General features: G+C 40.6%; 2 protein-coding genes across 3 annotated transcripts in view; one reads left to right on the top strand and one right to left on the bottom strand.

Annotated features, from left to right (window-relative positions):
* Positions 1–18,457: 18,457 nt before the first annotated feature.
* BEND4 (BEN domain containing 4) lies at positions 18,458–52,603 on the top strand. Its single transcript, XM_053458409.1, has 5 exons — positions 18,458–18,950; positions 27,325–27,891; positions 31,092–31,183; positions 42,887–43,127; positions 51,542–52,603. The coding sequence occupies exons 1-5, from the start codon at positions 18,560–18,562 to the stop codon at positions 51,757–51,759; spliced, it is 1,509 nt and encodes a 502-aa protein (XP_053314384.1). The 5' UTR covers positions 18,458–18,559; the 3' UTR covers positions 51,760–52,603.
* Positions 52,604–66,434: 13,831 nt separating this feature from the next.
* SLC30A9 (solute carrier family 30 member 9) overlaps positions 66,435–72,089 on the bottom strand; it is a 27,470-nt gene continuing 21,815 nt past the window's right edge. For both annotated transcript variants that reach the window (XM_053458407.1, XM_053458408.1), the window contains exons 15-18: positions 71,782–71,947; positions 70,884–71,013; positions 68,218–68,331; positions 66,435–66,761 (exon numbers count right to left, since the gene is read on the bottom strand). In XM_053458407.1, the coding sequence (XP_053314382.1) occupies positions 66,717–66,761; positions 68,218–68,331; positions 70,884–71,013; positions 71,782–71,947 (455 nt within the window). In that variant the 3' untranslated portion in view covers positions 66,435–66,716. The remainder of the gene's footprint in view (positions 66,762–68,217; positions 68,332–70,883; positions 71,014–71,781; positions 71,948–72,089) is intronic.

Here is a 72,089-nt window from a genome sequence, read left to right as displayed (position 1 = left end):
CACAACTGCCCCCATAACCTTCTTCTTTAAATGTGGGTCTGAATATTTTAGTGTATGCCTGAGTATGCAAGTGTGTGGGTATGCAGGACCTCAGCACGGTAAGTGATGGGGAGAAAGGAGGGAGATATATAGTGAGAAAGGAGAGAGAAAGTGAGAAAGTGGAAAGATATAGGGGAGAGATAATGAGGCGAAAGATAATGAGAAAGAAGAGAGACGGGACGAAAGAGAGATTAAGAATGGGGAAAAGTTATAAAGAAAGAGGAGAGATAAAGAGAAGGAGGAGGGATGGGGAAAAGTGGAGAGAAAAAGAGATAATGTGAAGGGATCAAAGAGAAGGGGGAGAAATAAAAAGAAAGAGTAAGAGGGAGAAAAAGAATCGATAAAGAGAGATGTGAGGAGATCTGGGTGCTAAGGTCGTTCCTATGCCTGCAATGTGGGTGCTGGGCCAATCTTATGAGTTCTGGGCAGTTCTGTGGATACAATCTCGTGCTGGGGCAAGTCCTACAGGGCAGACACTATTTTCTTCTCTGCCTCCAGCTGGTACAGCAGCCTACCTGGCTACCGAAGGATCGAAGTGGACTTCATTACACCCTACCTTTTGGTGGACTTTATACAAACGCCTGCATATGCACTTTTGTGCATGAACTAAATTGTGAGTGCATTTCTACCGGCAAACTTGTATTTCACCTGAAGTTATTGCACCATTTTAGTTTGTTTTTTAGACTTTTTACGAAGAATATTAAAGAACTTATCATACTCCATGCTGATGGGTCAGAATCACCTTTTTTACTTGTGAGTGCAACACATCACCTTTCATTAATATTGAACATACAATCTACACTATATTGTATTATTTTTTCCCTCCATATGTACCTGCGCCCCATACTTTTTTGGTTCGTTCACACGCCGAGTGCAAAGTTTTAAAAGATCCACTCCCAATTTTGGAGTCTGGAGCTCTATTTAAACAGCTGACATCTGAGCTAAGTCTGTCTGCTCTCACAGTGCCGTTTTCTGTCCAGCTGTGTGTCCTGCTGTATACTGCTGCCCACCTGAAGTGTTTCCGGGATGCTGCCATGTTACCAGTTGTGTTCCTCCATTTCTGCTGTGAATTCGCCAAGTCTGGTGTCCTCACCTTTACTAGGCCTAAGTGGGCAAGAACATGGCCAAGAACGCCGAGGGATGCTTGACATAACTCATCCTTGCAGCAAGTAGATCCTTCCCTTCTAACTAGGCCTCAGCTAACATTACACAGAATTCTATTTACCTGTCATGTGATTAAATGACCTATTGAGAGAGGTTATATGTGGCAGAAAGTTAGGTTTAATATTAAAGTATTGTTAAGGTTGTTGTTAAGATATACAATCCTTTCAATGATGATGCAGACCATTAAAAGAAAACAACCAGGTTTCTATTCCATTAACCGAGTATTCATGTTAATTATCTTGACAAACAATGACTTATCTGTTAAGGTGGCTCCAGAATGTGTTTCTGGATTGAAGGCATTACATCTCACTAATGCATTATGAACAGTATGCCAGAATTACCCTAAATGATATAGATATTAAAGTAAAGCATATGTTCATAATTGTTTTTGATTAGTATGACAGGGATTGAGTTGCAAATTATTAGTTTAATTCGAGGAACATTGGGTTCCTCACTAGAACATCTTAATAAGAAGAATAGATGTAAATACATTATGGAAGAACAATAAGGGTTATTTTTGGTTTTATTTTTGATACAGATTAATACACTATCTGATCAGTAAGTGGAAATGTATGGTGGAAGCAATTCTGGTTGCTGCTAAATCGCTGCCAGTAACTGAGATTGCTGCTAGCAACAATTTGGTCTTTGAGAAGTTTAGGTTTTCTAAGTCCGTGTTTAGGTAAATGAAATCTAGACTTCATCCACTTATCTCTTTGAGCAACAAGAACAAAATATTTAAACATATGCAAGCATCGGAACATTTTCCAGCTCTATCATTATTATAGCCCACGTCTCATTATGAAGTGAACTCAACTATGTTTGGCAGACAGTTCCAGTATGTCGGTTGTACCATCGTATTTGATGTATACTGTGTTGTATTTTTCCTTTCCACTGGGTGCTATGTAGGGAACAACCACATGGGATGGTTTATATGTATATATGTAACAAGATGGGTGAGTAGGCCTTTTTTTTTTTTAATTCTAGACATCTCATAAGCACAAAGTCTATTGACACACGCCCAGGTCTTGTGTCAGTAATCTGCCTTCTGGAGGGTAGGTGGGTTTGTCAGCTTTCTTTTCAGGGTATACGCATTTTGGTGTACATTTATTCTAAAGATCTAAATTATGAAGCCAACTTATTATCCTTGACCAACAGCAACAGAACAACAACAGGTAGCGCCAGGTATTGGTAACTAAATTGTTGTTACTCTTGTAGTGAAGAGTAAATGTAACAAGTGAATCATAAAAAAGATGAGCAGCTTGAGCTGCAATGGACGTCTAAAATAAAGAAATCTTAAGGAGGACAAAAGTTATAAAAATAAGAACATCTCCACTTACCTACATAGAAAACTGCGTGAGTGGTGAACTGAACATTTGCTTGATGTATGATGTTACTACGACTATTTATACTGTAAATATATATTTTTTTGCTGTTAGTGCTTACACCAGTGAATTATGTTGGACTTTTCTTTTTGAGTGTTTGAAAGTTGGAAGCTGCTGTTTATAAAGAAAATATTTTTGATATCATGTGAGATTTGCAAATCTACGTGAGAGAACATTTGGTTCTTATGATTTATTTTATGAGATTTATACACAGACTTGTTTATTATCAGTGCTATGCATGATTTACACATTTCACATGATACATGTGGATTCATTTTTAATTCAGATGCTTTGTGAATTTAGTAAAATTCCCTCAAATAAAAAGGTGAGACATCCACACCATGAGAAAACATTCTATCAAACACGAAAACATGGTTTTGGGTTTTGTATTCAAGGGAGGGAGGGCAAGAGGATCACCCCAACTTTTTTAATTTGAAGATTTTGGACCACTTGCAATTCCAGATATAGCCACTAGGGTAACAAGAACAATTTACACGATGACTAGATCCTTTCTTTTCCCTTCTGTGCTGTTTAATGGAGGTTTTATGTGATCACTTTCTGTAAATGTGTTTTTTGGTAGGGCAGGATAGTTCACAAAAATGTTTCTGCATTCCAGTTCAAAGAAATGATGAGCAAAATAAACGATTTGCTCACATATCCATTATTTTCAACTAAAAATAGATGTTTTAATCATGCTTTTTACCATTATTCTACCATATTCAATATTGCAATTATTCGCTGCCGGGACATTATGTCATTTTACACTTGTATTAAAAAAGAAGCATCCCAATGTTGATTAATTATTAATGTAGTGTAGTGAATAAACATCCACAAAGGGAGCTTCTGCATTCTTAACACAAATGTAAATCTGATATACATAATACAAAACATGCTATGGGGCATCAGTGCATCTATAAATCGTATAGTTATGAATTATATCAACGGTGCTAAGGCAATTTTAAGCATTTTGGTGCATCTCACGTTTAAACGCGTTTAGAAGTACATTTCTTGGGAATAAACTATACAAACCATTTTTTTCCAGCACACCCAGCAGATTCCAAATATACCATTTTTATATGTGTATGTCTCATTAGGTTTGCAAAAAAAAGCCAAAACTTGGGAAAAAAGTGTATTTTTCCACTTCCAACTCAATAAAAACTAGTTTGTAATTTTATTTTTCTAAACTCTTTTGTAGTAGGTAACCGGTCTAAAATAAACAGAAATTGAGAACAGTAGACTGTTTTTCTAATATTTTATTGCTAAAAGTTCAATTTACTAGACTATCACAAAAGACATCTTTAAATTTAATGCATGGCTGCTGTCAATTAAACAGCTCTAGCTGCCTGGGATGCTAAAATATGCCAACAAAACTATATATTTTTAGAAACTACACCCCCAGCTGCAGCAAATGAGGTCTTAGTTGTATTTGTATCACAAATCTGACGTGCACAACAAATAAGTGAATATCACACTTATAATAAAAAAAAAAGAAAAGCGACAAGTTCATTTATGTCTTGCACACTCCAGTCTTGTGCTGCGAATACATGCAGCCCCTCATTTGATGCGCCAAGGGGTGTAGTTTATGAAAATGTATACTTTTTGTACCATAATTTAACTTCCCAGCTGTCTAGAGCTGTCTAAATGCAGCCATCACCCCTAAATGTTTTAAGACAATTCTGTTTAACAAGATTTTCAAATCTGCCATATCTGAAGTTAAAGTGGTCTAGACATCTTGGAAGTTAAATTAGGGTACATAAAGTACACATTTCAAGAAACTACACCCCTTGAGGGGCTACATGTACTTGTAGGACAAAAGTTGAGTGCACAAATAATGATGGAATATGTCGCTTTGGCTAGAAAATATGTTTTTTCTAACCATAGCGACATGTTCATTTGTGTTTTGCGCACTCCAGGTTTGAACTAGAAACACATACAGCCCCTCATTTGATGCGCCAAGGGGTGTAGTTTTTGCAAATGTGTACTTTTTGTGCCATAATTTAACTTCCTACGTGAGCAGTAATGCCACGTCAAGGCTTCAACCCTAATTACTGAGCATTCACACGCCTTTCATATCTCCATTCACTCGCAGAAGCACACACCATACTTTAAATACATTCACTCACAGAAGCACACAATATTCTTTCCCCTTACAATCCCAAAGAAATTATGGTAAGGGGAGAAAAAAAATCACTTTTACAGCAAAAATAAGTTTTGCAGTAAAAATGCAAGGCGCTGCAGGGATGAGATGGTTACTCACGTACCGCACAGGCTAAATGGCTGATTTTAATAATATTTGATCAAAGGGATCATGGGATTAAAATTTAGTATCAGCCATTTTTAGAAAGTGAATGTGACTTTTCATATCTATATGATCACTGTGGTAACATTGGCTACCACAGTGATCATTTAGCTAGAATACTTAAACTAGTTTATGTTTAGATAATTTAATTTGGAGGTCTCTAGGCAATTTTGATCTTTATGTATCTGCCTTTAGAGACCCCCAAATCATTTTTTTACGTTTTTACTTTTTTAACTTAATATTTTTAATTCCCAGAGAGATAGACAGCAACAACTGCTTCTCTAAGACCATTGCTGATGCATTTCCTCCTTGGTATTACGTTAACTATATATCTGAGTGCTTCAGATCAGCAAACTTCTAAAACTTCAGCTTTTATAGAGCTGGACACACTTGCTGATGATCAATTGATTAAGGGCATTTAATTAGCCTTAATTCTTATGGAAGCACTAAGGATGTACTTAGTTTTTCACATATGACTTCTCCATTTAGGTTTTTTTTCTGTTGAATAAATCGTGACACTGTGTAATGTCATGTGTTGTTGTTCATCTGAGGTTTCCTTCATTTTTAGACCTGATAAGGAACACGTGATTGTTATTAAGTCCTGATATGTAAAACCATAGAATTCAGAGGATGTACTTTTTTTACACAACTGTATGTGCCTGCTTCTCAGTGCTGTTGACATTGTAAATTTGTTTCTGACTTGATGCATGCGCTAGAAGAACTTGTATCTGGAGAACTCTTTTTAAATAAGCATGCCTCTCAAAAGGGTTGTATTTTGGAAATACATATTTTTTTTGATGTTAACTATATATCTTTTCACACGATCTATTTCCATGATGATACACATAGCAGGTTCTAGAGTTTTCTAATTTTGCTGATGTGGAGATGTTAAAATAGATAAAAGGAATGAAACGTTTCCAGATTATTTTTGTCAGTTTTCTAACATTGCAATTGTTGCTTTATTCTTGAAACAGTTCATTGAATGTGCTAAAACACTGTACGGGTTTATGAATTAATAATATATGTTTATATTTTCACTCCTTCGCATTGTTCTTGAATAAAGCGATGAAATATGAACATAATCAGAAAGCATTATATCTGCAGCCAGTTTGCTACATGGTTCTGCAGATCCAATTTGTTAATATACACTTAAAATATCTTGCTCCTGCAAATAGTATACTTTAGACTGCACAGCACGACAAGAAGCCAGGCAGACACGATTCTCTCAGGCTATTTATCATTGTGACTCTTAACATTCAGAGCGTCTCTGATTACTTATTCTTATTCAAATATAATAAACTTGTTAATCATTTTTCTTGTATTTGACAAAAACATTATTCACTAGAGAGCTTTTCCATTATTCGAAACCTGGTAATTTTAGTTTTTGCTAAATACAAGGAAAAATGATGACTTGAAACACAGAAATATATATAAGCGTCCTCGTGTAATTTACTATTGATGTAAACGAAATTACACAGTGGAGTTGGTGGAAACTGATTACTTTGATGGTGAAAGATTAAATGTTAGAGCAGTGTGCCAGTTTATCCTCACTATAATAAAATATAATAATCCACAAACGGAGGGAACTCCTTGGGACAGACCGATGGTTCAGTCCCTGCATAGGACTTATACTCAGAGCCGGCCTTAAGTGTTCTGGCGCCCTGTGCGGACTACTCCTCTGGCGCCCCCTTCTCACTACCCCCCCTCTGCCCCTCCTCACTATCCCCCCCTCTGCCCCTTCTTACTATCCCCCCACTCTGCCCCGTCTCACTATCCCCCCACTCTGCCCCTTCTCACTTACCCCCCCTGCCCCTTCTCACTTATCCCCCCCTCTGCCCCTTCTCACTTATCCCCCCCCTCTGCCCCTTCTCACTCCCCCCCCTCTGCCCCTTCTCACCTATCCCCCCCTCGGCCCCTTCTCACTTATCCCCCCCTCTGCCCCTTCTAACTATCTACTCCCTCTCCCTACTTCTGATTATCCTCACTTACCTTGTTGCCGGAGTCCTGCGGTGGGAGCGGGAGGCACCCTTCTTCTCGCTCTGCCGCGGTGCTGGCATTTCATGTTGAGCGCCGGAATATGATGTCATATCCCGGCGCTCAACATGAAATGCTGGCACCGCAACGGAGTCACGGTTGCTGAAAACTTCAAGAGCAACCGCTCGGCGCCCCTGCCCGGGACTTAAATTAAAGCATCATTCTTTTTAACTTTACTTAACATGAAGGATGTTAAATATAGTTTAAAAAAAACCCTGACGTTTTAATTTAAGTCCCGGGGCAGGCGCCCCTGCTGCCATGGCGCCCTGTTCGGCCACACAGGTCGCACACCCCTAAGGCCGGCCCTGCTTATACTGTTATGTGTGCGTGCAAAAAATAAAGCCCTGACACTTTATGCTGTATGAAACGGAGTCTGTCGTTTACTCCTAACTGTGCCTCTAAAATGTTCACAAAGCTCTTTTTCTAGGTTCCCAGTTGGTCCCCATAGCTGCTTTTAGGGAAAATTCGGCAACTATTGCAATTGAAGCACATCACTGTCTTTCCCTACAAACCAGCTGAGATTCTCGTATGCTTCGGCATGCGTAACGCTTTACTGCACATGGGACATCTACGAGCAAGCTGAGAAATCCAAGACTACGCAACGCTGATGGCTAAAAAAACAAGTAACCTGGGTATCTTTTCTTTTGTATTGTTTTCATGAGAGTGATGAATCAATGAGTGTCACTGGAGGCAGACTTCCCTCTGTCTCTAACACATGCTCACCCTTTATGTTACAATCCAAGCGATGCAGTAAAGACACATACTAGTCTCTAGAGTGGTCATCTAGACTCTCCACTAGTTTCACACCATGAAAAACCAAATAGAAGACCAAAATAGGTCCATAACCTTGAGGGTCTACTTCCTCACTCGGAAGTCTATACAGACTGGAAAAACATGGCTAAATGGTTGTAAATCTGCCATCAAGTTTAATGTTTCTGTGTTAATCAATTCTTTTATACCCACCCTATTAATCAGTCAGTTTAGCTGTCCTTTTTTTAAGCTTCTTCAAAACAAATTGTCACTATATGGTGCCATGTGAATTTACTTTGTATCTGATAGTAATGTTGGTGCAAAGATTAAAACTGGTCTTATCCTCATATAAAGCTATGGAATGCCCCAATCAGCAGGAACATTCCATTGGTTACTATAGTGATAAGACCACCATGAAATTTTGCATCAGACGTGTACTAAATAGATACCATGTGTTCGCCACAGTTTAGACACATCAAGCGATAACATGTCAGCATTACCCAGCAGGGCCCGATTAGGGCATACATGGGAACTTCTGGGCTCCGGCTACCCGAGACTTCCCTTGCGGAACGCGGCCAGGACAGTGGGAGGAGTTCCTGCCGACGACAGCGGGAAACACCCTCATTTAAAGGGAAAATGGGCGGGGAGCAGGGCGTGTCAAGACCCCACTCCCGTGACCCGGAGAACCGGTGCTTCACCCAACAATCTCCAGGCAAACCCGCAGAGTTCCCAGGTATGGATTAGGGGTTTTTCTGCTCACACAGGGTGCGGCCGGCGGCCCATTCGGCACTTGCCTCGTTTACCAGATGACCAGTCCGAGCCTGTTGTTGATCAATCATCTATAATATTGCTGCGATAGGTAGATATTGAAATAACAGTTCATTACTATATAAAAAAAAGTGGAGAAAAAATTTAACAGCATTTCATGAATATTTAGTTTGTGCAACTTAGATTTTATTAATAAATTAATTGGTTAAATCATGACTTTTTCCAGTAATAGAAAGTGCACATTATGTTACTTACACCACCACCTTTAAAAGGCAAATGTGAAATAAAATAGTAGCATAGCTTAGTAGAGTAGGCTCTATTTTAACCGACAGGACGGACATGCTGTCCTGTCACTAAATATTACTCACCTTGTCAGATAACTTAGTTTGGCCAGGGATAGATACGGCTCTGGATGACGCTGCTATCACACAAAGTCTGTATTACATGGCATTAAATGACAATAGGCTCCTGTACATCTATTACCGAAGGAAATACGTGACCTCCCCACCACCAATTTCTACCTACTAGCTGCCTGTTTAGCTGAGGTCTGTCTCGTAGACAATACCAGAGAGCGTGACTGCACTGTCACATTTACATTGTTCTCCTTTGGGGGGAAAACCCACATAATGTAGTTGTCAATAAACACTTTTGCTGGGGAGATAACAAAATATACTAATAATGAAAATGTGCATCACCTGGGAGTAAACTGGATTCTGTTTCGATGAACATGATTATGATGTAATGATTATACATACAAATAAATAAAAAATCAAAAGGGAAAATATCAATTGACATAAACTTTTCTTTTAATGCTAATGAATATTACAAGAAAAGGGACATCTGTTTTATCTGTTCATGACGGATTCAAGATGTGAAAACATGACAGACCGGGTGAAAATTTGAAAACATGGCCATATTCCCAATGGTAGTTCCAAGGCCTTAGAAATCTAGATAGTGGGGTTTAGCAGTGACCATAGGCAACAATCCATTTTTTGCATGATGTTGATGTTGTCCTGTTGTAAAACAGCTATCCACAAAGGTGAACATTCTCTTTAGGAATCACACGGTTGATTGTATATTTACCATTGTTGGAAAGGACATGGCAAGAACCAAAAGCCACTGTCCCAAGGTAAAGAGTTAAAAAAATGGGCAACAAGGATTGTCGAGCATTTTATGGTGAAGAAAGCAAACTCATTTAGTCAGAAGTTACATCCAGTGAAATTGAGAGAAAGAGAGTCCATTACATGTAAATCACTGAAATAATTCTTTCAAAAACTCAAAAAGTAGAAAGTGGTAAAGACCTAAAGGAAATGACATGTCACACCTCACACTTTTCAACGAAACGGAAAATACATTGCAATACTGCATTGTGCAATCTGACTAATTATAGTAAACAAGGATATGAGAGCTGAAATACATAGTATGGAGTTATTCCTTTACTCTGTAGTTATATCACATCATGATCATTCAATAACATCCTTGGGGCACCATTTGGTTACGACTGGATCTCCTATAGACCGGTTATCAACAGACATAATCTGGCCCCAATTGTTTCATTATTATTTATGGGTAATTGTGACGGAAGCCTCCATCACTGGCGCCACTGGAGAAGCCTGACTGCCAGCCTCCTCCCTATTGACTATGGGCCCTGGGTTTGTAGAGACTTCTGTGGCTACCCCCAGCGGTATCATCTCATCACTGGTTGAGGGGATTATCTCCAGCAGACAGCCAGGATCTGCCACCAGGGAGTGGCCACCATTCTTTCACTTTAATGTTGTATAAATCAGTCTCTCCCACCTATTGTATTGTTAATCCCGTTACTGCCCCTGTTGTCTCTGGGAGGCAGATTAAAGGGGCGGTTTGTGTCCCAATATCTTGTTTGATGTTAATGTGTGGTTTGCTGGATATATCCAGTCCTGTGTGTCCAAAATAAATTAGTCTTCGTTTGGTTTTACCCTACACTGAGTCTCGGCGAGTGACTGGGGAACCGGGGAAAGTGTGGTGTCCCAGGCTAAGGGAGCACAAGACAGCGGAGGCAGTCGGTCGGACTAGCCAGCTCCGTGACATTGGTGGCAGCGGTGGGATTTCTTCTTAGCCTGAGGGACACTTACTTTCTACCGGGATTGACCGACAGGACGGCAGACTTCGGTCGCCTTGACGAGGACATGGATGTGGTTTCAGAATTCCAGGGGCTACTGCGGGTCATCCTCTCCTGCTACACCACTACTCTGCCTACAGAACAATACCAGAACCTGAGGCAAGTGGTTCGACGTCACTATGGCAGAGGGCTGTTATATGCCGGGGTCAGTGTCTTCCAAGCTCCGAACAAAAGATTAGAGACCAGCGGGAACTACGGATGTCATTCCTGGGACAGCAACCCCAGGAGCAATGGGTATCCGAATTGGACAAGCTGGTCCAACAGGAGGTAGAGCTGGAAGATCACTATAGGGCTCTGCAGTGGTATACAGAACAAGCATATTGGGGAACTGCGAAAGAATGTTCTCCAGAGGGCTATGACTTTGGTGGCCTGGGATTATTATGGGATAGTCTTCAGGAGGATCCGGACTTTGGCAGCACAGCGGAGTGGCGGATTGAGGACATCCGGGATTTCAGGGAGTGGGACCTCCCAGATGCACTAGGACTTAAAGGTGATTTAGACTTTTTAATTACACAGGAGTGGGAACTGTAGAAGGCATATAAAAAACTGTTCGAACGCGTTCAACAGAATGCCCCAGTGTCCAGGGATTGTGTGGATTTTGTGGATGTGATTGAGTGGTCAGCTGAGGATGTTGACCCAGGCGGGGTGGATGGGACTGCGGTCTCCACCCCTGAGTCACAGGGATACTGGGCAGCTAATCCAGATCCAATACTGGAGCTGTGCGACTTTACACCACAACCAGATCCAGAGATTGGGGATTTATTTGATTTATTGTCTGAGGATGTTAACCCAAGAGGGGTGGATAACACTGCGGTCTCCACACCTGGGTCCTCAGAATGCTGGGCAGTCTGCCCAGATCTCTTAGTCCCAGCTGAAGAGCTGGCAACAGGGCAGAGCACTGCTGGCTTCTGCCCCACACCTGCAATGACTACAGGGATCCAGGGAGATGCGGCAGCCGGCCCTTCTCCCCAGCGGCAGCTCACATGTCCGGAAGCGGAGGAAGCGGCCCTCCCTCCCCAGCGGCAGGCCGACCCAGAAGATGCCCTAACCCCAGCTGAAGTGCTGGCAACCGGGCAGAGCATTGCTGGCCTCTGCCCAGCACCTACCAAAGCTGCAGGAGATACAGTAGCCGACCGGCCTCCCCAGCAGCAGAACCTAATTCCGGGACCGGATCAACCTGAACTCCCTCCTCAACGGCAGCAGGAGCACCAGGGAGGGGATGCAGGAGGCATCCCTCCCCAGCGGTACCCGGGAGATGGCGCATCCGGCCCATCTCCCCAGCACCAGCAGGAGCACCAATTTTGGGAGGGCATTAATGGTACAAATAAACTGACTGACGTTTGCGGTCTCATCCTATGTCAGTCCAATTCGGAGGGGGGAGAATTGTGACGGAAGCCTCCATCACTGGTGCCACTGGAGAAGCCTGACTGCCAGCCTCCTCCCTATTGACTATGGGTTTGTAGAGACTTTTGTGGCTACCCCCAGCAGTATCATCTCGTCACTGGTTGAGGGGATTATCTCCAGCAGACAGCCAGGATCTGCCACCAGGGAGTGGCCACCATTCTTTCACTTTAATGTTGTATAAATCAGTCTTCCCTCCACCTATTGTATTGTTAATCCCGTTACTGCCCCTGTTGTCTCTGGGAGGCAGATTAAAGTGGCGGTTTGTGTCCCAATATCTTGTTTGATGTTATTGTGTGGTTTGCTGGATATATCCAGTCCTGTGTGTCCAAAATAAATTAGTCTTCGTTTGGTTTTACCCTACACTGAGTCTCGGCGAGTGACTGGGGAACCGGGGAAAGTGTGGTGTCCCAGGCTAAGGGAGCACAAGACAGCGGAGGCAGTCGGTCGGACTAGCCAGCTCCGTGACAGTAATATAAAGCCTTTCATGATAAACACATCCGTCTCTGGGCTCCAAACTGTATTTAACAGAATTTCTTTTTAGAAAACTGGACTTATATGTCAAAAAGAAGACATGAAGCAGGCCTGGCTTAGGGCGAAGATTTGGAAGAGGCAAAGAGCCGATACATGGGCTTATTTGTGTATACATGGGCTACTTATGACCACAGAGCTGGATTTTTTACAAACACATTATATACAAACTCAGTATTTCAGTACATTTCTCCTATAGGAGTGATCAAAGGCTCGGGGGGCTCTGCTTCGCTGTTGCTGGACTGCTCAGACTATCGGGCAGACATCAGCAGAAATGGCCCCACTATCGCCACAATTGTCCTATGAGGACACTTTGGTGTGACATACCTGATCATTTCTGAACCTTAAAGGTCAAAAAGGTGATTCAATGACCTAAATACATGTTTTTAGTCATAGAATATAGAAAAAAAGCCATGCTCATACTGATAAAATTAATAATAAATACAAAAGAATAACTGACAGTAGGAATGAGGCTAGAAGAGGAGGCAGAGGTAGGTGAGAGGAGTACAGTCAACCTATAAATTGATATGCTTCCCCGAACAAGTCGGCCTGAAGAGATAATTTTGAAGATATGCAAATATGGGGAGAGTTAAGTAAGTCTATTTTAAAGGATGGGGCAACGCTAAAGATGTCTTGTATATGAGCATGGAATCAAAGCAGAGACCATATGAAGATCATCAGATGAGCGGAGGGACAGGGTAGGTGTGTGTGTTTGGAGGTAACTGAGGAGATGTAAGTAGGGGATCTGCCATGAGCTTTATATGTGAGAATCAGGGAGGGTGAAGTGGGGGAAATTGGAGGAAGAGGTGATAGCAGAGAAATGGGAACGAAAGCACAGCCTGGCAGCAGCAGCCACGATGGATCCTATATGAGGGGACGATAGGAATGAAGGAACTAAGACAGAGATGTAGTAGACAAGATGGGGGATAAGGAGTGCATTTACAAAAGCCTCAGTTGCATCTTGTGTTAGAAAGAGGTGAATGTGGATAATGTTTTTAATATGTAGGTGGCAGATTTAAAATGAGGGGTCAATGAGTTCCTGGAAAGGAAGACACTGAAAGTGCGACCAGAGAGGTAGGATGTGAACCAGGGTTTTCACTGATTGTACATTCAAATGATATAATCAAATAACAGATCTAATGGGTTTAACATACTTGCCTAAGTGGAACAGCACCTTTACATGTTATGTAGTTTTTAAACTATTGCTTTTACTTTTGTCCATTGCAACTATTAGTACTTGCTTGTAAATGTAATTAATTTCAGTAAGTCATGGCAGAATGCTTCAGGGGCAATAGGAATTTTATAATCTGGAATCACAGTAACTGCAATTATTATAATGTATCACCAAGCACTAATAGATAAGGTATACAGAAAAAGCCGGGGGGGGGGGAGAATAGATTATAACGAACTGCATGCCTAAAGCACATGAAATCTGGTTTAACCCGGGGAGAGCCAGGAGGGTTCTATTACATTTTGCAAACCTCAACATATTGATAGTAAAGGGGTTAAATTGTGAGCTAAATAAGGTTGTTTTTTTACAACAAAAAAATTGTAATGCATATTGGAGAAGATTTTGCATGGACTCCAATGGATGCATATCAGTACATGCATTCTCCAAGTACTCAGTTCCACTTTCCTCCTCCCCTTGGCTGCATCTACTGGAACCAGGAAGTGTAAGCAGGAAACATACCTAAGTACACTTCCTGCACACGCTCTGCAGAAATCCTGTGAAAGTCACTGAAAGCTCAGCTCCTGTTGGAATTAATAGAAACAGCAGCAGCCAATAAAACATAGCACTTAGCAGAAAAACAATATAATTGCATTTTGGCAATTTTTCCTTTTCAGACGTAGATGAGAGACTGACAATCATTGTTTATGAAAAGAATGCAAATTATTATACACTCCACAGATGCTATTTTAGGCAGGTATCTTGAACAGATTTCAAGATTTAATATAGTAATATAACCGCAAAAAAATACTTAGTTTTATATGTAAGTCATTAATATGGCAGAAATTCTCCTGTTTCAACTATGAAAAAATAGAGCAATACCTGTAATGTTTCTGTACAGAGATGTTTCTAATTAGAACGTAGACGTCTATTTTCTACACTGTACTAATACAACATGTGTATAGAATTTCTTAGCTTAGTGAAAGAAAACAGTTAACAATCATAACATTTATGCAGATTTGCATTCCATGTAATATATAAATATATTACGCCAACTTATATCGGAATACTAATAGCTATGACAACATAATGTCCGTTTCCTGGGATACAATTACATAATGTAAGGCCAGGACTAGTATAAATAAACATATTTTGTGTGCCAGATACAGTCAAGGCTGTGATTATTGGTTAAAACCTCACTATGTTACAAAGTTAAATTTATGCGAGGAAAGCATTAATAAATACAGGCTTTCATTTAACTTAAGAGGTCCCACTATGTGCAGATTTCTGGCATGTTAAGCTGTACTCTTTAAAATCACAGCCTGGAAATTGAGAAATCACAGCAGTAATGGTTTTGAACGCAAATAAACCACACAGAAATGAAAACATTCTGTAGCTCACAGTGAAGAGTCACATCAGAATATCATCACTCAATGGTATAAGCTTAGGGTTGCCACTTCTCCAGGTGTCACCTGGACATCCCTGGAATAAAGATGTAAGCTCTGGGTCCTGAATTCATCACTTTACATCCTGGGAAATATTTGTAGACTGTGAATATGACCCTCAATACTGTCACTGCTCTTTTGCTCGTATCTCCTTTCCTTTTGTTCTTCCCTCATTTGTCTCATCTTTGCTTTCTGTCTTTTCCATCTTCCAAGGGAGGTCTATGGGGCAAGGGGGCAAGTATAGCACAGACTCCTACCCTTCTCACAACTAATACAAAAGCTAAATGACATTCTAACAAACCCTGGAACTTTTCCTTGTTTACAGTCATTGGCTTTGGGGGTTGCTGGACTCTATGCTTCCCTATGGATTTGAGATCCTTCCCTGATTCTCACACTCCTGTGGCTTATCAGGTAATCAAAGGCATTTACAAAAATGGGTTTTCCCAGCCTCCTTTGCTATAGCATTATTTTCTGTCCATGACTGGTCCTGTGTTTGTTGGCTTTGTGGTGATGTTGGTTTTTGACCCCTGGCCCTGGACTCTGGTTACCTTCTGATTGGGCACCTCACTTGGATCGCTTAGCATTTCTGCACTGTACCTAGTTTTTGCTTCTGTCTCATCCCCCTGTATTGCCTTTAATTCTGATTGTGTATGGACTCGGCTAGCCCAACCTTATTTAATTCTGCTGGTTCTCCAGTCTGCTGCCATCTGCCAGTTCCCCAGTCCTCTGCTCCTCCCTGTCTCATGCCAAGTTCTGAGCATGAACCTGACCCCGCACAGACTCCTACTTGAACCAGTGCCACCAGTCACACAGCTATATGACTGTGCTACCACCCCGGGATCACGTAACATTGTGTTGTGTTACTCCACTAAGCACCTCAACTCCATTGGTCCGTCAGCCCAGTACAAGCTAACCCTCAAATAGGGCCTAGGCAAACCTGCTCTCTATCATTTTGCCCTCATCTCCTAGCTCTATCATTCTCTCTTTCCCTTATCTTTTCTTTCCTCTTTTTTGCTCTTCGCTCTTATTTTACCTCCTTCTTGTATGTTTCTACTTTCTCTCTATTCTTTCTTTTTCTCATTTCCCTCCTCTCACTCTATTGTTCAGGAAACAACTTTGCAAAAAGTGGCAACCTTAAATTAACTCCACTCTTGTCAGCTGTATAAAATGCACTGTGGCGGCATAACACAAAATGCTGAGCCACCTCTGTGCTGAGTTGAGGGGACTCATCTCCAGGTATGTACCTAGGTTCAGCTAGCTCATAGTTAATTAGCAATTTAGGTTGAATAAGTCCGCAACATTGAACCCCACCAGAAGAAGGCAAAACCCTAAAATTGAAGCAATTCTTAATTAAGCCTCAAAAGACGGGAAATATTCCTTCCTGACTTCCAAATCTGATTTCTCACAGGATCAACAAGCCTGGAGGTGCTGCTCCATCAGCCGACTCACCCACCTCAAGAAAACATTAGTAGTTTCGGAAAATATAGACTACACCAAATGAATACTTCACATGCCAGATACTGCCAAGCATGTTATTATCAAGTGACTTAAAATAAACACAGTTTTAGCTTACACTTCAGTTAATGTCTTGCAAATCAAGTTCTCATTCTACACATCCATCCAGGCAATCAAATAACATTTGCATGAAAATATTAGTTCATTACCTTCTGACAAGGTTGTCATTATTCCAAATATATCTGACATTAAAATGCATTATTTTATTACCAGATCCTTTCACATTAAATCAATACGTTTGCAGCCATGTTAACATTTTGGGGGTCTTAGGATATCGAGAAATTTGAATTCAGGCAGTTATACAAATAGTTTGACCAACTTCTAGGGAGATAATAAATCCATTATGTATTTACCATACTATAATATTAATTACGAGTCTAAGTACACGTCATAGGGGCCTACAAATAGTTTATTCGTCCAGATTGGTTGATTAATATGTTTTTCTATAATTTGCCATTTGGGTTCACAAAGTAAATAGCTCAATTACACGTGAATTATCACATCTTCAAAAGAATCTTTAGCTTGTTTGTGGTGCTATAGGAAGAGGGTACCCATGATGTACAATCTGTTGCTGTAGACTTGTAATATGTAAGTGGCTGGGATACTGTAATTGTCTCACTCACACTTAGTTCTACATCATAGCTCACTGGTCCCCCACTCTCTTTCTTCCTTTTCTTCACCACTTTTTTCTTTCCTGTAAGTATGAAATAAAACGTACATGTTTTGCAACGTGCCTTCAAGTTATACATTGGATTTAAAAGCTTTGACGTAAAGACATCTGTGCCTTAACCAGCTCTGCCATCAGACTTTCCTTAGGCCATGAACATATATCCTGACCATCCTGAAAGATGAGAGACTATGCAGTTGTATGTAGTATTTGGCATGTAGTCACACCTGATATTATACCTAAGATTTTACGGTCACTCGGTTTTGAAATTCACCCCCTGGTACCTGATCTCCAACGTCTTTTTCTTTAACCGTATCGCCCTATTATAAATGCTTGAAGCCCAGTTGCATTCACTTCTCAGATATTGTGTCTTCTCCTCAGTACTCATCTGGGTACCCGTGCCATAGGTGGAGAAACACAGATGTATCCGACTCCCCGCCGTTACCATTTCCATGGTGTAACGTTATAAGATAACGGCTACGCTACTTCGGATCTACATAGAGAATTGTTTTACACAGAAGGGTTAATGTCATCAGCAGGAGTCAGCACATTGTATAGGTTTACAGATGTGGATATAGCCAGCGACATTTGGAGCCATCTGCCGGCTGAGGTTTGTGATGCCACATTTGCCACCTAAGCCTCGCTGTTGTGCACAGCACAGAGGTGCTAGTCAAAGAGGGTCTGTGGCTACCCTTGTTCTTCACAAACACACAGCAAGCAAAACTTTTTTCTCTACCACTATCCTTACTGGAGACCCCCCCCTCCCCAATTAATAAATGCAATGGTTTTCTGAGTTACTGGCTCGATGTAGTTTTCGATTCATATAAAAGTTTCACAGAGGTGGGCAGTGTGGGGCCAGACTCAGCTTCCCTACTTATGGAAGCTCCTCACTCTTGGCTACAGTCCTTTCCTTCTAAGCCCCAAGTAATGCCAGCTGTGGGTCGTGCAGCGCTTGGGCCAGGTTAAGGTTCTGTCCCAGACATGTCACTCCACACCGGGGGCACCTGGCTCTGAACACCCAGCAGAGCACAGCCAGCTCCAGAGCAGCAGCAGCTGCAAGGCCCGCCCCTTCCCCCTATCATCATTAGCAAATATTACCCTAAACACTTGCTCTTTACCTCCCTTCTCCCTCCAGGCATTGGAGAGGCCGGCTGTCAATCAGGCGGCACCCCAGCACGGCTCAGCAGCAGAGCAACAGCGACAAGAAGACGAGCCGAGGGAAGGGAGAGCGCCGAGAGATGGAGGAGGAGATGCACACGGCAGAGGAGGGGCCCTGCATCCCAAAAATCTACAAGCAGAGGAGCCCCTACAGCGTCCTCAAAACCTTCCCCAACAAGCGCTCTATGGGGCGGAGGTACGAGAGACCCACCATGGTGGAGATCCCACATCTGGGGGCACCTGCAGGGCAGCAGCAGCACACTCACTTTCAGCAGCATCCAGCCTCCATCAGCGAGCAGCAGCAGTACCAGCAGGCGCACAGCTCCTACCAAAAGGGGCCCATCATCAGAGCGGCCACTGCCACCTCCACCCAGTGCCAGCAGAGGGGAGGTGCCCCGGCCGGGCATCTGGGCTCCTCCAACAGGTTCTGCCAGCAGCCTGCCAGCGAGGGCACCATTGAACTGAGTGCAGGTAGGTACCTCCCACCCCTCCTCACTCATCATCCTCCTTTGTTAGTAGGAGTCGGGGCCACTCCTGCTGTGGGATGCAGCAGAGTCCCTTTAACTCTCGGACAGTCATTCGGGACCCGCGCAGGTGAAGTGCGGCTGCCGGTTTCACGGACTGAAGTTACCGAGGACCCGGTTCAGTTTAATTCGCAAATGTTAGAGTCAGTGCTGTCACTTCCATGTTCTATCGGGATTCCCACTCACTGAGTATGAGCGCTTCATCCTTCACTCTCACTCAGTGCTGATTGCTCGTTATTTTACGCCCGGTCCTCATTTACTTTCGTTTTCACTCTAAATCTCGGCGTTAAGAAGTTCTTTCACACTTTCTGTGGCGCATAAAATCCTATAGATCTATAGTCCTGCGTACCTATAGAACCCTAAATCCATACGAGCCAATCGCAACTGTGACCACAGAACGTGTTACTAGTGAGTCGCATGCAGTGTTCTTAACCCTTTGACTACCTGAAGCATGTACAGTGTAATTTTTTTCATAAAAAGGCTCAGTGTGCAAAGGTCCAAACTTCTTCTTTTTTATAGCATTTCAGCTCTGTGAATACATTTTAATGTCTGAAAGATCAACCCCTAATAATACAAACGCGTCAGATCCCCAAAGAGAAAAGTAAATGTCCAGGTGATGAATTCTGAATGTACAGAAATCAGCCAGACATCAGGTTACCTCTCATAACCCAGACTGCTGCTTCCCGGATAACTCGGTATCCATCATATGTGAAAGTAATGTGTTTCCAATTACATATAAAACTATATATATAAAATATATATATGTGTACCATATACATATGTAGTTTAATATACTGTATATAGGTAGGTTGCAGTAAACTCTCGCTATTCAAACTTTACCCCAGCTCTCTCTTGGTACCCATAGGACAGCCAGAATAAAAGTGTCACTTTTATTATATTTTCATGTCTTAAGAAGCCATATACCGGTATATATGGTTTTAGGTGATTAACCTCTTGTGATCAGAAGGCCTTACAGAATTTGTAAAACTTCTTACCCAATATTGTTGTCCTAATCATCATGATGAGCTTCCAGGTGGCCAGCTCTGACAGATGTGTGACGTTCCTGGTTTCACTTGCTATTTTACTAGCCTAAGTATCATAAATCGAAGTAAGATTGATAGCAGGTCATGGTATTACGCCTGAACGCACAGCCATTGTAAAAGTTTGCAGAGCAATTTGTTGCTAAATTATCGTTTGCTGTAAGTAAATGGATCAAAGGGGTTCACCTTCCTACAGGACCAGGGTGTCTGATGTCTCGACTCCGGTGCTTTATCTTCTTTTGAAGTTAAGGATATTCCTGGAGTGCAAAACCAGCCTCCACTAAAAACTGGAAGCCTTTCTTTTACTGAAGGTCTTTTTAGTATAGTATACTTCTTTATATAATGTGTATATATAATAAACAATATTATTTATTTATGGAGGCCCGTCTGATGAAGAATGCTATGATGTTTCATGGTGTGAAAATGGAGTTTCATGGAGTAGGTGCCATTAATTCTGATACAATAAATAAATGAATTTAGCATTACATGTGTTCATGTTTTGATAACCTTATATTTAATGTAATCTTGTTTAAGAAATACACCAACGGCACATACAGTATCAGACTAAGGTGCAAATATATTAAAAGCTGCTATTCTGCTATTAATCCCAACTATCTTAGATTCTTGTATTATTACGTACTGCTCTGGTATAGAATCTTAAATAAACATATTCCTTATTTAAAAAAAACATACATATCACACGAAACACTTCACTCTCTGACTCTCTCACCTATCATACATTACTCCCCTCACACAAAATACTCCTATCCACTGGCATAACTGGAAACCAAAGGGCCACTGGTACAAATATAGCCCAGGGGCTGCCCTGTTTCATCAATCAACATGTCCCACCATGCCACATTTGCCCCCAAATAGCTTGTGAGTGCCACCTTTGCCTGCAAGCAGCTTTTCAGTGCCATCCTAAACCCCAAACAATTCAACCTGTACCATCTTCACCCCCAAACAGCTTATATTTGCATGATTACCCCAAACAGCAAATCTGTGCTTTCATTACCCCCAAACAACTTCTCTGTAGCTTCTTTGCCGCTTGCAATTTACACTCTGGCACACATATGTAAACACACTTACACATGCTTACACATAGAGTTAATCAGACTCACTTACACACGTACACACTCATTCTAACATACACACTCCCTCTCACACCACCTATATGTACACATTCATGCTCACACACAAACATAAAACATACACATCCCTGCAAACCCATTTACACACTCATGTTAACATAGACCCTATCTCACACCACTTACACATACATCCACTTACACATTCATGTACATAAAAACGCTTCCACATACAGATTCATGTAGACACACACTTATACATAGACATTCATGTATTCACTCCCATCATACCTATCACACAAAACACTTATCACACATAACTTACTCACACCTATTACACAACACACCTGATTCTCTCACACCTATCACACATCACTTATTTCACACAAAACACCTCAATCACACCTATTACACATCACTCACTTCCCATCACTGTGTATTAGGGTGTGTAGGTCATGAAATGGCAGGTGGGAGTGGCTGTGCGCATTCAGACTGCTGTGATGTAATACACAGAGGAGAGCTTTGGAGAAATGACATAACTTTCTTAAACTTCACTCTACATAATGTAGCATTTATTTGGGGATATTTTAAGAGGACCCTGAAGGTGGAACAGTATCTTTAACTACATGTATTTTCTTAGACCGTGGGTGGGTGTTGAGGCCAAAGAGGGAGCCAAAGAGTCAGTGTCTTCATGATATCAAGTAATGCTGCAGTTATTTGACCCAGTGGGCCATAAATGGAGATATGGATGGAAAACATCTACCGTATTTGCTTGAATATAAGACAAGGTTTTTTTTTCAGAGCAAATGCTATGAAAAATACACCCCATTTTATATTTGAAGTCGTTTTATAATCCGACCTCCACTGCTGCCCGGAGCTTCTATGATGGAGCGCTGGCGTGATATGACCTTCCAGAGCTCCGTCATAGAAGCCCCGGGCAGCAGCAGAGGTTGTCTATGCGCATCTCACAGACGTCCACCAGATGCCCCCACTAGACACCAGGACGTCTGAAGCATGGGGGTAAGTCTGGGGGGCAGAGTGGCATATCAGGGGGTATGAGGCATATCTGGGGGGCAGAGTGGCATATCTGTGGGCTGAATGGCAAGCTTGGGGTAGATGTGCATAACTGGGGTCAGATGTGCGTCTGAGCGGCATTTTGGCTACCCTTGTTGGCTTAGAAGAAGGGTTTCCTGGTGGGAGCAAATGCTAGTTACCCGATAGGAAAAATGATATGACCACTGTAGTAGTAGCTACAGACCATCATGAACCTGTGCAACATGAGAACTTTAGTTTTCAATAGCGGAGGTGGTAAAGATTAGCCAGTACCAGCAGTCCATAATGATATAAAAACTAACCTTAACATGTGGGAGCTGACGTATTAACGAACCCCAGCTGCGATACATGTTTGAAATAAAACTACCTTGTGTCTGCTGCATGCAAACTGTGTCTCTGCCCAGGCGGGGACTCTGTGTCTATGAAGAAGCTGCTACCAGAGTGATGGGCAGGAGACCAGCTAGAGAGAGAGAGAGAGAAGAAGAGAGCAGACCAAACCACTCTTGACAGCGGAGGGGTGAACAGAACTAAATAAAAAAAGTTATTTGTTGCCTATATATCTAGTTAACCTACTCTAAACAGCCTACTGTTTCTCTCCCTCTGCTGCTGCTGTTGTTCTCCTTGAATTTCTGGGGGGAGGGATTGCCCCCCCTCCGGACACCCATGTTCCCTTGCCAATGTGCCTATATACTATGATGATCCAATGTAGCTTGTACAAATAAAAAGTAAACCCCAAAATAGTATTTGAAATCAAACTAATGTATCCACATAAATAATATGACAGATCTCTCAAGCAAGTCTTTTCAGCGCACGGTATGTGAATGTCGAGGAGTATATCTTCTCTGGCCAGGGTGTAATTCATTTCCTACTAGGAACCAGTAAGGATGTAAATAAAGGATTTTCTACTTTGCTGAGAAGGTAGTACATAAGTGGAACAGCATCCCAAAAGAAAGTGGTAGAGCATACTACAATGAGTGAATTGTAAAATGCATGGGCTAGGCATTAAACTATCCAGAATATAAAGTGAGAAAGTGAGACCAAGAACCGATTAAGTCTTTACATGGGCAGACTGGATGGGTCGGGTGATTCTTATCTGCCGTCACATTTTATGTTTCCTTAATGAAAAAAAATATATTTTCTTCGCTTAGAAGATGTGAGTGCTGCCTCACTGAAGCGGTGAAGGGTTGGCGAGAAAGTAAAGGTTTCTGATCACAGAGCCATTACTGCCCTTTAACTTCCAAATGAATGGCATGTTGGCAGAGCGCCCCCTAGGGCAGGACCCTCTCCTCCAGTATGTCGTAATGTGCGTTAATGTTACTATTCATTTGAATTTTCTTCTTTGTAATATTATTGTCCATCTTCTCTCTCTCTCTAGTGTAACATCGCTACAGAATCTGCCGGTGCTTTATAAAATGTAACATATCCAAAAAATTTGATTAGAGGCATCTGAAAAAAGTGTTGATAGTTGGGGGGCTTCCTTGAGAAACATCTGTTTCATGTCGAAAAGAGACTGTGAGCCACTGCACTAGAGAACGCTTTCTGTTATTACATCCCGCGTGTCTGCCCTATGACCTCAGCATGACATCAGCAGATGATTTATTAAACTCTGATTATTTTGGGGCAGTGGGGGGTTGTTTGGAAGCACAGAGATTGTGTTGAATTGCCAGAATCACGAAGCATCTTCATAAACTACATTATGTTTGTTTCCGTATTCACATTCTCCTGTCTTCCTTCGGTCTGTGAAGTTGAAACGTGCGATATTTTAAATGCATGGCCCTTTTTTTTTTTAATGGATCGGAGTTAACAGCGGGAGGATTTTTTGATATGCAACCTAAATGTGGCATCAGGAAATAGGAAACTGCATCTTTAAGCAGCACACAATCAAAAATGAATTACAATAAATCCTATATAATTGCATAGGTCATTCTCTTTAATGAGATTTTATTAACCTGACTGTCAAGCTTTTGAGTCAGGCAGATATTTTATCTTCTTCAACTGATAAAAGTGTCAGCCATAAACCACCATATAAATATTCATAAATCTACACATCTGTGGCAGCCTATCGCCTTCATTCTCTTGGACATTAAAAGCATTCTAATTACTTTCTGTCTAGCAGAGCTGGGATCGTGCTCGCTATGGTATGTGCTTGGCAGGAATGATTGCTTTTGTTTGCCATCACAAATAGCAACAACCTATTTCTTACGCGGATAAAAAAAAAAATATATTCAGGGTTTGACTGATCGAGATGATGTTGGAAAGCATTTCTCAGCCTCCGAGAGCATCGGAATAATTAGTGCATCTGTTAATATATTGTTAGTTTTAGGGCAATTTGTGTCTTTTTTTTTTCTTCGTCGTCGTTTTTGTTCAAGGAATCACAAAGGATTGTTAACAAAAAACTAAAAGGAGGGGGTAAGGGTGGTATTACTCTTAATTCTTATTCAGATGACACAAAGCAGGGTTATAATCCATGGACTGTATTTTCTAACATGCTTCCAGTGAAGGGTTAATAATTGCACATGTGGATGGACAGACATTGAACAGATTTCGATCGTTTTTAAAGATCATGGTTAAAAAAAACAACGCAATACTGCGGATACAAGGTGCCAATTCCATAATCTGATTTTCTCATACAAAGGATGGGGTAGATAAACGGTATCTATATTTCCCAGAAACTCATTTTCAGTCTCATCACAGAACACCAAAACTGACATGTAACTAATCATATCTATGGTAATGCTCTTTCAAAATAGAATTTTCTTGATTTTTTCCCCTTCGCATTGATTTGTGAATACTCCTTAATTCCCGATTGATTTTCTTGAGTGACATGCAAATTGAACAGGGGAGAAATCTTTTTTTTTTTTTTTAATCCATATCCGTATAAATAAAATATAAATCAGGATAATACATGATGGCGCAGCAAATGAGCATTCATACGCTCTCCATATGAAGTATTCTGATGATCTTTGAGTATAAATGAGATTTATCAAGTAGATCTGCTCACAGTTCAGTAACTTGAGGCCGGTTCTAGCAAGCCTTTTGTTCCCAACTACTTCAATGGTGGATTGGCCCATTACATAGCAGTGTGACGCACGCCGGCTCTTAAATCCGTGTACTCTCCTAAAATAAAATAACGTTTTGGCTCAAATAATCATTAAGTGTGTCTTTTGAACTCAGAAAATTGCAGTTGACCCAGTTTGTGTTCATGGCATCGGAACACTTTGTGAAGGACTTTTGATTAAGTGCTCCGTATGCACCCGAGGCTTGAAGAAGCTTTGTCACCTGGCCCCAGACAAGGTATAGACAAAACCCAGGAGCCACATTAAAAAATTTAAATGCCGCAAATTTTTATCCAGCTCAGGCAAGTTTTTGTTTTTTTTCACATGTTCTTACGTTCCTCTGAGATATGTAGGATGTAGCATGACCCAACTACTTCGGTCACGCGCATGTCCACTCATCGGTTGTACCTGTCAAAATATGCTTGTTTTTCTTAAGACTGTAAGCATCCAGATTGCTGTACATGTTATGTGTTATTCTAGCTGAATATATTAAAATAGAGGCTGTTATTGATTTATAGACACGTTCAGTAGGCAATGTAAAATGTGTTCAATAACCTCTTTGCTGTCAGGTTGGAGACATTAACGTTGCAGTCCATCTTCTCTTCCCATTTCTAATCTCTTCAGTGTTGATCATTCCAAATACCTTACGGTTAAACAATTTTAACTAGAAAAACAGACTTTTCTGTTTATACATATTGTATTCTACCATTCACACATGACCTGTAACTGCTAATAGAAATAATGCAGGTCCCTGTTTACAAGAGCTTACGCTCTATAATAGTTAACGCCATATCATTTTGGACGTGAAATGAGTGGTTTTGTGTATTCCTTAAAACATTTGCTTCCCTGCCACAGAAAACAAATGTTTAATTTCAGATTCATTACATATATATTACGTTTGGCATGATGGTGTCATAAAATGCACGAGTGATTACAACTCTTTGCAGGTCTAATAAAACTTCACGAGTAATTTCACTATTTGCAGTAAACAATTAATTGGACCTCTGAGCTTTTTGTAGTGATTTCAGATCTGCAGGTTTTGGGATGTCTCCTGGAATGGCGTTAATACAATATGAAAAAAAAACATTTACTCTTTAAGTTGGTTATTTAAAAATAATGGGTACCGTTATTTCCGGTACGTGCGGATTGGCTTTACAAGTTGCTTGTGGTTGCATCTTTATAAGATCTAAGAACTTGGAGTTAGTTCGTATCCAGTAAGAGGGGCTCTAAGTATTTACGGACCCTACGATACATTATAATAATATTAATAACAATAATAATAATAATAAACGTAAGTAATCCTTTACTCTAGTAAAACATTGTGATTCATCTTTCTGACACTTGCTTAAGCCTCTCAGTACCGTCCTTCTTATGGTAGCCCTCTATATCCCCTTCTTATAGCAGCCCTATATATATATATATATATATATATATATATATATATATATATATATATATATATCCATCCATCAGGGTCCAAAGCCATGTGCTGTAAATGGGTACTTCATGTGTCCCAACATTTCAAATTCCCAATGACGGACACTTAGAGGGTACAATGCTACTGTTAGTCTTGTCTGCAACCCAAGGCTACTCTGGATGGTTTAAATGTAATGTACAGAAGTTTTAGTTTACTGCGAGAGTAGTAGATAAATGGAATGGCCATCCAGCAGAAGTGGTAGATGCTAATACCGTGAGGGAATTTCAACATGCACATGAACTAATTAAGGTCTGAGTTTCTACATTAAGAAAAATGGGCAGACTAGACGGGCCGAATGGTACTTATTTGCTGTCAAATTCTATATTGCTCTCTTGCCATTTAGTGAATCTTCAGCAATAACCCGAATTTAAGAGTACCTGAAACATCTTAACTAAGAAGGAAACACATTAAGGAACACTTTTTTTTTTACTTGTCATTGTAAATTATTCAGATCGATGAGAACCAATTATTTCTAGATTGGAATAAAAGCACGTGTCTCAACCAAAGGGAATAGCTGGTAATTTCAATAATTTATAAACAAATGGGGGCAGCACATTTCGTTTGATAATGTTAATAATTGTTTTCTCCTCCCTTGTATTTTTTACAGAGAGTCGGATGATACTGGACGCCTTTGCCCAACAGTGCAGCAGAGTCCTTAATCTTTTAAACTGTGGAGGTAAACTTTTGGACTCTAAACATTCCCAGTCTCTTGTTTCCAGTGTGAAGCAGGAGAGTAACAGTTACAGCGAGCGGTCGGACCAGTGCCAGCTTGGTAAAGCATTTTATAATCAAGCATTGGACAAACCACCAGACATAAAAATGCAGTATGTGCAGAAGAAGCAGCAGACCTCCGCTTTCTTGAGGGTCTTTACCGACTCACTTCAAAACTACCTGTTGGCTGGTAACTTCCCAGCTCGGAATACCTCATCCACAACTGATTACGGCCATATGTCCGATATGGACGTCCTGTCTTCTTCTCCTGTCCATACATTGGGTGGTTGGACATCACCAGCAACCTCGGAATCCCATGGTCACCCTTCTTCGTCCACACTCCCTGAAGAGGAAGATGATGATGAAGAAGGATATTGTCCTAGGTGTCAAGAACTAGAACAGGAGGTGATCTCCCTGCAGCAAGAGAATGAGGAATTAAGACGTAAGCTAGAGAGCATTCCAGGTAGCCCGATCTTTTCTTAATGTAACCCTTAAAAAAATAATGATCAATATGTTGTGTGCCACAGCTCAATTGAAATGTGGGGAGATGTGAGGTCTTCCCTGTAACCAGCTTAATTACACTGTGGGGGTCTATGCTTCGCTGCCTTAGACCGCTTAGTGTCCTTTCTCCTTCAGTACACCACCTTCTGAGAGAGAGCGCTATGTATCGGCGCTCAGCACGAAGGGTGTGCAGCTCAAGGAGGTTTTTGGAGGAGGCATTGGCCCTGGCTTGGGTTTTTGTGTTTTTATAGATTGAAAATAACAAATCTGGTTAGAGTCAGTTGCTTCACATCCCGGCACCCTGTATGTTTTGCATAAGTGGAACTGCAACATGTATCACAGTGTAAAAGACCTAATAAGTCGGTATCTCTCTCTTTGGGGGAAATGTGTCCAACGTTCCAAGGCTTAAGTTAAGACTAGAAGCAGAATGTATCGGAGTTCTAAGCTGTTGGCGTAATATTGTGAGTTTATCAATGTTTTAATACAGATCATTTAGATACAGCCAAGTTATCTGCTGAGTTGCATGTTTCTGAGCAGTTCTGCAAATTCTTAATGGATCCACCGCATCCAGCGTCTCTGACAGATGTCACTCACCATCCAGGCAGTGTTCCAATGCAGAGGTAGTAGTAGTAATAATCTTGGCGTGTGTCAGGGAAGTGCCTTATGAAGGTTGAAGCATGTGCAAACAACATGAAAAAACTATAAGGAGCCTTTATGGGAAGGCTTAACACATTCAACAGTACTGGGAATCATGTTTTAATCCTGCATTTAGTTACAAAAGGGTTAAATTCAGTATTTGGAAAAGCAAGTTTAAATTTAATGCAGAGTACCATAGTTGCTCACATATAAGATGACCCTGATTATAAGCAGGGCCGGCCCGACAATGGAGGCGAGTGGAGCAAACTGCTCCAGGCGGCACTTTTGAAGGCGCGGCACTTTGCCGCCCCAAGCCCTTTTTTTTTTAAAGCGGAAGAGAGAGAAGGGCACCACTCTGCGAGCCCTCTAGCTCGGTCTCATTGCCGGCTTGTAATGCTGAGCGCCGGAAGATGACGTCATTTCCGGCGCTCAGCATTACAAGCCGGCACCGAGACCGAGCAGGGAGACTCGCCGCAGGACTGCTGAAAGGTAAGTACGGGGGGGGGGTAAGGTAGATAATAGGGAGGGAGAGAGAGGAAGGGTAGATAATGGGGGGCAGGGTAGATAATGGGGGGGCAGCATTTTAAACTTCGCCCAAGGCGGCATTTTGTCTTGGGCCGGCCCTGATTATAAGACTACCCCCCATATCTTAGTGAAAGAAACAAAGGCCTGAATAGAAAAAAACCCTATTGAAAAAAATCAAAACCACTGTTTTTGCTCTCACTCTAATACTCACCAACACTCTATCACGCTCTCTGTCAATGTCTCCCTACCGTCTCCGACAACTTTTTCAACGTCCCTACAAATGTTACTTTTCCACAGATCCGCTTCTTCTCTTTCCTCTTCGGATTCTTCTGTCTTCTTCCTTTGTCCGCTTTTCCACTGGTATCAGTCCCGTTATCCACATATTTCCGTAAAAGGCCAAAGCCTCCACTCATACTATCTCCCCATTTGGAGGAACGGGAGAGGCTGTTCCCATGATGCACGTAGTGGCTCCTCCCTTTTACTGAAGTACTCCAAGATGCCAGAATATTGTAGATGGATTTGTGGAAAGGGAATGAGTGTGTATGCATCTTTGAGTGTGTATGTATGTAAATATGAGTGTTTGTCTGTGGGTTAGAGGTAGTGTGAGCATGACTGTGTATGTGCTTTTTTGTGGTAACATGAGTGTGTGTTAGCATATGTGAGTGTATATGTGTAAATGTGTGTGTTACTGTTAGCATGTAAATGTGTGTTAGTGTGTGTTAGTGTGAGAGTATGTTTGTGCATGCAGCGCTGCAGGGTGTACTTGCTTTGCATTCCTGAACAGCTCTATCTGAGATGTTTCTTGGTCTTCCAGATCTTGTCTGGACTTGATAATGACATTTCAGCCTCTCCCTGCTTTGTAAAAGGGAACTATCTTTACTTTCTGACCCTAGTCAGCTGTTTAGGTAAGCTAGGGCCTCCATTGTGTGTATGTAAGTGTACGGTGTTAGAGTGAGTGGGTGTTAGAACTAGTTTGCATGTTAGTATCTATGCATGTAGTTAAAGGGGAAGCAAAGAAGACGTGACTGCTGACACTTGCTCTCATAAGGTGTGCTTATGGGAGAATCATAAGGCAGGGTGATGGATGGCACATGGATGAAGTCCCCAATGGGTGGGACAATGGGATGAGCATGGGGCAGACAGATGGGAGAGGCATAGGGGCTGAGGCTTTAAATCTGTACCAGGCCCAAATATTTCTAATAGTGGCCCTGAGGAGAGCTTGTGGTTCTTGAGTGTCAGATCAAACCCTAAGAGGTTCACAGAGTATGATAAAGTGCTGGAATTGTCCCCGACTTAAATTAAGGTCTAATGTGTCAATTAAGTTCTGAGACTTTAAATTAAAATAACACTAGTGGATGAACTGGAATGATGCCCAAACATTTCCACATACCGCATTTTCTGTCTAATTATTTTTCAATCAGTTAAATTCAGCAAATAAATGGCACACAGCTGGAATAAAAAGTACCATAACTATCCCAATGTGTAGCACAACCAGTGTTTTATATATAGGTGTGTACTGCAAGTGATTACTCCTAGGAAAAAAAGCAGTACAGAAGCCAGGGGGCAAGTAAAGTGACCCCCATAATGAACACACACCTTGCTGGGAGCCTTGTTGTGTTCGGTGACCACACTGATCTCCTGCCTCCTCGAGAAGACCCAGGGCATGGTTGCCAACCTACCCCCTGGCCAGCCTCCCCTGGCAGAAGCTGCACTGATGCAGATTAAAATCTGTGAAGGCTGCTGAATAAAAAAAACATGCACTAGAATTCTAATTGTATAATCAATAGGCTCTGTCTGCAGTGTCTGCATTAAATAGAAAACTGCTATTTATTTTTGGTGAAAAAACACTTATATGTTTCTTTGTGTTTGTATGCATAATACCTGTTCAGATAATCTCAGAGCCAAATGTAAAGAAGTAGAAGGATAGGGTCTTCATTTATAAACCCTTCCTCTCCTGTCTTAAGTCGTTGTGCTGATTGTAAACTTGTTCCGTCTTTGTAGTCCCCTGCCAGACCGTCCTTGACTACTTGAAGACTGTACTTCAGCATCACAACCAACTAGTGATACCGCAGCCCGTAGAGCAACCGACAGAGGTAACGTGAAACAGCAGTCTTTTTAACTTTGGGTCCTACTGATTCATTTAATGGAATATGTCATTCAGAAGAAGAATAATGCATTTACACCATTTAATGTATTATATCATTTTTGTAGACTGTTTCTATACACTTTATTGTGACGTTTGGGGCTGTAGAACACTGTAATACACTTGCATCCAGCAGACATTCCAAGTCTCAAAGCGGGACTGTCCTTCCTAAATAGGGACACTGGAGAAGCGTGCATTGATCTGTATCTCTAGAAAAGCGCTGTTATTCATCTTTGTAGCTAAGATCGCAACAAATGGAATGTTCCTTTTGACTGTACAACCACTTTTGTACTTTTGAGAAAACACTGATATTATACAAAGTGGTATCAGATTGTACCGTGTTCGAAAGAAATATGCACATTTATTGATACCTTTATTAGCTAAGTGGCCCCCAGCCGCCTCCTCCGCAGCTGCACTGCTCACTGCTGAGCACCAGGATATGACATCAAAAGCTTAAAGTGTCTTTTACGAAATGCTATGGAGGCTGATTCAATGGGCCAGTTGGGCAGATCACCCAAAGCTAGATTACACAGCTGGTTTTTCCCGGGTAAAGTGTAAACTGCTTAGAAGGTTGTTGCCTAAACACAACTACAGAAAAACTTCAAAATTGTGTCCAGACCACCAGCACTCAGAGGGTGAAGCCAACCTTGGTTATATTAAAAGTAAGATGAAAAATTGTCCTCTGAATATATTAAGAGTATCCCCCTCCCTATATTTACCTGCTGGCGCTCTCACGCTCCCGCATACCTTCCACGTCATGTTTAGCGCGTCGAGCCGGTCTGTGACGTTACAGGCTGGCTCTGTCTGTAAAGCACTGAGGATCCATCGGCAGATAGGTGAAGGGGTGGGAGTCTCTCTTAATCTCCTAACAGAACGATTGCGCACATTTGCTTAATCATTTTCAAAACATGTTCAAAATATATTATGGTAATTTACCGTTTGTTCATGGTGCATTTTGTAGGAGCTCCCCGTGGTCCTCAGATGTATTGTAAGAGGTGGAGCTGCCTTCAACCGTGTGAAGTATCCAACTCTCAAGTGACTTTGATGGAAGGAGTCTTGTTATGTTTTTTTGAAGCTAAAAGTGACTCTTTTGCATTAATCTTTAGCTTTAATGGTCAGACACAATTTTCCTAACTCCCAATGGATGTTAGTGTTATGAGCAGTTATCTCAAATAATTCCTCAGTTACTGGCTAAGGATTGTGCTTGTATGAACCCTAAGTATACTGTAAATATATGTATGTTCAGTAGGATACATAGCAATGTTTGCTAAGTAGGTGTTTGTTAGTTGAAGCAGAAAAGCAGAACTTCAGGTTTTAAGGACGATACCAGCCAACGTTGTACGTGAAGCCATATTGTTTCCACAAATACATGCATATTCTCCTTTTTTTTGATGATATATGTCATGCATACACACTTTTGCCACAGGTTAATGCATCAATATTTCTGTGATTATGTTGCATGCTGCACCACGTGGGACCTGTTCAGAACTCTTGTGCATCCAGATTCACACAAATTTCAATGTTAACAAAATTTGCCACAATTTGTACGAATGTCAGAAACCGAGAAGGGACCCCAACGATACAAACAAAATGAAGCAGAGAGCTCTGATTTTTCATTGCATTCCTTTCTCTTACTGACACTCTTTGTTCTGTCTTGGCTCACTTCTCCCCATTATCTGCTCTATTAACCTGGCCTTCTGAAGCGCTTACCCAACAGGGTGAAGCCTTCGCGTAGACCACAGGGACAACTTCACTCCTCATTGGATGAAAGAGGAAAGACTGTGCCTGTGGTGCATGCCATGGTTCCTCCACCTTTTGCTGAAGTACTCTAAAATGCCAGAGTAATGCAGACTGGTCATTGGAGAAAGAGATTGTCTACATTATTCTGGCCTCTTGGAGTACTTCAGCAACAAACGGAGCCACAGCGCACCCCACTTCACCAATTCTTCCAATCTGGAGAGAAGGTGTGTGCAGAGACTCATCCCTGTTGAGGAAACACTCCGGGAGTCCTGGATAACGCAGCAGAGGAAGAAGCAGACCAAGAAAGAAGACAGCATAAGCGAAGAACAGGAAAGGCAAGACAAGAACCTGAGCTGCGGACATTGACCCGGGGAGATGAAAGCTCCAAAAACAAATGGACCAAAAACAAAATGAAGAACTTGTCTAAATTGTTTTTGGTCTATGTGCACAAGTCTACTAGCTTTTTTAATAGATAGGCAAGTACCCATGTGAAACAGTTAAATACATTATAAAGCTACTATTTGAGACAAATATTATTTACATATTCCATAAAACCAAAGGACGATAAAAAGGAATATATAGAAGTATGATGGGGTTTCCCTTTAATCCTGTTCCCTGCAATTTGCACTAGTTTTATTATACATTCACTAGCATTTTCTAAACATGTCCTGACCTAGAGAACATTAGTGAACCAGACCACTTACTTTGTGGTCGGCAGCGACAGGGTTGGAGGACTTTGTAGCGCTGCAGTGTTTCGCACAGTCCCTTTCCACGTTTTGGTCATTCTTTTTTGTCGTATGTAATGCCAGTATGACACCTTCTGGACAATACTTGATGCCCAATGTTTCATAAATAACAGTCATGTAAAACATTGATGATTCTTCCCATAAAGAATTCCATTAATGCCTGAGAATGTTTCCTTGTAACAGAATTTAGCATTGTCCTAACATTGTTATCCGTAGCAGTGGCGGAACTACCGGGGTCGCGACTGCGACCGGGCCCTGGAGTTCTGCCAGTCAGGGGTGCCCAAGGGGTGCCGAGCGGTTGCTGAAAACGACCGCTCGGCAACTCTTGGGCCCCCCCGACTGACAGAAATCCAGGACTCCTCTGCTCCCCGCCGCTGCTGCCGCCGCAGCCGCCGCCGCAGCCGCCGCCTGCCTCAGCGCTGCCCAGAGTGCAGCGTTGGGAGCGTGAGGTGTTTGTCTCGGGTGCCAGCGCTCAGCAGTGAAGCGCCGGCACCCGAGACAAACGCCTCACGCTCCCAACACAGGAGTTGACGGTAAGTGACCTGCAAAGGGGGGTAGGGAGGGAGTGGGTAGATCGTGAGAAGGGGGGGTAGGGAGGGAGTGGGTAGATCGTGAGAAGGGGGGGTAGGGAGGGAGAGGGTAGATTGTGAGAAGGGGGGTAGGGAAGGAGAGGGTAGATTGTGAGAAGGAGGTAGGGAGGGAGAGGGTAGATTGTGAGAAGGGGGTAGGGAGGGAGAGGGTAGATTGTGAGAAGGGGGGGTAGGGAGGGAGAGGGTAGATTGTGAGAAGGGGGAGTAGGGAGGGAGAGGGTAGATTGTGAGAAGGGGGGGTAGGGAGGGAGAGGGGAGATCGTGAGAAGGGGGGTAGGGAGGGAGAGGGGAGATAGTGAGAAAGGGATAGATGGGGGGGCCCTTTACAGATTCTCGCACCGGGGCCCTGAGGTTTCTAGTTATGCCCCTGATCCGTAGTACACATTGTCAAATGATTTTTTAAAGAAAGTCAATCTAGGCATCGGCTAATTGATTTGGCTTTGTTCCTATAACCCCAGAACCTGATGTCCTGACCGTCTGAATTCTCCAAACCAACAATGAGCTGCACTCAACGACAGCTGCAGATTTGAAATATCTTGGCATATGGATTGGCAGATCCATCACAGTCCAATTAGTCTTGAGATCTGCTCTCACAGATCAATCGAGAAATGTATTGATGCTTTGGATTGTGTCCTGCTTTGCTTATGCAGGTAACTAGATAACACACCAAAAAATTAGAGCACAGGAAGGAAATCGCTTACGGCAATAGCATAGGAAACATCAGCAACTTGAAAATTGACTTTGCAGGCATCTAGGGGAGAGCAGCATTATTTACTGTCGTGGATTTTTTATTGTATCATGTTTTTTATATATATGTTGCCCTATCTTACCCATGCTCTGCTTATACAGATTGGCCAAGCCTAACAAAGCCAGGCCATGGAAGACTTCACCCATACTAAACCCTCTGACCGAGGCAGCGAAAGGCCAAGATCTCTCATTACTCAAGCTGGACAGGGTTATTCCTCACCTACAGTCTCTCTCCTTATTTCCATACCAGGGAACTCTCAAGCTTTGTCCCTGAGTCTCAGGGCTTTCGCCCAGGTCACAGGTTATCAGGGTGAAGGCGCAGATTCACAGTCTAAAAACTCCCAACTGGTGCTTTTGCTACCAGTATGGTATGGTTGATATCCCTGCTTGAATGCATTAATCGTATGTTTCAATATTGACAAGTCAAGGCTTCAATTAGGACTGTCATTAGAGACATTTGGTTAATACATTTGATGAGCCGCTACATACAAACTTCATGACAAACTATTTAAGTGTTAATATTCTCGAGTCAGCTCATTCAGAAAGTCTCCAGGTATGCTTATTTTAAGGGCATTTTCTGCACAGATAAAACAATATTACATGGATGCATAATGCAGCGCAAAGTGCCAATACTGTGAGCATAGCATGCTTTGAGAATATAAAGGGTTAAGTGAATACCCATTTATTGGTAACATTTCAGCTACATTTGTATCCATTTTATATGCTACAGAATCATCAAACTAATGAATTTGTACATTCACTGTTACATTTAGTTACTGTCATCACTTTAATAAAGCAGCAGAACGTCAAACTCCTGCTAATGGTAGACTGCAATTTACCCCACTTTTATGTAAAATCATTGATTAAACACGAACACAAGACTGTCTAGACTACTTTGCTTACATGCTCTGGAAAAGGGGCTGATCTGATTTATGCGTTTTGATGGATTCAAGGACAATATAAGGTCTTCTCGTGGGAACTATTTACTGCCTGTACTGCACAAATAACAAGCGGCCACCCATTCAGATTAAAGTATTTTCATTCTTCAACAGCAGAAGGGGTTTGTTACCATTTATGCTGGGAGGCTGATGCATTTATCTACCACCCTCTCAGTAAAATAGAATGGCCTTTCATTACCCCTATGCCTCTGCCCCTCTAGTTTTAGATTATGACATTTTGTTCTAACATTTCTCCTCCTTTGAAACAAACTTTCCTTCTGTATTTTGTGAAATCCCTTTCAATATTTAAAGTTTTTTTTGTGTCCCCCTCCCTCTCTTATTTGTTCCAAGCTGCACATATTGAGATCCCTTGTGATCCCGGTGCTTATTAAATATATCCATCATATAAAATGTGCATCTCTACAAAAATGAACACAAACTTTGAGTTTGAAATAATTGATGGGGCATGTTGTATTTTCATTTACCTTTTACGCAGTGTAGTCAGGATGCATTCTTCGGAGTCTCATTCAAACCGTGCTCCTAGCGGCCATGTTCCCGCTGGATCAAACACATCATCTGCCCATCAGTATCTCTTGCATTCTAGGACACTTAAAGAGAATTGTTTTATAGCAGCTTCGTTGCCACATCTCCTTATCATCTACCATGTAGCCGAACAAGCTTTTTATTTTTTGCTTTATGGTTGCGTTTCCCACAGAATTAGATATAGATCAGATTGTATACCCAGAATATGTATCTCATCCTCTGATTTCTCTGTTTAGTAGATGTTCTCAGTGTACTTAGTGCTGCATAAATTGTTGGTGATATATATATATATATATATATATATATATATTAATAATATTTAAGGCTTAAAAGGCAATCACAAAGGTGGAGAGGGGGCAAGAAAAATACAGCACAAGAAAGAATGAATATTTATTATGTGAGTAATTTCATATGTATTCTTTTATATGTCAAAAAAAGAAACACTAATCTTAAAGAGAAGCTTCAAACAACTAATTACTATCAGTAAAGCACTCCCATTGAAGTCAATTGGAGCACCTTCTGAGCATGCACATGGGGGGGTCTCTTTAGCCCCCCATGCGACTTTCACCAGTCAGCACTAGAGCTGAGTGGTCTATAACACGTCCTGCACAGCAAATAGCTGGGGGTGGGTTGGTGATAAAGAGGGCAAATGGATATGGAGGCTTTTGCAGAATCCCCTATGCATGTACAAGAGGCATACCACATGCATTTAAAGGGACCACGGAGCTGGGGGTAATGAATCCTCCATGCCTATCCATGCAAAAAGGTAAAGTATAAGGTGACACTCATACTACATTAGAGTCCATATGATGGCCGCAGTGTACCTTTAAACATGCGCAGGACCTGTCAGGACCTAGTTCTCAGGGTTCGAATACATTAAAAAGGAGCAATTGCAAATCAGAAAATTCAAAATGGCGGTCATTGGTAATTTTTCAAACGTGACACATTCCCATTTTGATCCTTCACCTAGTTTTTAACATCCACGTAAAATGTATTTATGTATAGGCCTCTCCCCCTCTATATCCTAAGCAAACCTCATTGTTCTAAACATGCTTTAATATAACTAAGGAAAAGGAGTAGTCTGAAAAAAAGAGTATGAAATCCTGCTGCGAAGGTAACAACCACATTATCAACTTACAATTTGTGATTCCCAATTGATAGGATACTATAACTTCCCCAAAATATCAGAATAAATAAATAATAATACAAAAGTGGCTCCAGAACTGGCGTGGAGCTGTTTAAATGTGCTTCAGAAGCACCTCCAAGACCTTTAATAGACACCCAGTGAAGATAAGTGTTAAAGTAATAATGGTAGTTATAGGGCAGTGATGGCGAACCTATGACACGCGTGTCAGTGCTGACACGCGTAGCCATTTGGGGTGACGCGCAGGATTTCCTCCGATTCATCCTCGGCTCCTGCACGGCCGCCGAGGATGAAAGAATCTGTGCTGGAGGCACAGATTCTTTCATCCTCGGCGGCCGTGCAGGAGCCGAGGATGAATCGGAGGAAATCCTGCGCGTGTCACCCCCCAAAAAAAGGGGGGGCGGGACGTGCAGTAGCGTACCTAGCGGGGGGGCGGTGGAGGAGCAGGCTCGCAAGGGAGCAGTATCGGAGGTCTTTAACAGACCACCGGCTCCCTTGAGTGATTTTAAGCCGGTTCAAGGATCTCCCTTGAAGAGAGAGACAGAGGCCTTGCACCCCCACCGCAGGACTCCTGAAAGGTAAGTAGTTACTAAGCAGGTATGTTAAATAATTTGTTTTTGGTTTATTAAATACAATTATATATTGAAATTATACATTTTTGTAGTTTAAACTATAAATTGCGCAAAATTATGTTTTTTTGTCGAAGTGACACACCACGCGAGTTATGCTCGATTTTTTGCCGATTTTTGACACACCACGCCAAAAAGGTTGCCCATCACTGTTATAGGGTGTCCAGCAGGTGGTTGTTCGGCACTTGATTCCCTTAGGATACCAGAATCTTACCTCGGTATTGAAGTTTTGTGGGATTTGTAGAACTGAATACTCTACCGGAGGAGCTTCGTGGGCGCATTCAATGTGATTCAACACAATATCTGACGGGACTTCCTTTGATTGACTGAATACCTTTGTTTTCGGATGAATATTATTACATTTTACTATTTTCAAACTTATTTTCACTGGGTGTTGATATTTAAGGACCTGGACGTGCTTTTAAAGCGCATTAAAGCAGTGTCCGTTTGGAGCCACCTTCATATAATTCTTCATTCTGCTGATATTTTGGGGAAGTTATAGTATCCTATCAAATTTTTCATTTTTGGTGTTCTAGACATGCCTGCCAGATTTTGTGCTGTGCCCTTGGACTGCTGACAGCCTCTGATAATGCATGGTGTCCGATATTCCATGCTTAGTGTTTTTGTTTGCATTTTATGTTTTAGCGGTCTTCTGCTTGAGATGATAAGAGAAACCTTGATGACTGAAATAGTCCGTTATCTAATGGGGAACAATATTTTCTTTTACATCATTTTATTTGGTTGCCCCTTTACTTTATCTTGCTTAAGAGTTGATTAGTAGCAAGTCTTGATTAGTATGTATACCCCTTCTCTCTAAATCACTGAATATAATTCGAGTCTCTTTCCTCCCTGGGTTTGCTTACTCTTGGAATATGCATCTATTGTACCTTTAATATGTTGTTCCTCCTACTCAGATGAACTTAACACTTTTGTAATTAAATGCAGCAATAGAGACATTATCTGTCGAAAGCTTAAATCCTTCTTAGAAATAATTATTTGATTAAGAAAATTTTTGCCTTTTTCTCCGGAGCACGTCATTGTCATGTGACACTAAAGCATCTTGAGTACACATGAGTGGCACTTCTGTTTTCATTACAGCAACAAGATAAAGATGGCCGCTCCTAAGTCACACATAAGTAACATTAGAAAATAAGTTTAGATAAATTTTGTATATTACCATACAAAACAAGTTTGAGATGCTCCAGAGGGATACCAACCGAACCCCACCAACGAGGCCCATGAAGACCGAAACGTACGTCTGGGGTTGGTTCCTTCATGCAGAGGAAGTTTGCCTCGAGTCTCGGTTCTGGACTGCTTTTTGGGCAGGATCAGATTTTTCCCCCACAAGAGAGCTAAAACCTGAGATGCTCCTCTGAGATGATGCATTGTACAACGGGCTTTGAAGAAGCTGTCTGTTCTTGGTGAGCATTTCAAACTTGTTTTATATGGTATTCTATGCATTGAACTGTAAAATGTAGGTTTTGATAAAAGCGGTAGATCTGCTTCACCTACTCATTATAAAAGGCCAACCCCACCTTGCAAGAAAGGTTGTTAGCTAATGCAAATGTGTATTAACCCCTCTATGGAGTACAGGTACGTCCTTAACAGGTGTGCCAAGATTACCTTGCCGATGCCACTGTCTTCATATAATCAGAATCACTGGCTCCCTGCCACCAATTTGTGTAACGGCGCTCTGCACCACTGCTGGTGCCCACAGGAAGGTCACTGGAGGACAGGGTAGACCTAGTACGCTCAGTCTAGACCCTGCTGGGATCTCCAATTGCTCCCCGTGCTGGCTGAATGCACGCATTGCAAGGTTTCTACCACTTCTCACAAAAAATATAAATAAAAATGAGAAATAAAGAAAAAAACAATGCAGTGAGCTCAGTGATGTCATTGTGAGAGATGAGAAAGATCTATCCCTACTGCACTGATACAAATTATACAAATAATCAGGGCCGGCCCTATAATGGGGCAGACTGGGGCAATTGCCCCAAGTGCCGCTTTTTTGTCATCCGATGCGGCTACCGCCGCCGGTTTTAACACAGATGTAAATCTGTTCGGCTCTTCGTTCCACCCCCTTGAAGATGCGCCGTGACGCTCAAGGGGGTGGGCTCACGCAGAGCAGTTGCCCGTCACCGCGTGACAAGGAGAAGATCTCGAGGGAGAAGAGCACGTCAGTGGAAGAAGAAAAAGTAAGTATTTAAAAAAAAAAAAAAATTGAGGTGATAGACGGATGGATGGAGTAATGGAGAGACATATTCATGCCCCTGAAGCCGGCACCGAGACCGAACAGGGAGACTCGCCGCAGGACTGCTGAAAGGTAAGTACAAGGGGGGGTTAAGGGTAGATAATAGGGAGGGAGAGGAAGGGTAGATAATGGGGGGGCGGCAGGAACGGAGGGGGAGGAAGGGTAGATAAAGGGGGGGCGGCATTTTAAAATTCGCCCCAGGCGGCATTTTGCCTTGGGCCGGCCCTGCAAATAATATATATATATATATATGTATGTATACAGACAAGTTTCACGGTGGCAATTTCCCATTCCAGCATCGGCCCATCCCTAGTATGATTAAAGATGTATCCACCAGCCAGCCAAAAGGCCAGGCCACCGTGGCAGAGTGTATTTGAGAAATGGAATTGTCTACTTCCAGTAGAACTTGCCACTCACTCTTTCATGGATGAGAGGTCCATATGAAGTTGTACTTTAATCGAATGACCAAAGGCAAGACAAGCTGTTATACACGACTGTATAAATCATACGTTTAAACTGGGTGGTATTTTGGACAATTTAGGGATAACATAGAGAACTTTGTCTAATTCTGCAAGTTAAAATGCATAGTTCTAATGAGGTTTTTAATTATGCTAATGATGTACATTGTTTAGGTGCATTACATTAAAATGAACGTCGCACTTTACGCACGTTAATACGAGACAGTCGTTTAGCGAGTAGATGATAAACCCTCATTTGTACATTGTGTGGCTGTCAGCCGCCACCGAGACAACTCTTTTCATCAGCGTGTTGCCAGACCTCTGACATGATAATGGAGAAACAGGAAGGTTACGGGTTATATTTAAATGAACTTCTCAGTCACCAGATCATTGACACTTTGCTCCTACCTGTTAAAGTGCAAATTATAAATAACTGCTTTTCAAAGGTGTTCATTATACCTCATTGGGTCTTGTTATAGAAAATGCAAATGTAATTTAAAAGTGTCAGCCCTTAGAATGAGCAATTACTTGCTCATTTCATCGCATGTTTTATTGTCAAAGTAATAACTTGCTTGTTTTTTGCATTTCTTTGTTCGACGCAGTTAGCTGATGGGCGCCAGTGCTGAGTTGTAAAGAAATTAGCTTTGTAGAAGATTGACATATATTTGGGGTGGAGGCCTTCTGCCACCATTTTGGCTTAAATTATCATAGAAAATGATGCTTTAGGGTTCTAAAAAAAAATACTGTAGAATTTAAAATGAAATATGCAAAATGTTCTTTTTTCAGATAATTTATTTATTTTGCCTTTGGCCTGTATTCAGTAAGGTTTTCCTGACAATATAACACAGCCATAAATCCCTTTGTTGCCTGATGCCCATCCTTCTGAAGAAAAGTTTGCTGGGTGGCGTGTGTTAACGGCCATGAAAGTTACAATAATGTGTATAGAACGCTGGAAATGTGTATAGAAATGAAACTGTGTAATTAAATGCATTCTTCTTCTTAATGCCTTACGTAAGTATGTATGACCACGTTATTCATGTGATGTATATATGTTAAGTCAAAAATTTAGTTTTAAATTTCCAAAAAGGAATATGAGTACTAGTACCCCGACAAACCCGTGTTCTTGCCTCCCCTTCCTCTATGTGAAACACTCTGCAGAACCGAGTAATTACCTCTTTTAAGGCTCAAAGAGCCTTAGCCTGCGTAGCGGTTTGGTGTCCCAAAGGCATGAGTAGCAGCCAACTAGGATCAGCTTTTTCTACCCCTAGGGTAGAAAGCATTGGGAGTAGCTGAATGTACTCACTCCATCGCTCCAAAACAGATATTGTCGTATTGATTCCAGAGTAGTACCGTATTCTCACCAGCATGCAACAAGTGCTTTAGAGAATAAATGGCACTCAGCCATAAAACGTAAGTGATCCTCAATGATTATTCACTTTTAATCAGTCACTGCAGATTATTCCATAGTATGTTTTAATGGCTTCCAAAAACAAAATAGATTTTTTTTTTATTTAAAAAAAAATGCACAGAAACAGCAATGCTTAAGATACGGCATTAAGTGTCAAGAAAAAGGTTTGCTAAACGTTATTGTGTTTTAGGTGATGATTTCCATGTATCGGTAAAAATCTTGTTATATGTTGCTGTGTTTATAGTCACAAATAGACAGATTAATCACCATATTTGTCAAGGTAAAATTCAGCATTTCTGATGCAAAGGGTAAAATAAGGTGCACTTACGAGAAACATTGGCTTCCATTTAGCATTTTGTCTGGAAATTGCTGCAGTTGTGCCTTGATAAATGTGTTGCTAGCTATCAAGCAGCATTCACTGCCTTGCAATAAACTCCTATGTGGGTTCACCTCTTCTAGGGCAGCAAGCAGTTGTTGAACAACTATCCCGTCTACATCACTAGTAAGCAATGGGACGAGGCAGTCAACTCGTCCAAGAAGGATGGAAGGCGGCTGCTCCGATACCTCATCAGATTTGTTTTCACAACAGACGAGCTTAAATATTCGTGCGGCCTTGGGAAAAGGAAAAGGTCAGTGCAGTCAGGAGACACTGGTCCTGAAAGACGTCCTCTGGATCCTGTTAAAGTTACATGTCTCAGAGGTACTGAATCTTTTCACTCGGCGCAAGCCTTACGTGATCTCCGTTTATCAATGTCATTCATGCTTCATGTCTGCCATTCATTTCTAGATCCACACAGATCATTTCTTTTATGTAGAAATTACAGCGGCTTTTAATATCGATACATACTCTGCCATCATTGTATATTTGTCTTTCTGTGTTCTTGTCATAAAGGCAATATTAGTTTGTACAATTGGGAAAAAAAGTGCCAATGTTGTAGTTAATGAACATGGATTTATGCAGTATACGGGTACGGAAACTGGAACAGTTCTTTGCCCATGTAGTAGTATAAGTCCAGTGGCAATTACTGTAGGTAAAAATTTAAAAAAATAATACCAACACCAACATAAGCATATCCTTCGATGCCAGCACAGATGGTGAGTGATAAGCATATCACGCCGCTGTTATGGTGGGACATTAAGCACCCTATAAGACAAGTGCATATTTTGAGGGTTTTTTTTTTTATTTACATTAACTGATGTACAATTTATAATGGCTAAAACTGTGAAACATCAGTCTTATATCAGGGGTAAAATACATTTAATTTCATTCTAGGAGCCGGCCAAAAAATATAGGCACCAGTGTTTTTTTTGTATTTGAAAAAAATTGTAACTAACATACAGGGACAGACACTTATGCACACAAATGCTAATACCATACACTAATGCACATACACTCTAACACTATATACTAACATACACTCACACAGTAACACACACAACACCATATGGGCATACACATTAACACCACACTCTTATACACATACACACTATCCAACAACATAGACCAAAACACACACAAATGTCCCCTACAGTAATGTATATATATGTTTGTGTTCTGTTTTCAAGTCAAAGCTACATGTTCTTAGGTTGTTGTACAAGTAACAGGCCTGGGTCACAATGGATGTTTTAAAAGCTGACCGAAATCTCATCATTAACAGGACTGGGAATAAATAAATGACCCGAGACCCATGATATACCGTATTGGCCCGAATATAGGCCGCACTTTTTTCCCCCACTTTAAGTCTTTAAAGTGGGGGTGCGGCCTATATTCGGGGTCTAGCGCCCGTCGCCCGGGACATGCAGTCCCGGGCGCCGGGCAGGCAGCGGGGTTAGGATACAGATCCCCCGCAGCGGTGCAGGGGACCTGCATCCTACTGTCTGATATGCTCAGACAGCCTCCCCTGCCGGCACTTTCCATGGGGGGAGTACCGGCACGGGAGGTTGTCTAAGCGCATCGCACGGACGAGTGGCAGCATATCTCGAGGAGGGGGGGAGGACAGAGTGGCAGCATGTTTTTTGGTGCTTTTTTAAAGAAAAAAACTTTTTCTTTAAAAAAGCACCAAACTTTTAGGGTGCGGCCTATATACGGGGGCGGCCTATATCCGAGCCAATACGGTAAATCTCTCCTAGCCTGTGTATATTATTGACTGCTAACAAGGGAAGTGTGCAACACAGAACCAATAGTTTTCTCATCCTCTAAAATCGTATTAATATCGTTTTTAGACACCTCTAGGCCCAATACGTCACTCAGCCTCAGCACCTCTTAAAGTTAGTAAAGGCTGAAGCGGTTGAGTTTAGTTCAGTTTAGTGCAGGCGCTCCGCTGATCACCTGACAGAGGTCAACATAAGGACCCTCCGCCAAAGTGAGTGCGAGCAGTTAATCTGATTCTGTGTTCCTTCACTCCCTCCATGTTCTGGTGTAGACAGCTTCCCAGTGACACCGTGTTGAGGTTCTTTACAACGCCTCAGAAGTTTGTCATTTAGACAAATCAAAGCAGTAAATTTTTCTCTCGCCCCACAAAGATCGCATGGTTGACATAGAATACTGTATGAACCTGTAAACAAGTGGTGACTTCCTCTGTTTCCCTTCCTGTGAAGCCTTTCAACATTTTTCTGAGAATTACTTCGCCCTGTCCACATTTACCATATTAGACAAAAAAACATACGGTATATATATTAAAACAAGCCATTCTTACATAGAGAAGAATTCTAACTTTTGGAAAATAAAAGGAAAAGTCTAGTGTTCCATAAAGCCACACCAATAAAGAGTATTAATATTAATACTTTAATGCATATGATAGCAGGATGGTCCCTCTAAATTTTTGTGATACTTCTTTTGCAAATGCATGAAGGTATTCTGAAGGATCCCACCATATGCAATACAGTTACCGCCAGTCAGCTCTGGGTTGACATACTTACCTTAAGTAGAAGCTGCAGCACCAGAGTTGCAGTGCACTGCACCCTCTGTGGTCCTGATTTCACTCCACATCTGGATACTTGAGGCACCAGTCAGTGGCAGGGCCGCCATCAGGGGGGTTCAACCATTACAGTTGCAAGGGGTCTGGCTCTCCTGGGGGGCCCTCTCCCTCCTCTCTCTGCACTGGACCACTAATTAGAGGGGCTGGAGGAGGAGCCTCCACTAGGGTGAAGGAGGTCTCAGCCAATTAGGAGAGACTTCTCAACCTGATCCTGGTTGGCTGATACTTCAGAAGCCTTATTGGAGTTCAGTGTAAGCTACAGCACTGAGTAAGAAACCCACTTTGGTGTTTGTCTTTGTGACTGTTCATGTGTGTAATAGAGGGGGTTAATTGTCTGAAACTCCACATGTTTGGTGATGGAGACAGTTAATTTTCTGAAACTGCTCCTGTCTGGTAATGACTAAGTATATTATAATATAAATATATTATTAACGGCTTGTCTCCGGAATCTTTGCTCCCAAACGGCTTGTCTTTGTCATCTTGGCCACCATGAATAGAAGAGAAAATCCAGTGTTCTGTAAGTGGCCGCAAAACTTCTGATGGTGGCCCTGGGCAGGACATCACTCCCATTGAAATCAGTGAGCACAGAGGGTCTCATTAAACCTCCTGAAATTCTCCTGTAAACCAATCTCAGCTGGCTGGCAGTGACCGTACTGTGTATGCCTTTTCAGGAGCAGATGTTTTCGGCTAAACACATCTCCTTCAAGCCTAGGAACTGACGGGGAAAGAGGCACATGTACCTGGGGGGTGCTTCCGAATCCCTTGGAGCATTTGCAAGGGGGAAAAAAACAAAATGTAAAGGGAACACAGCTATTATACGCAATATGATTTCTGCAATGTCCATTTATTGTTGGTGTCCATAAGGTCAGAGAATGAGATACTGTAACATGGTATATAACACCAATATATTCCTCTATCTACTGTATACACTGCAATGATAATAACCACTTGTGGTAACCAAAACCACACGGTATGAAGTAGAGCATATACTGGACCTGCATTACAGTGATGGGGATTTTTAGATTTATTTTAATATCTTTATGGTTGGACAAATTCTGGTTTCCAACCAGGGCACATCATTACTTTTTATGATTGATATTGATATGATATATTATGTTGGCCATGTGTCTAGCACTGGCAATGGGCCTAAATAAGCTAATTTTTAGGACCTCAAGATATATTTTTACTAAAGAAAGCATGTTGTAGGGTAGCACTTTAATACACGCGGGCCATATTCTCATGTGACACTAGTCGGTCACATTCTTAGCAGGATCTGTCTCATTGATCTGTCATATTTCATATTCTTCCTTAATCCTGATTCTTTACACCAATACCCAGCATACTTACCATTTTTCCTATTTGCATCCTTTAAAGATCGCTTGTCTTTTGTTGAGCTGTATGTGAGAACCGCTGTATCGTGTATGTAACTGCTGCTGTGTTGCGATGATTATTTTACAGATGTATTGCTCATTTTGCATTCTGCTTAAAGAGATTTCTCTAGGCAGCCTCCTGAAAAAAGAATGAATATAAAAGTACTTTATTATACTTTAATGTATAATAAGTACTTATAATATATTTAATAAGCATTCTTAAAACCTGCCAACAAATGAAAACAAATGACATACAATGGGGAAAGACTACAGCTCCAGAGCTGCAGATGACCCTTCACGGTCTATAAATTTGCTCCACTGATTGGCTGCTCTCTACACATGCGCATTGGAGGTCTCATTAGAAGAGGGTAAATGCATATGGGGGGTTTTGGAAAATCCCCCCCATGCATTTGCAATGGTGACTACACGAACATTTAAAGGGACCACTCAGCTATCATATGCACTAAATTGGGTAGAGTCTGGGATGTACTTTTATGACTTCCAGCTTGGTCTGAAGGATGATAGGAAATTCCAGACAGTTTGCCCTAGTTATGCCTTTGGTGACAGTCACTGGAACACATGTCCCAACTTTTCAAATGGCCAGATGGACACCTTTAAAGGGTGTCGTTAGAGGCAGAGATGGGGCACTGGTTTACCAATACTTTTTATAGGTATTTGTGCCCTATCAGAGGGATTCGGATGCCAACCAGAGAGTGTCCATTCTAAAGAGGAACACCAGAGTCATGCTAGAACCCCAACTTCTGCAGCCAAGGAGTTGGGGGTAAGGAAAGTGACAAAATGTTTAGAGGAGATTATGCAGAATCCTCCATGCATTTGCAACGGTGACCAATGAGGACCACTCAACTATTACATGCATTAAAACGCAAATGATAGGTGGGGTGTCCTTTAAATGAATGTTTAGATTTATTTCATTGTTATTGAAGATTTTATTGATATTTCTTTTTGTGGTTGCAAATACCAAGCATGGGGATTTTATGCAATATTTTCTTTACATATGCCTTTACTTAACCATCTGTGTGCCAGTAACTGTGTTTTGTGTTTCTTCGTTGACTTCTGTGTGTTTTCTAATTTCTTGCTTCAGTCTCTATTAATCATTTTAACCCCTTGACTGCTAACGACGGCATGGTGCCGTCGCTAGCAGTCCCAGTCAGGTGCTAACGACGGCACCATGCCGTCGCTAGCACTCTCCTACCTTGATGGGGGTCTGTGGACCCCCAACACCACCTACCCCGGCGATCTGCCCCTCATTTTGAAGGGCATCACTGGGACCACCCGATCCGGCCGGTGACGTCGCGCGTAATGACGCGATGACGTCACCGCGCAACTTTATTGAAAACTGACAATTGTCAGTTTTCACAGTATGGGGGCATGCTGCTTAGATGCCTGTATCTCAGGCATCTGAGCAGCTACAGACCCCCAACATATACCGTTGGAAAGGTAATCGCCTCACCTTTCCAACGGTATAATGCTTGTAAAAAAAGAATAAAAAATATTATGTTAAAAAAATAAAAATGTACAAAAAAAGTAAAAAAAAATGATTTGGGGGTCTCTAAAGGCAGATAAATAAAGATCAAAATTGCCTAGAGACCCCCAAATTAAATTATCTAACCATAAACTGGTTTAACTTAAAAAAAAAAAAAAAGTTTAAGTATTCTAACTAAATGATCACTGTGGTAGCCAATGTTACCACAGTGATCATACAGCTATAAAAAGTCACGTTCCCTTTTTAAAAATGGCCGATACTAATTTTTAACCCCATGATCCCTTTGATCATGGGGTTAAATTTAGCCAACGGTAGAGGAAGGCAATGTTTGAAATCCAGATAAACTGCAAAAATCAGCCGTATAGCCTGTAGTACGTAAGTTAACCATGTCATCCCTGGAGCCCCTTGCATTTTTACTGCAAAACTTATTTTTGCTGTAAAAGTGATTTTTTTCTCCCTTTACGATCATCTCTTTGGGATTGTAAGGGGAAAGAATGGTGTGTGCTTCTGCGAGTGAATGTATGGAAAGTATGGTGTGTGCTTCTGCGAGTGAATGGAGATATGAAAAGCGTGTGAATGGTCAGTAATTAGGGTTGAAGCCTTGACGTGGCATTACTGCTCACGTAAGAAGTTAAATTATGGCACAAAAAGTACATATTTTCAAAAACTACACCCCTCGGCGCATCAAATGAGGGGCTGCGTGTGTTTCTAGGACAAACCTGGAGTGCGCAAGACACAAATGAACATGTCGCTATGGATAGAAAAAACATATTTTCAAGCCAAAGCGACATATTCCATCATTATCTGTGAACTTAACTTTTGTCCTAGAAATACATGTAACCCCTCATTTGAAGCTCCAAGGGGTGTAGTTTCTTGAAATGTGTACTTTATGTACCCTAATTTAACTTCCCAGATGTCTAGACCACCTTAACTTCAGATATGGCAGATTGGAGAATCTTGTTAAAAAATTGTCTTAAAACATTTAGGGGTGATGGCTGCATTTAGACAGCTCTAGACAGCTGGAAAGTTAAATTATGGTACATAAAGTATATATTTTCAGAAACTACACCCCTTGGCGCATCAAATGAGGGGCTGCATGTGTTTCTAGGACAAACCTGGAGTGTGGAAGACATAAATGAACATGTCGCTTTTAATTTTATTTATTTTTTATTTTTATTTGTGTGATATTCACTTATTTGTTGTGCACGTCAGATTTGTGATACAAATACAAATAAGACCTCATTTGCTGCGGCTGGGGGTGTAGTTTCTAAAAATATATAGTTTTGTTGGCATATTTTAACATCCCGGGCAGCTAGAGCTGTTTAATTGACGCAGCCATGCATTAAGTTTAAAGATGAATTTTGTGATAGTCTAATAAATTTAACTTTTAGCAATAAAATATTAGAAAAACACAGTCTACTGTTCTCAATGTCTGTTTATTTTAGACCGGTTACCTACTACAAATATTTAGCAACACAGGTTTTGATATTAGAGTTTAGATAAATAACATTACAAACTAGTTTTTATTGAGTTGGAAGTGAAAAATTACACTTTTTTCCCATTTTTGGTTGTATTTTGCAAACCTAATGAGACATACACATATAAAAATGGTATATTTGGAATCTGCTGGGTGTGCTGAAAAAAACAATATATGGTTTGTATAGTTTATTCCCAAGAAATTTACTTGAAACACGTTTAAACGTGAGATGCACCAAAATGCCGAAAACTAGCTTAGCACCAGGGTGTGAAATGGCTTAGCAGCCAAGGGGTTAATATCCGTTTGGTGCGAAGACGGGGCCGGTACTAGATCATTAATTAAAGTATGTAAACATCAATAAACATTTGGACAAATGATATCATTCCCCAAATACAGATTAACAGATGTGCCTTTTGATCGTTATTTAAAACCCTTGCCAGATGTTCCCACCGTATAAATGAAGCCAGCGGAGATTACAAGCTATAAACTAATAAACTGTAATGTGAAGCATTCTTGAGCAGAATTACAGTATTAGAGAAACACAGGCTTTTGCTGTCTCATAATAAGGTAGAGGGGCAATTGATTGAGTAGATGTAGTGAATTCAGGTTCCAGTTTATTATATGTTTTGCTTTCATTCTATTTGGGACAGCAAATAACTGCCTGGGTTCTAGAGTGCAAATGAGAAGAACTGGTTTTGTAACTTTTTACATTACATTTGGTGACATGTATGCCTTTGGCTTTTTTTAAAAGTCTGTAGGCAGATTGTTGCAGATTGAGTAAACATTGATATTTTTAAGTATTCTGTTCCAAAAATCTTACATCTACAATTCAATACCTGCAAACTTCTTATAGGAGGCACTAAGTGGGTGGGCTCAGTTTGAGGAGGCGAGGCTAGCTTCCAAAACAGTTAGATAGGTCTTGGAAGCATGGGATCATGGCAGGACCTGGGCAGATGAGGTCCAACTCTGCTCCCATGCCTGAAAATCCGAAGACGAAATCCAGGTAATCAGTTCTGATTTCTAACACATCCAGGTGAAACCAGGATGTTTTCCCAAATACTCTGGCAAAGTCTTTGTAATATTGATATTATTTCTATATTCTTCATCTTCAAATAAGCTGTCACCAGAATTATAGCAGATTCTAACAGTTCCGTGAATTTGTCCACCTGTCATCCTGCTGCTCCACATTATATCCATATAAATTAAGAATCTCTTAAGACCATAGGGCTGATTTATAAAGAGTCGTTACCATGAAAAAATATGCTGGCATAGATGGATGTCAAATTTTAGACCCTTCATTTACTATTAATTATTTACAGTAAATGATAATGTTTGCGAGGGAACCAAGATAATTAAATGCCCTAACACCAATATAAATTGATGTATTTTGTGAGACCATAGGTGGGTACATTGTGCATTATTAAGACTCATCAGCAGTAAGCTTCTTCTACAAGAAGGGCTCGGATGACCCTGTATAATGCATAGTTCAACCAGAGAAGCTTGCAAGCTTTGGTCCTTCATAAATAAGTCAGGGATCTGAAACACCTGATCATCGGCAAAGTCTTTAATTATCAAATAATAGAAAAATAATAAATTAGAGTTGTGGTTAAAGCCTTGCTTACCAACCTAGGTTGAATTTTGAAAAATGTTTTGCACAAATTTAATTTAGTATCCAGAATAAGTTTGGCTTATAGAGTGCTAGTTTATAACATTAATGAAATAGTTATGACTTTCGTCTGTATATGATCCTTATACTCTGTTTTGTATCTCCACTAAATCTTCTAGAGTTCATTAGGATGCATTGCACTTCAAACCCTGACTGGTGGATGCCTTCGGAAGAACAAATCAACAAGGTTTTCAGTGATGCTGTAGGTCACGCTCGCCAAGGACGTGCAGTGGGTACTTTCTTCCATAACGGGACTTCATATTTTGATGGCATTGACCACCAAGTTTGCCAAGAGGAGATTTTCAACCGAAGCTCTCATGATGGCTCTGGAGATTGATGTACAGAGATGCATAAAGGCTATGAGAGCAAGTAAAAATATCAAGAAAGAAGAGTTTGGAAGATAGTAGTGTGCTAGTTTATTTAATGTGTATTTATTTTTTTGTTACTGGAAAAGTGTCCTAGAACCCAGTGCTTGAGGACAGCCCTGTAGGCAATAAAACGTCTGCAGTTAAAACAGGCCAAAGCCTAACACGGACCAGATGTAACATATACGTAAGAATCTTAGTGAAGCGTCAGGGACTTGCTGTTGACCCGATATTGTGACTGTTATGACTACGTCTGAAGACAACATTACAATATTGGTACGAAAAACACTGAAGATGTGAGTGTTGGTGTGTTCTGTAGAATTAGCTTTAATACAGTAGACTTTACATGTGCTGCTGAACTACAGCTCCCATGACCTTCAACCATCCTCCAAGTGCTGGAAGTTCTAGCCCAACAATAATCCTGGAGCCTCATAACCCCGCAACACTGAAGTTTAGTAAATGTATACAATATTTTTTGTTTGTAATGCACCCTGAAATTCTGTTCCCACCTTCCAAATGTTGAATACCTTGGTCTGGCTGAGAGATTAACAGCGGCTCTCCTTTTTTAATTTATCGAATATTATTACTGCATGGGTTAGGTCATGATAATGATTTAAACTACTTCTGGGATATACAGTATTGCTTTAATCCTTCAAGTGCCAGCCGCATGATTGTCAGAGTGTACCCTGTGTACTGACCACAAATATCATACGTGGTGGCACTTTAACAGTAAAAAAGTAGTGAAAGAAAGATTAGATTCCTAGCGGGGATCTGTCCATGGCGCGGGGATCTGTCCATGGCGCGGGGATCTGTCCATGGCGCGGGGATCTGTCCATGGCGCGGGGATCTGTCCATGGCGCGGGGATCTGTCCATGGCGCGGGGATCTAGCATACCAGAAAAAAATGTCTGATCCCTGCTAGCATCCCTGAAATTGCAGGTGCCATCTCTATTGGGTTTTCACATAAAAAAATTAATTGGAAAATACTCAGAAATATACATAAATATATTTTTGTTATATTACATAAATCATGGGCTGACAAGCTTTTGGTGGACCTTAATTCCCAGAACCTTCAGAGAGAATGATGCTGAGGGAGCTGTGACCCTCAAAAGAAAGTAATTGGGTGGGGGTCCAAAATAATATCATACATGTAGAATTGATCTAAACTAGGCAAGCTTAAATTGGCCCAAAAATGATAATTTAGGTGTTAGCTGTTTATAATGTGACCAAAGCCTACAAAAATAGGCCAGGTTATCCTTGGGGGAAAATGTGTCCTATGACCCCCCCCCCCCAATTGTGATTACTAATTTTGCTACCATTGAGCAATTTAATACCATTTTGTTAAGACTTTTATATTTTTTTTAAAAGCCAGTATTGTCAAACTGTTATGAAATGAAAGTTGCCATTAACTTCAGTACCCTTGTAGAAACAATACATTTTACAAGTTATACGTTTGGAATTAGCATTTTTTTGCACAGCAAAACCTCACTCTTAATAAAATAAAGTATTATTGAGTGGTAAATGGAGGGAGAAAGTGAAAACTGGTGTTGCTGTCACTGAGGTTTATTCACTAAAGGAAAAAATGGCAGGCGAGTTGTGTTTCAGCTCCTTCACTATACATTATAAAGGGCCAACATCCCGGAGCTTCTGCTGCAGGAAGAACTTGGGTGGCCTTGTATAATGCATAGTTACTCCAGATTGCTTCAGTCTGCACATTAAATTATTCATTATACACATTAAATATTGCCTTTCTTGCTGGAGGAACCTGCCTTTGTTGGCCCTTTATAATAAATCTAAACACCAACTCTGCTGCCAATTTCTCCTTTACGAAGTAAACCGCTCTGGCTGTATGTATGATTGAAGGTATGATTTCAAACTAAATATGAATCTGGCACTGAGGCTGTTGATCTTATATTTTGGGTGGTATTACCCATAGTTTGCAGATAAGGTAAACCATTTCAACTCACCAGCTTCCCTATGGATATAGAATAGCTAAGTCTTTGTCTGGCTAATACTGGAAGAGTTCAGCAAGAGTTTCAGTAACATACTTGTAATGTGGTAACAATAGTGGCATGCATGCTGTCTCCTACAGGAGTTCTGCAATGGCCAAGCATCCTTTCAATGATCCAGTGTGATGATTTCTTAAATATAATCTAAGTTGAATCATCATCATCAAGCTGAATCACTCGGCCATTGTAGGAGACAGCATGCATACCACTATTGTTACCACATTACAAGTATGTTACTGAAATCTAGATGTTGTGCTTCAGACACCATGAGAACGCAGTGGGGTGGAGTTCTTTAGAGTGAAGGTGGTGGACAGTGTTCCCTCTAAGCTGTGCGCACACACATAGCTTTTTAAGAGAGCGCACATGTCCAAAAATTGTGCGCACAACAGTTTTTCCCCAAAAAAGAAAAAAATAATAATTTTTTTGAAACTTTATGCGGCACGGATATTGTGCGCACAAAATTTTTGCTCTGTGAAAATTTTTGCACAAGAGAAATTTTCTGCGCACACCAACTAAGAAAAATTAGATGGAACATTGGTGGTGGACCCAACAGCTGCATTTCTGCTCCAATTCTAAACCCAGTTCTCTTTTAACCTCCTTGTCAACACATTCGTTCATTTTATTCCATTAAGTAATTGGCTGTTTATAACAGTTGAGCATTTTGGTCCCTCAGCCACATCTGGTGTTAGGAACAGAAACTCGGTTAAAGTCAAAATACTGTTCACGGTGTTTGACAACCATTGGTTCCATTCCTAGAAAACATGTTAAAGGTCTTCCTAGCCGCCAAGTGTTCAGTAAATTGTACATAGTGTTAATTGTTCAAGGTAATCAAAGATAAAACTGTATCTCGTGCCCATGCTGTTGTTTTGTTTTGGTGATTGACTTTTGTTTTATGATTGCCTTTCATCACAAGATAATAGGCAAGTGCTCTGTTTGTGCCATCACGTTTGTGAGGCCCCGGTTTACTTTTTTTTTTTTTTTTTTTTTATTCGTCATTCGCATGAAAGGGAAATTGGGTTGTGATCTCATTGCCTCCTGTACAATGTGTAATATTGTTTGCCTGTCTCTTATGAATGTATTAAATAAGACAGCATAATGTGGCAGGGCCTCATTGCCATTCATATGATGAATACATTTAAGAATAATACACTGTATTCTTTCCATTAGTCTGTCTATGTATACGTGATCCATTAAAAGTAAATTATATGTAAAATGTCAGTATCACCATGTAACTGTTTCAATACGGTGGAAACCTAATTTTCTATCTTTATTACAACACAATATCTGTGAAGAAATTATATGATAGGTAAACTATGAGAAGCTGCAGACCATGGCTCCTTCTATAATCCAGAAAGTTTGGAATCTTGGCTTCAGTTCTTATCCTGAATCAGAATAACGCAATCGGGAAATTACCTATTAGTGATGGACGCTCATTCTGTGATAGTTTAATCTGTGAGCAGAGATGTTAGGTGACTTTGGAATGGGGGGAGTTATTGACATAAAGTAGGGTTCCACTGCTAGGAGGGTTGAGCTGGTTCTACACATTACATTGGTATGCATTTGGAGTGCCAAATTCCAGCTCCCTGATTTATGAAACCCCTGCGTTGGCCCTGCATAATGCATAGTTACATTGGTGAGATTAAATGTTTTATGCCAACCTAAACTCAGTTTTGTCAATAAAAACTCATGTGACGGTCCAGGTTTTGTCCTAATGATACGCCTCATAAATGGAAAGGGAATGTAACAAGAACAAACTGATCTGAGATCTTAAGTCACGATTATTAATGGGAATCCCTCCTGAGAATCCACTTGGAGACCTTGAAACCATTCTTAGAAACATGTTCTCCATGCAACTAAAACTGCATATCTAGTTTAATATATCAACTTTTCTGGTATTTAAAGATCTATTTAGGTGCAAACTATAATACATGACACAATTATCACATGAACCGATTGTGCCATATTTAGCACTCGGCACAGGAATTGTTTTCCTAAATATACAATATTCTGTATTGTATATATGATCCCCATCAGAGCTGTAACTGGAACTCTTGGCACCTGGGGCAGGGTCAGAGGTTTTGCCCGGTGCTGATATCACATCAGCTTCTGGGAGTTGAAGGGGCACAGGGGCATTGATATCTAGAAGCACCTAGGAAAGCTGCCCCTCCTGCCCCATGAAAGTTACAGCCCAGGTCCCTTTTATGTCTAATGTAAGCAGGAAAAAAATCATGCATTGAAAAGTATATTGGGGATTTTTCTGAAAGAAATTAGAGGCCTGGAAGCTATGTTATGAGGAATATGGCCGCTGTCTACCACTGCACCACTGTTATCTTCCACTTTACCTATTTGAAGTACTTTATTCTCTTTCAAATATTCCTCTAAACTAGCATTTCATATGCATTCATTACACAAGTCCACTATAATTACTTTTAATTAGAGAGATAATAGTTCCATCACACGGAGAAAAAACACTGTTCCTTGTAAACTTGTGAAATGTTAATATCACTGGCAACCTTGTGGTTTACAATTAGATTTTTATGCCTTGCCTCAGCCATTAAAGGTTAGAACCATAGATTCACCTAAATTCACTGTCTGGCCCGTAAATACCATAGAGAGGTTCTAAGCCAGTGAGAGGATTATTGAACATTGTGTCTTTTGAGAAGCTAAGTTTAAGCGTAGAAAGTCTCCTTCATGATGGGAGTTGTAGTCTGTAGCAGCCAAGGTCTATATTGTATACCTCCTAACAGTACTGTTTTCCTATGGGACAGTCCTGGTTTTCAGGAACAATCCGCTGTCCCTTCTTTCTTTCCCTCAGAATATTTTAGGTGTGATCGTATCAAGTGTGCTACAGAATAGTTTGCAGCAGAAAATGTGTTCATAAATTAAATTGTTTAAATAAAATACATAATTTTTCTTCTAAATGCCTTACATGTTAATACATAATACAATATAATACTCCATAGTTTTGTACCCCAGACACTCACACTAAAGAATACATATTAAAAAGCTCTAGGAATATTTTCCTAAGTATTCATCCAAAACAAAAATAAAATTAAAGCTCTTACCTCACTTAGATGCTGCAGTCCTGCTGCTGCAGCAGCTTCCCTCTTGCTGCATGGTGCCAAGGTTCTTGCAACCAATTGGCTGCTTCAAGAAGTCAATTAGCTGCAAGCAAAGCTTTTACTGAAATCAACAACAGCACTTTCAACACATGCACACGGGGGTCTTTATAGAACCCTACATACAGAATTCCCAACCACGGGGATGGGTTCGACCAAACATCTCATGCGCTGCATTTATCTGGGGGATATGGAAAAGGGGCAAATGCATATGGGGAATACTGCTGATTCAGCTATCTTATGCATGGCTGGAGTGCCCCTTTTATTCTGTATGGTGTGAAAACCTTGAGAAATTCAGCTTTCAACCTTTTCAAACAGTTTTTGTTTTGCAAATGATACACCTGGGGTATGGTTTGCTAGTGCTCCATACAGCCATACAGAACTATTTTAATAACTCTTAATACAGCAGACTTGTTTTTGCCCCCCAGGGTGCTATACGCATTCAGACCTTGCCCTTGACCATGTTGGTCACCATGCCCACTAAATGTTGTGCTTTCTGAGCGCTCTTTAGAGGTCTGCCTTCTTTCCTGATGTGTGACTTGGGCCGCCTGTCCTTACCCAGACCATACAAAGTCCTCAAATTCAAATGTCATCAGATGTATATTTGTCTCTCTCTCCATTACATTATGTGAAGTAGACCTAAATTCCAAAAATAGTTGCTAGTAATTAAAAAGGTGAGTAGCCTGAAATAGTACAAGATGTTTCTGTGACAATATCCTAAGAAGCGTGAAGTTTTCTGTTCGTTAATTGCACATAAGGCATTTCAATGTTTTATCTATTTTTAAAGTAAATATTTTTAATTCTGAAATATTTGTCAGTGAAAACATTTCCAGGCGGTGTCTTCTGTTTAAGTTGAACTTTTGTGTTATCTTGTATATTTTTGCCTAATGCCATTTGTGCAATCACATGCAGAATAAAAGGCAAATTACATTGTCTGTATCACTTCACTTCTGTCATCTCTAAAATGGACTGGGAGGAAGGGGAGAGTTCCCAGGTATGTAAGTGGTGGGGGGGGTTTATGGTGAAATGCACTTGTCTTGTTTCACATGTATTAACCACTATATCAACATTCAGTAAATTCCATGTAACCTTCTGGTATATTCTAGTTCACACAAGGTCATATCACAAAATGGCAGAGCTTCGGTGACGTCCTCTCCCCGATTCTCCAGTAAAGGGAGAGGTTGTCACCACAAGCTCCAAAATTTTGGCAGAAGCAGGTTGCCGTACTAGGTTACCGTAGTAGATAACTGGGAGAGCTACCTGTGACATCATCTCCCCAATGCCCTAATCGGGAAAGAGGAAGTCATCAGAGGGTCCACCATTTTGGCGGAAGTTCACACCAGGTTACCGTAGCGCAAATGGTGGCGCTTCTGTGTCTCACAGCTTATTCTTATTCTTCTTCTTGTTCCTCTCTTTTCTATATTTTTCTTCACCTGCATTTCTGCAGACAAAACCTCGCGGGGAAAACTTCCGCCAAAATGACGGTGCTCCCAGTGACGTCCTCTCCCGATTGGAGAATTGGGGCTAGGCCATCCCTGGAAGCTCCACCATGTTGGCAGAGAAGGTAGGGAGGCATTCAGAGAGTGTGAGTGAAAGAGACCACAAACTTCAAACAAAAATTTGTAGCCCTTTGCTTAGTTTTAGTCTGTTTAGTGGAGGGTCTGGCATCATTTTCAGAGATTCGGACGAATTCCATTAAATTCCGAATGAACAAGTAAACGGATGACAATACTACAGCCCAATTAACAAAAGGGTTATTGTTGTCCCTCCACCAAAAGAATGTAATTATTGGATGATCGTGGAAACAAGGTTTCCTTTACCTGAATGACAGCTCTTCCTAGAGACGGTAGAGACATTAGTATTCCTTTGCGAATGGAATTCAGGGCTGCTATTAGGTGTCACTATTGCACGAACGTAAAAAAAAAGCCTGGTGGTTATAAATGGTATCACAGGTTAAAGATACCAACATTAAACATTCAACTTGTCTTGTTATAACAAAGTTTCACAAATGTAGCATTTATTAAACAAATGGATGAAAATCTTTGTTAAAGAAAAAAAAGGACAATTAAACATATTAATGTGTGCTATGCCAATATCTAAGATACAGATTATGTTTACATATGATATTAATTCCCTGCTGCTGGTGTTAAATGTGTGTAAATTAATTCAAAGAAAAGGAAAGTGCTTGAGTATCAATACAAAATCCTGGCATGCAAATAGGCTTTTCGCCAAGCGTGTCTGTACTCAATTCCAGTGTTTCCATTTGCCAAAGGATGGCCATCAAAATAAGAAAAAAATTGCTGGTTAGAAGAAAACTGTAAACGTTCTTAGGGTTTGGTTTTTTTGTACATATGTGTAAAATTTAGGACTTGCCATAGAAATCAAGGGCAGGCGGTAGCAGTGCTGTGCTACTGAATGGTTGCTCCCAGTAAAGAAGATTTCATCGACACCAAGTAGATTTGGATCCTGGAAAACCATACAGTATATAGCAGAGGTACCTACTCTCTGATTTTAAAAGAATTGAAAGCAATTTATATGTACCGTCCTTATTTCTTCACCTAAGACGTTGTGGTTGTTGAAAGAATATAATATATTCCATCCGATGTTTATTCCTATCAGTCAAACATGCCATTTGTATCAATGGTCAGCGATGCAACACTAGTACAAAGTACTTTACATTCCATTTGTGCGTAATAGCAGAACCAGACCAGGTCAGCTGTATTGACATCCAGTAAACCTATTCTGTTGGTCTAGGCAGAATTATTTCCAGGCCGATGTTAAGAAATCCATATTAGAATTTAAGATGATTCAGTAAAGCTATCTCCCCAAGTGTCTTAGCAAGTCTGACTACAAAGCAACTATCACTAACACTGTACTCATATATATATGTTATAGTGTTGTATATGTTATGTGTTTCTAATAGCGTGCATCTACATGTTGTGAGACAGACATGTACAGAAAGGACACCATCAACAACCCTACATTGTAGCGACAGTAGCCAAAGGCACAACATTCTTCACTGGCACCTCATTCTGGTGTAGGGTATCCTTGTCTCCCTATCTTGCCCGCCTTTAGACCTTGCTAATTTCACATAAAACATGGCTATTTGGCGAAGGACCATTTGGTTACACAATGTTTCCTATAAGGATGATTCAGAAATAACAGAAGGCAATGCAGCCAGAGATAAGAAGTCATCTTAGTGAAGAGCCTTAGTGAAGAGATAAGGTGGCCCAGAGAAAGGCATTCACACACCTTTATAATTCTAGCAGCACTCTTAATACTTTAGTGATGTATATTATGTTTTTTTTCCCCATTTCATAATAGTGTTACAGCATGATACCCCACCCCGTGGCAGTTTGGTGGTTGATATCTTAATTTATGAAAACTAAAGTCTTAGCCCTAAACATTAACACACTTTCTTCTTTTTCTTGAGGTTTTGCGATTCTGCCTTTGTAGCAAGGATGTAATTGTTATCTAAGCTTCAGTTAAAATAAAGCTGCAATCCCAGCTGTTCTTGACACCGGATGATTTCAGCAGCAATGATAATCAATGACTTTTATTGCTCGGTACAAGTAAAATATTGGATCATTTCCTATCCTAGCCAATGAATCATTCAATCCAATAACTGCTCTACTGGGAACGCACCGGTCAGCCAAAAGGAGATTCAAGGTGATCAGCCGACAGTAGCATTTTCTAAGAGATGGATTTGGGCAATTTAACGACCGCTGTGCAGTGATAACACATTAATGGACATTATTATTGTGCCTCTCTAATGAACACATACCAGTGAAAATACAGCACTGTTATTTATTGTAACGTCTCCCTCCTTAACAGCCGTCATTAGCCCTCTCCTTATTCAGCGTGACACAGACAGAAGATTAAACCGCAAGCTGAACATTATGATAGATTTACAGTATATAAAATTAGAGGAATGCAACAATTCATTTTTGTTATTGCTTTACCTTGTGTTCTCTGATGAAATTTAAAATATATATCCAAGACGTGTACCTTTAGAGCAGCGGAAAGACTTTCAATCAGCGACAAATTGACCAGGCATACCAAGTGTGCGCTCAAGTCTGTTCATATAAATGTCTGCTATAAGGGAAGTATTAATAATATAGAAGCACTTTAGGTGAGAATTGGGCGGAATTTAAAAACGGTAGTAGTTATAACCATAACATTTTAAATTGATTTGGTAAAGGGGTGATAATGATAATAGGAACATATGGTCAGAGGTGTTTCAGCTCAAGGGGAAAAGCTAATCCAAAAGAGACACCCGACAGACATAAAAAAAACAAAAAGATCCAGTAACTAAGCGCCTGTTGACATCTTGCTGACTATATACTCTTGCTTTGATACATAACGCAGTACTGCACAGAACTGTGACGGAAGTCTTCTCTAAGGAGTGATTTTTATAAGCTCATGCTGGCCACAGGGAAAAGATAGTGATGCTCCAGGTCAGGCCTGTCACAATCATTGTGACAACAATCCTTAAAATCTAAAATGGTACTAAAAAGTTTTAGAGAAAGGAGGGACAGACAAACCTTGCTCACAGTTTGAGTGTTCCAGACAGTATCAGCTGGACTTGTGCATTCAGATGCATACAAATTACAAATTTACTAAATTTTGGTGAATTCGCTGATTCGTACAAAGCTTCTCTGCCGATCACTTCCGCATCATCTTCTATCTTCGTCCACATCTCTGCGGACATAACCCTGTGGGAATTCTGTCAAAATGACAGCTTTCAGTGACGTCCTCTATCCCGATTGGAGGATCGGGGAGAGGATGCCACAAGCACCGCCTTATTGCCCAGAGTTCAAGTAAGGGTAAAATAATGACACTTTTGGTGATGTCCTCTCCCACCATTGGAGGATCAGGGAAAGAACCTCACTGCCATCATATTGCCCCGTTTTCAAGTTAGGGCAAAACGACAGAACTAAACATATCTGTTTATAGAATGTGTTCATGAGACATAATGGATTGAACAAGATACATACTTAGAACTGGAGCTTTTCTTTGTGGGTTGGAAAGGTGGACAGATAAAATGCACATGTTTTGGTATTTTCTATAATTACCGGGTATGTAAAGTACTTCAAATTAAGAATGCATGATATGTATGATACTTTTGCTTGAAGACAGAACAAATGTTTTATCCAGCAAATTCATTTCCATAATAAAGCGACAAAGCATTCTTCTACATTTCTTTGTCTTCATTAATAGCTTAATTGCTTCAGAAGCCTTAATCTGTCTGTACAAATCTGTGCGCAGAATGGAGAAATGGTAAAAGTTATTCCCCCGAGTATTTATTTCTCTCTTTACTTGCTGTTTTCACAACACATATCTGAACAACTAACCTTGAAATAATGGAGCATTGTGTGCCAAGTTCACACTGCATGATTTCAAACTCATTTGTTCTTATTATGTATCTATTTCAGGCAGTAAAATCTGCAACTGATTTGTCAATTTTGCAACTAACAGAGATAAATGATTTATTTAACAAAAACAGAAGAAATGTAAAGATGTCTAAGTGTATACTCAGCGATACATGGAGAATATTACTTTCTTTAGTAAAACAATGGAAGACACGTATTATTAACACTAATATAGGTGTTCATTCAAATACTGTGCAAATTGTATATAAGGAAGACAACCGTATTGTAGTTTACCAGTTTTCAAGGACAACCATGTCAAATGGTTTTGCACGAGCCCAAAATCTAGGATTGTTAGCTGTTATTGAGGACTAAGAAACACAAATTCTCCTCCCAAATGCTAAATCCATCTTTACTAGCCTTTCAACCAGATATCTAGTAAATAGGGGAAACATTTGAAAATCAACTTCTCAAAGTGAACTCCATGGTAATTGAGAAATATAGTATATTTACGGTTTTCATTGGAGGGTAGTATCATTCTGAAATGTTTACAGAGCTCACTATTTTACACATTTAAATTTATACTAACAATGACCATACATTGCCAGGATGATGTTTCCGATCAAATAAAACTCTGAATATGGTCCAGTCCACTGAAAGCCCATGCCTCTGATATGAAACCATTGATTATAATGACACTGGTTCAATGCGTTCTAAGTCGATTTAATCACGCAGCTTTGAATTCAAGAAAAGATCTATAGTTAACTGGTATTACGGTATTGACAACTACATTGGCTTATTATTTCCACAAATGTCCACTTTAGTCATATTAACATCTTACACATTTAAGGATATAAATAAAGTACTGTGTAAATGTTTTAAGCATAAAAAACAATGAGAATGCTTTCAACAATAGACATGTGAATGGTTAATGTTTATAATTTAACAAGGAGAAAAGTGAGCGAACAGAAGAAAATCTAAATCAAATCAATATTTGGTGTGACCACCCTTTGCCTAAGAGCATTACTTCTTTAAGGTATATTTGCACAAAGGATTGTGTAGGCATTTAAGTTAGGTGTATGAATTAACAAATATACCTAACAGGTGCGAATGATCATCAATTTAATATGTAGGTCAAATCAAATCACTGAAACAGAAAAGGCTGTGCAGAAGGAATAAAACTGGGTGAGGGACAGTCAAACTCACTAACACGGTGAGGTAGCTGAAGACGAAGGTAGATGAAAGCCATACACCATGGCAAGACTGAGCACAGCAACAAGACACAAGGAATTTATACTGCATCAGCAAGGTCTCTTCCAGGCAGAAATGTCAAGACAGATGGGGGTTTCCAGATGTTCTATACAAGCTCCTTTGAAGAAGCACAAAGAAACGGGCAATGTTAAGGACTGGAGATGCAATGGTTGACCAAGGACACTTAGTGCCGCAGATGAAACACACCTCATGCTTACCGTATATACCGGCGTATAAGACGACTTTTTAACCCCAGAAAATCTTCTTAAAAGTGGGGGGTCGTCTTATACGCCAGGTACTAACTTAGAAACCCCTAAGAAATGCATCCACCGGGTACTTACCAAGCCGGAGGTTCCCACGAAGCCACCAATCTCTAGGGGAGGGGCGAGTGAAGAAGCCGCCTCCCCTGGGCCGGTCTTCAGGGCCGCGCCGAGGTAGGTGCAAGATCGTGATCTCCCCAACTAGCCCTGATCAGCAGGGCTGGTTGGGGAGATCACGACCTCCCTCTAACTAGCCCGACATTAGGGAGCTCGAGGTCTGGCACTTCAGACCTCGGCTTCCCTGCTCTCTAATCACTACGCGGCGGCTATTGATGCCAAGCGTAGGGATGACGTCATGTCCCGGCGCTCGGCATCAATTGCCGGCGCGTAGTGATGAGGGAGCAGGGAAGCTGAGGTCTGAAGTGCCAGACCTCGCACTCCCACAACTGGATGGAAGAAAGAAGACAGAAGATAAGGTAAGAGATGGGGAGAAAGGGGTGTGAGTGCAGTGTATGTATGTTGGTGTGATATGGTCAGTGTATTTGTAAGCTGGTGTGTGTGTGTGTATATGTATATGTATATATACACACACATATATATATATATACACACACACACACACGTGTGTGTGTGTATATATATATATATATATATATATATATATATATATATATATATATATACACATATATACACACACACGTGTATGTGTATATATATATCTATATATATATATATATATACATATATATATACACACACACACACATATATATATATATTATATATATACACACACACACATATATATATATTATATATGTGTGTGTGTGTGTGTGTGTAAGGGCAGTGCATGTATGTATATGTCAGCAAATCAACCAGCAAATCACCGGTAAGGTACATTGCTTGCCGTGATTGGCTGGTTGTTGTATGCTGAGTAGAGGGGTAGTCTTATACGGTGAGTATAGTCCAAACTCTATATTTGAACTGTAAAAGTTGGGGGTCGTCTTATATGCCGGAATATACGGTACTTCCCTTCACAATCTGAAGAGGTCTCTTTAATGCTGAAAAGTGCATGCATCTGGCTGGCCCCAAATTTATTCTGCAGCATGACAACAACCCTAAACATACATATACATATATAGTTAGTGTAACGTAGAACAAGGAGTCCTGGAAGTGATGGCATCCCCCACAGAGCCCTGATCTTAACATTATCGAGTCTGTCTGCGATTACACGAAGAAAGAAAAGCAACTGCGGCTGCCTAAATCCACAGAAGAACTGTGTTTGGCTCTCCGTGATCTTTGGAAAACCTACCAACCTTACAAAAAAATTTTTTATTAAATAAACCAAAACTGTAAGCAAGTATGCCTAGAAGAACTGGCGCTGTTTTGAAGGCAAAGGGTGGACACACCAAATATTGATTTGATTTATATTTTACACATTCCATTTTGTTAAATGGTAATAATAAACTATTAACATGTCTTTTTGAAAGCATTTGTACTTTATAGCATTTTTTTCATACCTGCCTAAAACATTTGCACAGTACCGTATATATTTTTCCCAGGTCACACATAAGATGAAGGTTATACGCCATACTTACACTTAAACTGTAGACAAATACAATTTCCAGAATTATAACACCCTTTTTGTACCACTAAAGTTATTTTTATACATGAAAAAAAGATGCAAAGCCATTGAACTGTTTCATAAGGGTAGTTTTACTTTCTATATACTTTTTACAAATACTCTGCACTGCCCATCCAGCAATAAATTATAAAATAGAATTTTCCATCAGTAAAACTATAAACATGGAGAATATCTTACAGTTTGTTAAAACTGGCATAAATGCAGCTAAACCTAAAAGAGAATACAACGGCATTAATCAAAATGTATAAACTGACCCAAGCTTGCATGACATCAGTGCGGAAGTGTCAAGCAAGTCTTAACCCCAGGCTGGAGCATAATGTCATTTAAATCCATAAAGTTATGCTAGTCTGTTACATTAGCTAAACGACCATCCAACAAATTGCATGTTGGACAATCTTTAAATAACACCCAGTAATTTGAAGCATTCTCACTGGGTTTATCTTATAAGGAATGAACTCTAAATCATAGAGAAGAAAATGCGGATATTTACAAGTTGTGATGGAGATAGTTACTGGGCACCAGAACGGGTCCATTTCTTCTCAGTAAAGGAAAAGATGGCCTGAGACTCAACATCTCACAGTACTCCACAGAATATCCCTCTTGTGGTTCTTTCTAAAATACTACAATAGAATTACAATAACTTGAATGGGATGTGATGCCCCTCATAAAGTCATATTGAAATGTCATCGAGATCTCCCCTAAAATCAATGGGGACATGACAGATACTCAGTAAATAGTAAGTCGGGTGAATATGCAAAATAAGGCTTAAATTTTAACAAATTTTTTTAAAAAAAGGTTATTTCTAACAAACAGGTGGGTGCTTGTTCAAGAAATAGCATTTGATTTGCACATCATTGTGTCACCGAAATCCCAAAACTTGAAGAAAAAGAAAACGTGAGTAAAGGTCCTGGTAAACAGAGGAGTGAGATTAGCCATTATCACCATAGTTCTGGAAAAGACTATTAAACTAAAAACAGGTCATGTTCTATATATGCAGATGAAATGAAATAAAATAGTTTACTTCAGCGTGTCAGTATTACAAATAAATTACAAGACTTATACCCCTCCGCATGAAAGTAAATGAAAATAATTGTACAACGCCTCCAAGATGCTCTTGCAAACATGACTCGTTACGCGAAGCCTTGGCACTGCTCAGCTATCTGTACTCATTTGCAATTTCGTCATGGAGCATGCACACTGGAAAACGAAATGAAGCTTCTACTGCCGTCTCTTTTCTTCTCTTACGGATTGTATGAATAGAAATTCTTCAGCTCCTACAAAATTTCCAAGTCAACATGCCGAACATCTGGATTCCGTTGCTGAAAGAAATATCAATAATTAAAAATAACATAGAAACATAGAATTGGACGGTATGTAAGAACCATTCAGTCCATCTAGTCTGCCCATTTATCATGATGTTGATTAAGACCTTATTCAGTCCTTATTCAGTCTCGTCTTAGATTCAGGATAGCTTAATGCCATGTTTAAATTCCTTCATTTGCTTCTACCACTTGTGATGGGAGGCTGTCCCATTTCCTACTACCCTGTCTGTATAAATAAGCATTAGTGGCATATTTATCTCCCAATAATACACTGGGGGGAAAAAACACTAGGAAAATGGACTTTTCAGTCCAGCTCATAAATGTACAGGGCTGCATGACTTATTGGAGATCATTTAGAAGGCATCTTAAACAAAAGACTGGACTAAATTGCATGGACGCTCCCCTTGTAAACAAAAAAGTATTGAATGTTTAAACTACCTACAGCTTGAGCTTTTTTGTCCATCAGTTGTTTTGAACATATTTAGATCAGCTAGGATGATTTACTCTATTTCTTGTCCTTAAGTTCTCTCCCTTCTTCTCACCCACCTTACAAATGCTGTCTGAACCAATGGACAATGACCAGCAACTTAACAAAAGAGCAGATCGGGAGAAAGTCATGCAGATCCGAAGAAAAAGGTCAATAGATCTTTTTGTTTATATATAAATATATAAGGAGATTATATATACACCCATACATATATAACATGTATGTGTGTCAACTACTATCAACATGCCTCTACTAGTTAAAAGATTATATGTGGGTCCCCGATAAAAAATAAATGCAGAAAGTTATCTGTACATTAAACCAACAAAACAACAGAAACAAGTTTCATGGGGTATGTGCCATTTCTTTTCTTCCAGGGATCGCTGAAGTAAATTGGCAGCCTCATTGCCGGCGTCTCCGCAATCTGAGCGGCGTTTCATTGAAAACGAACTAAGTGACTCGCATAGAGACTGTGAATTGACGTGAGCCGGTCATGGTGTTTGCGTACGCGCGTTTCTGTTCACTTACTCTCAGCGCTCTCTCCCTTTGTTGCTGGGTTTGATAAAGAAGCTATCTATGCCCTTTCTGAGCTATCAGCACAGAGACTTGCTGAACAGGATGCATGGGTTTAGCCGGCTATCTTTCTATCTGGCTTATGGTCTTCTTCTTAAACAATCAGAAACCTGCTATTGCTAAGACAATATTAAAGCAAAGTAAACGACGCCTGCAGATTCTCTAGCTATAGAAGTAGCGGTAATGTAAGGACAAATTGCAAAATACGTTCGGAAAGTAAAAATACAAAACCTAAGATAAGCACCTTGCATGTATCAGTGATTCTTTATTATATATATTATATAATATATATATATATTAGTGTAAAATGTAACATTTGAGTGCCCTTGCATTAGTTCGAGCATTCTACAGATAACATTCAGGATCTGTCTAGTTTTCAATGCTCCTACAACTCACCTTCAACTCCTTTTCTAGTCGATCCACTTCAGCACCCAACGTATCTATGATATTTTCCCCGTGTTTAAGCATAAAAGATTCCAAATCTTCTGGCGTTTTGACTTGGCGAATCTCCTATTATTCAAAAGAAGTTATAAATGTTATATAAAACACAAACACATAACAACACTAACATTTAAAGGTATTGTAGAAGAAAATTAGTACCCAAAAGTTAGTATTAATTCCTTAACATCCTTTTGCACTCATCACTCTATGCAGCAATCGTTTTGGATTGCATTACAGCTACCTCGAAATGTGAGGTTTTTGACTAAGCTCTGTTACAGAGGACTGCTTTAAAAACCATGTAATCCCACCGAAACCTACAGCGCTGCATTTCCAACCACAGTGTCTTCCAGTTTTACTGTGATTGTGAGGCGGGTGGAGAGGCTAACGGTATGAATTTTAAACACAGCTAAGAATGTCAAACCTATTGTATGAAAAGTGTCCAAAAACCTTGAATTTGAAGGGGTGACAATAGTTAAAACGGGGCTTATTCTGATGATAAACTGAGAGGTTGTCATCTTCTTGTAACAGATTTTAACCAAATATTAGATCTCATTAATTAGTGCCTTCAGCACTCCCGCCCATGGGATGACTGAAGTAGCAGTCTAACTAACTTTCTAGGAGTGCCGCATTAAACCTCAGGGACATTTCAGAAGATAAATGCTGGTGGATGAAAAGAAACTAGCATCGTGAAACAATTAGCTCACTTTATGATATTTTACAACTCCTGATGAATTGGAAAAAAAAAAATTGTGGATGAGGACAGAGACAATTTCTTCCAGGATCTAAAATCTATTAACATTGTCAGTAAAGGATGAGCTGCTGATTGCTGGGTCAATGAAGGAACAGAGGTCTGGACCTGAGGTGCTGAGAAGTATATTAACAGCCTCTGCGTGCAAAAACCGTGAATGCAAAATGCATTTTACTACAACCTCCAGGCAGGGTATCTGAAGGCTCTGGGAAAGGGAGCAAAAAAAATAAAAAAAAAATAGTTTTTATAAATGTATAGGTTTAGTGCTTCCTGTCCTAACTTTATATGGGGACCTATCTCATGTTTAAGCAGCGACTGTCTATGTGCTACTAACAACCTGATCCTCAAAAGCATTCACCTGTTATTCACTATCATGTGCTTCATTATTTCAAAGAAATGGAATGATAAACACGGGGTGTTTTTTCATTGAAAAGGGACTTACACTTGTAGTTTCACAGCTGCAGATTTCAACTGTCTGCTGTCTCATTATTATCGGCAAACCTCAGTCGGGGTGTCCTGCTGGACGGATTGAGTTGGTCCTTCACAAGGTATAGGTAATGTGAGGGATTACTTAAAAAAAATGTTCCTCACGCATTTAGCATGCATTAAAAAGGAACACTGTTTAGATATAAAAAGGTGATAAAGCTCAAGGCAATACAATGACTTTATTTATAATTTAAAGGACTTGGATGCATCTGGCACAGAATGTTTTACTATTCAACAGAGGGTTAATTCTGCTAAAGGAGGAACGCAGTTTTAATGTATACTTTTACAACCAGGATTGGGGGGGAAATTATCACGATTTTTAAATAAAACTTTTTTTTTTTTTTGTCACCCATCCGGATAGGGCAAGAAAAAAAAAGATAAAACAACCAGAACCTCCCCCTTTCCCACAGTAAATACAAAAAACGTTCAAGTGTGAAAAAATACATTTTATCAGGGAGGGGAAAAAGATTTGCAACCACTTCTTTCCTTAACCGGCCTGCAGGAGGGCCAGAACTTCTTGGTGCTTCCCAGCAAGAGTAGGAACCACTGAAACCTTCGATATATAGGGGGGGGGGTGCTCAAATAACTACCTATCTCCCCTCCTCACAAGAAAAGCCAGGATCTTTTCAGGGGACCAGGATCCACAAGTCTGTGTCGTATTGTATTTTGTATTAACATTTTTTTTTTAAATCACACGAGATCAAAAATTAAGAAGGTACACATGTGCAAAAAACAGTGTGATCACGGTAAACTATATAGAAAAGGTGCTCCACGAAGAAGCCCAACCTTTAAGGCTTTTCTCCGTATGCAACGCACGCCTAGCCTAAAAGGCTGGGGCTAGTGAATACAAAAACAAACAAACAAAAAAAAAAAAAGATGCATGGAGGGGTCCGAAGTGCAAGACGTGACATGTGCAACAAAAAAGGTGCGCTAATCCCACACAAAACCAAAACTGCACAACACCCAAACCTGGACCAAGGTGTGGGGACATCTAGCAACCTCTGGGCTCCATGCGACCCCAGCCTTAAGGCCAGAGGACCAAGCGTTCCCTCTCTCACAGGTACTCACTTGATCTTAGCCAAAAGGTCGACTTTGTCCAACAACCATTATTTATACAGGGTTTCATGACAGCTTAAATAGGGAAGGTAACAGAAAATATCTCGACTACCATGGTGCTCTACAGGTCTGCAAGAAAGGAAGTTTAATGGGACAATATAAAAAAAACACCTACTTATCTTCAGTGCTGCATTACTATGAAATACTGTATTTAATGCTTTTTCAGACGACCTCCCATTGAAGTTACATAAATCGGGGTTAACTGTTGCTTTAACCGAGCACTTAACACTTATAACAATACAGTGGCTTCACCGTGCATTAAACAACTTACATTTAACACTTGGTCGATATCTTGCTTTTCCAAGTAGGATCGTGTCACAACCCGACCATCAAAATCAACTTCCGCCTTAAATCGAACCTTGCTCATGCCCATGTCAGTGGCCTTCACGTCATGAATTGCCCTGGGAAGAAAGCAGCATAACAACATCACTACACCAGGATTCTACCTGATAGGAATGAGAATGCTAGAGTTATTCCTGATATAAAAGTTCTTTGTGTGGACTATTGTTTTAATGGTTTTACTTCATGAAGCATGTGGATTTAGAAAAGCCGGTACCGCCATTTTATGCCTAAAAGTATAAGTCATTAGAGGAGATTAAACGGCTATTAGTATACATTCACTGGCTTCGCTTGCTGAAAAATCTAAGCAATTACCACCATGTTGTTTATGGAATGTGCTTCTGAATAAATGGGAAACAAATTAATTTCAGCCACTGATGGCATACTTTATTTTTATGAGCAAATGAAAATAATTTAGTTTTAGGGGAAAAAAATCATTCTGGAGAAGGGGAGCTAGCAACTGCAGCTGCATACTAATGTATTATAGAAAGGCTTCTCGTTACTGAGTGCAGGCTCTTGGGGCAAAGTGTAAAGCAAAAGAACCCCGGAGTGCAGCCGCAGCCAAATAGCTCCTGGCCATACAGCTGTTTGTAAGCGCAAGAGAAAATATCTTAATATTTAAAGGTAAAGATTCATTTCATGTATTCATTTGCCATAACCGGCTGAATTTGAGTTTGGATCTGCTATTCAACAAAGGAGAATAATCTGTGTATAGAGCTGCATGGTGCTATTACAATTTTTGTCAAAATTATTTTAAGATCCTTTCAGTTCTTGATAAAACAATCACGTCTGTACGATACGAGATGACGGCTGTCTGTGGAAGCAGTTACCTTACAACAGGATCACTCTCCAGGAGCTCGGTGAGACGCTGCACTTGTTCAGGTCGTATGGATCGTCCTATTAGAGCTTCAGTGTTGGTGTAAATAAGGAAGGCAGAAACAGCTCCTAACAGGGTCCCCACACCCAACGATCCCAAACTGTCATAATAAGGGTTTCCTGGGGGAAAAAAATAGCAAGGTTACACAACTTAGAATGGGAACTCAAAATGGCATGAGAAAAAGAATATGCTAAAATTGCAGCTACTTCAGAACAAGCACTACAGTCCCTACCATCCACCTTATGATGAATCATCCAAGTA

The sequence above is a fragment of the Spea bombifrons genome, chromosome 1 (assembly GCF_027358695.1).
Source record: "Spea bombifrons isolate aSpeBom1 chromosome 1, aSpeBom1.2.pri, whole genome shotgun sequence".
In the NCBI taxonomy this organism is placed as follows: Eukaryota; Metazoa; Chordata; class Amphibia; order Anura; family Pelobatidae; genus Spea; species Spea bombifrons.
This window is presented reverse-complemented; position numbering and strand designations above follow the sequence as displayed.

Excerpts from the sequence above, each read along its gene's own strand:
- BEND4 (XM_053458409.1), top strand. The coding sequence starts at position 18,560 with ATGGAGGAGGAGATGCACACGGCAGAGGAGGGGCCCTGCATCCCAAAA. Across the intron at positions 27,892-31,091 it reads TAAGCTAGAGAGCATTCCAG|TCCCCTGCCAGACCGTCCTT; the intron begins GTAGCCCGATCT and ends CCGTCTTTGTAG. Across the intron at positions 31,184-42,886 it reads CCGTAGAGCAACCGACAGAG|GGCAGCAAGCAGTTGTTGAA; the intron begins GTAACGTGAAAC and ends CACCTCTTCTAG.